Genomic DNA, 72,089 nt, shown 5'->3' with positions numbered 1-72,089 from the left:
GTGAAGCTTTCCAGGTGGGTCCAGGTTGACGCAGTTGGACAAGGTTTTGTAATTCATCACCTGAGGCTCTGATGGTCTCAAGTAAAGATCTTTTACTCACAGAAGCGTGAATATTAAATGAGACACCTTTGCAGTCTTGAGAAAATAGTGCAAAGACAAAAAGTAAACACCCACATTTTACTGCGTTCAGTGAGAATCTATCCGTCTAAGCCTGGACGGGTCCTCTCAGTGACCTGAACCTCCAGCCTGTTTGCTGGCACGCGTACAACACTTGCTCTTATGCCTGACTGAGACACATTAGACTATGGAATTCAACATCAAGTGCTGGCCCATTAACCATTTGCCATTTCCTCAAATATTTTCCATCACAGCTCTTTTTCACTACAAGCAGGGTACACAACTGAGGACGCAGCGCACACCTCACCCAGAGATCTTTTGTGTCAGTTTGGTAATTTTTTCTGAAGTCCTTTAGTTGTTTTTTGAAAATTTTCACATTTTAGGCTGACTGCCAGAATGTTAACACAGTTGTTAAAACCCTGTATCCTAGAAATTTGACAACACATTTAGAAGAAATGAGAATATAGATTTTGTAGTGTAGTCAGTCTACTGTCTTTCTCATCTATCATCATCATATGTATAAATAAGCTGTAAACTCTGAGCTGATGGATCCTTGTCACCTCTGAGGCTGAAATGCTGAAATGTCTCTCAGTGAAGAAACATATAAGTGTCATTGCGTGGATACACAGAAAGCTGTTTTCTGGGTGAATGTAGCTTGAAGATGCCCCCTAACAGTCAACATGCATACCTCTAAAATACTTGTGCTCCAAGTATTTGAGGGTATCTGAGGTGTCCATGCTTAGAACAGATGATGATTGGTTGAGCAGGAAAGGATATCTGATATCGCAGCGGTTTGTCCAACACCAAACGTTCGGAACTAAACGGAACTAAAAGAAAGAAGCAAAGGCACAAATGTATGTATTTGGTTTCCTATTTTTTAACGTTTTAATTTTAGGGATTTTTGTGTTTGGTCTTGGTTCTTTGTACATTCTGTCTTGGTAGATGCAACGCTGCTTTACCTGTGTTAACACTGTGTTCGGTATGCAGCCAGATATAAATGTGTTTCCAGAAGCATGTTTTTTTTTTTTACAAAAGCATTTTATTGTGAGTGACACTAAATGGACAGCCCTTGAACTCTCCAAGTTCTTGGATTTTGGAACTGTTACACATTGTCTTACATTGTGCTGTATCACAATATTGTTTTTGATAGCTTTGCTCCCTTCTTTTGCTATACCCTCATCTTTTCCTTCTCGTGTTTTAGCCCACTTTTACTGTTGTTTGTCTTAGTGTTAATTCCACTTCTGCCCTTGTAGCCCCTACTGTTTGTTGTGTACACATATTTTGCACTCTTTCTTTCTCTTAACCTCGTTCTCTCTGTCTTTGTAACTCTCATTTTAGCCCCCTCTCTTTCAGTCCATGTTGTCAGGCCATCACAATTTAAAATAAGGTTTAAATTACAGGACTGGCTGTGGCTTTCCGTTGTTCCCTCAGAGTTTTTGCCAACCCGCAATTTGGCTTTTAATGGAATCCTGCCATGCTGCTGAACCTAAAGATTCTTTGCAGATGTCGACAGGCTCTGACTCTATGAAATGTAGGAAACTGTCGCCTGTGCTGCGAGCTCTGAATGCAACAAGGCTGAAGTTTATGTGAGGGAAGCAACGTTTTCAGGAGTTTTCAGGCGATGTAGCTGACTGTTGTTAGTGAGAACAATTGTGTGTGTGTGTGTTTGCGCTAAGCATTCACCCATGATATTGGAAACCACACTGACAGGAAAACACATACAGTATTCAAGCTTCACTATCAGACTTTGATTAGGAATGTAAGGCCATATACTGTATATATATATATGTGTGTGTATATATATATATATATATATGCACACACAGACACACTCTTCTTTCACACACAGAGCTTTCAGTAGCCATTTGCCTAATCATTGTTCAGTTCTTTCTTGAAAACTGCCAACTCATGTGTGTGCATCGTGGATTACAGTCATTTTTTGATACTTTTCAATAAAGTATTAAATCTTTTAATTTAACCTCTTAAAGAGATTTTAAATGCTACTTCTTTTGCTCTAAATTTGTCTTAAAAACCAGGAAGCTAAAGTGTATAATGTATAGTAGATCTCTGTTAACTCCCATATTAGCTTTACTAAATGCTCAGAATGAACACTAGATGACTAAAAGATAGATGCAAGAGTGATTCACATTTTAGGCAAAAATGATTTTGGTTTATAATGAAATAATGTTCTAAGTTGTTTGAATATCAAATTATGCTTTGCTGGTTGCAGTGGCTAAATATTTGTGATTAACACCACAGAAGCAAACAATCCTGTGTTAGAGTCATGTGATTCTTGGACCAAACTCAGTTCAAAATGCCATATGAACAAAACAACAATCATCTTGAGATGTCTTCAAACACAAAATATCTGTTCAAAGTGTTTGTTTTATTTTTATTTGGAGCGGTGCATAGACATTTTTAAATAAGAATACATAATTTCATGGGTAAAGCTGCACTAATCAATATTTTGTATTGTGTCATGTGAAAGGGGTTGCTAGTAGCGACAAACCCGCAGATCATCCGACTCTGTAGTTCCCCTCAGCTCTATCTTTCAGCTCATTGTTTAGGTTTGGTGATTCACTCGCACCACTCTCACAGCGTCGTTTCTAGCTGGGCCAGGTAGCTGTTTTCTGCAAAAAAGCTCTGGTAAACCAACTGTATGCTACCTGCACTAAATGACAGACAAAGTTAGCGACTAACCTATTCCCTCAGGAGTTGCGGGAAACTAAAACAGAACTACAAAGAGAGTGAATATTGGACTTAAATTTATCACGTTTGCCATATCAACTCAGTAAGGCTATAGTATGTCAGCTTGTGTTGCTTTACTCCCAGATTAAAGCAGATTTAATATATGTAAAATGTGGAAAATGGTAAATGTGCTCATGCATATGTTTGCCCTTGTTATTATACATTTTTTCTAAGGTAAATTATTGCCGGTCTCACAGTGCTTGTGTCCCCGCCCCCCAACTGTGTGAATTATGTATAGTGATTGTGTTGTATTTTCAGTCCACAGTCTTATTTTTCTACATCAGTGCGTCTATACTGAAGTTTCACGTACAGATTATTCTCCCAAATTAAGTTTTAGAAGGAATTTCAAAATTCCTTCTTCATAATGGAACAAATGGATCTATTCCACCAATAAATGTGTGTAATTATGTTGTGAGGAGTGAAGGCCATATAGTCAGACCACGTGAGGCTCAATGAGAGACTTGTCAACTTGACCCCTGTGACTGGCTGAGCTGGGGGAGGAAGTGTCGAGGAAGAGGGCCTGTCCAGGAATGTGTTGGGAGGGGAGGCTTGTCAACTGCAGAGCTTTGCTTCTCGGTGTCTGCTTTTGTCTCTCTATTCAGATTTAAATCATCTTTCTTTAAGTCATTTGTGCAAAACTAAAGGTTATTGTTAACGCAACAATATATAATTCTTCAAGAAGCAGTGAAGTGTCTTAGACTTTTCCTGTTCAGACTGCAGGCAAATCAGTTGTGTTTCTCAAATCAGATCTTTAAGACAGACTGTCTGCACAGTTATTTGCAAGTGATCAGATCGGATTTGTCATGGGTTGCTGTGGTAACAACGTAGGTGTCAGTAACTACGTATGCTGGTGGCATGGCTTTCCAACACAGAAGCATGAGAAATGTGGAGGTCCATCATCTCACCCTCCAAACAGTTGTACTGTCAAGTTGCGTCGCAGAACTCCCTCATCACACCAGACAAACTCAGCGACAAAGGAGGCGGGTATGAACAAGGTCTTAGTCAAGCCTAATTTAAGTGTCTGTCGCAGTGTCATGATACCTGTATTTGTGTCTCTGGTGCCTCTGTAAATGTAACCACATGTATAGAGGCTCATAGGCTACACAGACACCACATGAACTGTGACTGAGCTGCTGTGTTTGTTGATAGTGTCCTCACCATGGAGCAGGCTGAAGAAAGGACTAATGTTCTCCTTATCAAAAATGGCCAACAGATTAGCTCATCCTCATCTAGCAAAGCCGCTTCCAGTGCAAACTTTGACTTTGGTGTGATCGTTTTCACCACTCTCTGTCACAAATTAAGTACGAATGAACATGAACATGATTACATCAGGAATAGCGGGAATGCACGGCAATCGATCGAAACAATCTACTTTAACACTGGTGCTACAACAGTGAAGAGATGGAGCCATATATGCAGAACAATAAATCACTTCATGCTGTAACTGCTGTGACACCTTAATGTACTGTAGAAGTATAATTTAGGCTTCAGTCCCACCCTCCTTCTGCTTAGTTGGTTAATTTGCACTACAGTTGCAAATGTTGCACTGAAACTAAAGTTGCTTCAAGGAAGTAAAAATCAGACCAGGGATGATTTAAAGTTCAAGACCCCTCACAATAACAAGCAATCCAATCAGCCAGTCAGTTCTGTATACTCAAATTAATTCAGTTTCAGATCAAAGTAGGCCCACCAACTGAAAATGTACACTAAGTTTTTGCTGCTCATTAAGCTAACAAAGCCTTCTGGTGAGGTAGCTAGCTGTCATTTGGGAATAATAACATGGGCAATCCTTGCAGTGCATTGTCATTGTTCATAGTTCTTCTCTTATTGCTTATTTATTGTGGATTTTAAAGGACATTTTACAATGCTAGTGCAGCTCGTGTTATTCTAGCATTTATCTTCAGAAATTTTGAAATTTGGAACCAAATTTGCAATCTCCAATGTTAAGGTTGTTGTGCAAAGAAAAGAAAACAAACTGCCTCAGTGAGAGCTGTTATCATGTGCTGGAGCCACTCAACCCAAATCTGAACAACAGCTAAACACCAGCAATGTAAACATGCCTTTGTGCTCGTTCTACAAGAGGAAGTTGATTGATTGGATGCCAACTGATATGTCACTTTGCAGAAACGTGTACAGTATTTTATAAATTTTCCTCATTCTGAGTTTATTGAAACTGAACCAAGAACAATAGGTCTACAGTTTCCCAGAGGAGCACTGATTGGCTGCGTTCATTTCTCACTTTCTCCGTTTGCCTCTAATGTTTGAGATATTTTAAGTAGCTAGTCTAAAGATCATACTTGTCCATACTGACACATTTATGAACCTGGTAATGTAAAGTCTGAACAAAAGCACATGTTGGATTGGAATGTATCCACATGTTTACATGTTTTTTGCTTTTTTTTTTAAATGATTTGTATGCAGTTTTTGCCTTTATTTGATAGGCCAGCAGTATAGAGAGACAGGAAAAATAGGGAGAAAAAAGGGGTGATGACATGCGACAAAAGTTATTTGCAGTTACATGTATGACTCTTAACCACACGACCACTAAGCCACCCTCTGTTCTGTTCTAGGTGTGTTTTCTATAAAGTGTGAAAACGCAACAGAGGAACAAATGTCAATGATGGTACATAATCAATTCAGTATATAATCTATGTCATATCACCTGAAACCACCTTTTATTTCCAATGTGTCAGCTTTCAAGGAACTAAAAACAACAACTGTCATTATAACTTTCACAAGCATAAGTAATACTGTATTCATGAAACTGAGGCGAAAACTTCAAAATGACCTAAATATGGAATTCCAGTGTTTTTGTCCACAATGACAACATGAACTTGGTATCTTTTTGGATGATATAAGACATGACAGCAGAGTTTGTCCAGGATGCAATGATGTATGCAAAACCTGAGACATTCCTTGGTATAAGTTGTCTGGCACTTTGAAGTAGCAGCAGAAATGCAGGAAACTGGTTACTTTCTCTCTTCCTCTTGGAGGAGCTTTCCAAACTGCCTCCAAACACATCTTCCTAGGAATTTTACCAGAACACACAGTAACTTTCCTGTGGCTCAGTCGCCCTGCAGATTTAAGGAATGTGGTCTTCTGTTTGTATAAAATAATGGATTGGTGTTAGAGAATTGTATTTCTTGTGTTATTAAACAAGAAGCAAAGAAAGACGTCTAGTTGCACACTGCAGCAGGCTACCTCACAAGATCCACTTTACAATGGAAAAAGAGGGAGAAGGAAGGAGTGTGTGTGCGTGTGTGTGTGCAAGAATGTGTGTGTGTTTTTATGTGTTTGTGAGCAAGAGCCCCGTTGTGTCCGACTGAAAAAGCCCATGTCTGGCGATAACGCAGCCCTCTGATGGCAGAGATAGTCGAGACGCCAGCTTAAATGTGGCTTGCTCGATTGAAGTTGCCCTGTAATGATAGTTGTCTCAAACAGCACAGAACCTACCATTTGTACTCAGCGAGGGGTGTTTTCCTTTTTCCCCCGTTATTTTATTTTATTTCTACTTTTTAGAGCTTTGGAGGACATTTGAGGAAGTTGAATCAAAACAAAGCATCTTAGAGGCGACCGACAATGGCCAGTAGATGAGTTCTGTCCTCCCCTCTCGTCCCTCTGTCCCCCTGTACACTCCCTCCCCTCCTCCTCCCTCTCCCCATCCCACCCACTTCTTTCAGCACAGTGGAAGAGTCTAATAACTGGAGGGGAATCTAATCCTTGGCACTGGATGAAAGACAAGGGTCTCCCTCCCTCCCTCTCTTTCTCACAGTCTCTTTCTCTCTCTTCATTTTTTCCGTGGATGCTGGTTATGCTTGGCAGGTTCTCTCCCTCTCTCCCTCTCATTTTCCCGCTCCCTCTTTCACCCAGTCTCTCTCTTTTTTTTTTACTCCCCTGCTTCCCTTTCCCCCCCCCAACGTTCTTCCTCTCTGTGCAGGTTAAGGTTAGCAGGAGGAAGCCTCCACTGCTCAGACTGGAGGGAGAGAGGAAAAGCAGTGAGTTTAAAGGACTAGCTAGACATTTTGGGAAATGTGCTTATTCGTTTTCTAGCTGAGAATTAGATGAGAAGCTCTATCCCACTTTCAGCTTTGTCTGTTACATATAAACTTACAGCCAGCAGCTGGATAGCGCAGCTTAGTATCAAGACTGGGAACAGGGGGAAACAGCTAGCCTTGCTCTATACAAAGGTAAACATCTACCTACTAGCACCTCTAAAGATCACTAATTAACATGTTGTACCTTGTTTGTTGAATTCATACAAAAACTGAAGTGTAAAAATGACATGTTAGGATTGTACAGGGGTTTAGGGTGAGTGACTTCCTGGAGTCTTGTTGTCACAGTGACTCCAGGAAGTCCCTGCTCCTGGCCAATAAATAATCTGGCACATAACCCCCCATAAAACCACAAATTGTTGTTTCTACACTTCAGTTTTTGTACAAATTAAACAAACGAGATACAACATAACTAATTAATTAGTGGTGGTAGGCAGATTTTGTTACATTTTGACATAGCCAGGCTAGCTGTTACACCCTGTTTCCAGCCTCTATGCTAACTAGAAGAAGCGGCTTTGTTAGATGAGGATGAGCTAATCTGTTGGCCATTTTTGATAAGGAGAACATTAGTCCTTTCTTCAGCCTGCTGCATGGTGAGGACACTATCAACTAAGCTATCTGTCTGCTGGCTGTAGCTTCATTTTTACCATACACACTTGCACACACTCGCGCACTTCAAGATGCGCATAAAAATATGTTGATGGCAACACGGCTATTGTTTGAAGTCCAGGTTCGACAGTCTGTGGGGAGCCTGCAGGAAACTGGCCGCCTGACCCCTGAACTTCAGTCCAATAACAAAACTTGTCCATGCATTTAAGTTCTGGATGATTTGGATTTAATTACCTATACCTATCTATCTAATTATCTATCTTCCCACCTTTGTTCAGGCCTTGGATAAAAACAACTGTGAAGTGTACAGGGCGTTTTGATGAGATTGGCACTAAGAGACAGTGATTTTGAAATGAAATAACAGAGGCTACTTATCTAATTGGTAAACAGAGCTGTTAAATGGTGGCTTAAATGCTTGCAGGACGCTATAATTGCTGCCAGCCCTCACATACAGATATAGGCATGCACATTCACACAGTCACACACCGTTTTTTGACTTCCTCTGCTTGAACATAAACATACTAATAACCTCCAGTTTGAACCCGTCTTTAAAAATTCCGTTGAAGAAGTCGGTTGCCCAGCCGCTCCTTCCTCCTCCTCCCTCCCTCCCTGCTCTCCCTCGTCATTCTCACACAAGTTCGTTATACCTTTCGTTGGATGATAGCCAGGCTGCGCATGATGACACTAAGGACTCTGCCAGAAACATTAAACATGACATGCTGTACCACTCACGCTGTCAAACACTGGTAATCGTAATTGAGTGTTTTTTACTTCACAGCATATCAGTCAATCTTCAGAAGATGGCAGTGCCTTTTGATGACTTTTTAGGCTTTTTCTTTATTCCTCAATGCCCCCCGAGCACCCAGTAATTGAAATCTGCACAAACGTAATACAATAAATAAGAAAATGATAAGTAAACAAACATATATATATAAATTAATATATGAATATTGAATAGTATCTTAGTATGAATATGAAGTATTGAAGAATTTTTGGCAAGGCAGGTTTTATTTGTGTAGCATCTATCAACAAGGCAATTCAAACTAATTTACATAAGACATAAAAGGCATTGAGACAAGATAAAGATAATAAAAAACACAAGGCAATATAAAAAGGCATCTAAATAGGATTTAAAAGAGTAAAATAAAACAGAAGATAGAAAATAAGCTTAAATAGAATAAGATAACAGGAGACAGGAGAATAAAAATTACAGCTCAGCTACAGTGCAGTGCAAGATATGAATGAATATTTAAAAGAGCTAAGAGTTGCAGCAAATCTCAAGTTTTCTGGGCGTTTCTTCCAGATATGTTGTGCATAAAAACTGAATCGCATCATATTCTTAAGTTTAGGTTTCTGTAGACGCTCCCTCTCTCTGTCTCTCTGTTTGCAATATAATATCTGTGCTATGAATACTGAATGCATTAGAAAACTTAAAAGCCAGGATTTAAGACTATATTCTATGCAGCGTCATTCATTATATGATAGAAATTAAAGTGTACTATGTCTTAAAAAACCCCTAAAAAGTCCCAGTTTGTTTTATGTCTTGGGAATTAATTTGATCGTGAGCTCATAAAGTCTCTCTGTGTTTCCCCAGACATGTTTGTGTTGCCTTATTATAGGGAAGAGCATGGCTTGTAAAAGTGTGTGTGTGTGTGTGTGTGTGTGTGTGTGTGTGTGTGTGTGTGTGAGAGAGAGAGTCAGAAAGAGATAGAGTGAGAAAAAGAGAGAGATCCTGCTAGCTGAGCAACCTTCCCTCTTATTGGAGAACTGTAAAAACTCCAGACCGCAGGAGTTGCCAGCCTGGAATTCACTAATGACACACGTGGGCCTCAGATGAGAAGTGCAATTTTGTGTGTGTTAGTGTGTACATGTGTGTGTTATTGTCATACTGTTCAGATCAGAAGGCCCAATTTGTGTGTGTACATGTGCTTGTGTGAGGCCCTATCTCATCATCTAGTGTGTGTGTGCTTGTATTTGCGTACAAACACTCACACACATCTCCTCCTATCTCCTCCTCCCAGCTCCCAGTACTACCACCACGTCTTCTACCCCATCCCCATTGAAATGAAAATGGCTGCTGTGCAAACATAACACACCTAGCCTAATGACGGTCCTGGTTTCACCCAAAAGCAGCTTGTTAATGGGAGCAGGGCCGCAGCCATTCTGGCCCCTGGTGGATGAAGAGGGGGTGCTCGCTGGAATATGAAAGGAATGGGGCCATAAGCACATGGGTCTTTAAATCCTCTGTGTCAATAGAGTCTCTGGAGCAAAATAATGGCATCACTTTGTGTGGGAGTTAATGTGAGCTGATAGCATGAGGGCTGGGGGGGTCAAGGGTTCACGGGCTTGTGCTAGGTTGACAGAGAGCTGAATGCTTTCCACCCCCCCGGCCGACTCCCCTTTCTGCTGCTCTCTACCTCCTCTTTAACTCAAGGAGTGTTATGGAGGGAGATGATGAGTGATGTCAGTGGAGGAAGTGGGCTGTTCAACATTGGCAGTTGAACATGATTAAGAAAACATGTTAACAAACATGATTAACAAAACATGATTAAATGAGTGAGGAAACATAGTGAATGCAGATGCTTCCATACAGAGCATAAGGGGTCACAGAATGGTTTGATGAGAATGGATATGTTGTGAAACATATACTGTATGTAGGGCAATCATCAGAACTTGCAAACATCTTTGCAGGTGCTAAAGGTAACAATAATCTGCACAAAAAGACATATTATTCACGTATTAATTTGTTTGTTTAACAGGGACCATACAGATAACCATTGTTACATCTGTGAATAATAAATAATAATAAATCTGTGACAACGTGTACTGAAGCTGTACTGTATTTTTCTAAGACTATTTATGTATGTTTTTCCTTCAGTTTGTCACTCATCTGTAGCCCTACAGGTTAAAGGTTGTACTGAATTTTGCACATCAAGCAGTGCGAGTAATTATTTTCTTTGGTCACGTAAAATGAAAACAAAAGCCTTCTACAACTTGTTGCTGTTGTGAGCTCAAACATGATATTGTCTTGAGGAATGCATGTGTGAAAACTAGGGGTGGTCTTGTAAGTCTAACTTGTTTCGAGTATCGACTAGCATCAATAGGATTATGATCGCTCGTCTTGCTCGTGCATGCTCTCTTTCTCTGCTGCTGTTGTGTACATGTGCGCAGCAATCACCTTATACAGTAAATATTTGTTATTTACCATTATAAATGGTCTTGTGTTTTAACATGCATTTAAGTAATTAATATATAGTATTAAGAAACACTGATTGTTTTGCAAAGCATTTGGTGGTAATGAAAATGTATTCAGAAGTAGCCTATTAACAATGCATTTTCCTTATAAATCATGACACATCGCTCTCCACTACATGATAGTACATTAATTAGCTGCTTTTAATATTAAAAAATGATTCTGGCCCTAGTATCACTTGGTATTGGACCACAACCAAATTTTGGTGTATTGTCCACTCCTAGTGAAAAGAATGAGCATCCAAACATTTTGCTCGTGCTTTCATAAAGACTTCCTCTCCCATCCTCCCTCTTAACATAACATCATTCTTCTCCGTTCAAGAGGAATTATTGTCGTAAAACCTTAGCTTACCAATGCAAACATTAATTCTTCCACCTCTTGTCTTCCCCTCAGACACTGGTACCTCCCTCGGCTCCTCGACTTCTGGAGGACATCGCTCTCACTGGTGCAGCGTTGCCTACTGGGAGCAGCGCACACGTGTGGGTCGCCTTTATCCAGCCTACGAGCCCTCGCTCAACATCTTCTATGACCTACCTCAGGGCACGGGCCTCTGCCTCGGCCAGCTCCACGCCAACGCCTACCACAGCCGCCGTGACGACCCGGGCAACCACAGCACGTCGAGTCTTCACGGCTATCACAGCCATGGAAGTGGAGGGAATAGCAGCAGCAGCAGCAGCAGTGTACAACAGATTCGCAGTAAAATCGGCTACGGCGTCGTGCTGAGCCGGGAGCCGGACGGAGTGTGGGTGTACAATCGCAGCCAGCACCCGGTGTTTGTCCACTCACCCACTCTGGACCCACCCAGTGCTCGGGGGCTGAGTGTGAAGAGGGTGATGCCGGACTTCTCCCTCAAGGTGTTTGACTATGAGTGCTCCAGCTGGATGGCGGAGCACGGCGTGAAGCCTGAGAGCCAGGAGGGGCCCTGGGACCCCCACAGTGTTCGCATCAGTTTTGCTAAAGGATGGGGCCCCTGCTACTCCAGACAGTTCATCACCTCCTGTCCGTGCTGGCTGGAGGTGCTACTCAACAACCACAGATAGCACACAAACACACACTCAGACTCACATGAGGTTTCCTGACCCAGTATCCTTATTGTAATCTACCTAGATTTAATATAAAATTTATATATTATATAAAATATATTATACATGTAAATACTTGAGTCATTTTTACAATGCAATTATTTATGTATAGTGTAATGTGTATATGGACACAATAAAAAAGGAACAAGAATATGCACTTTTGATTCTATATATGCATTACAGTTTCTCTGTCATTTTGCAATACAAACTGTAAAAATAAGACAAACCTGGTTTATGTTCTCATGATTTATTAATTCCATCAAAAAGTATTCCATACACACATTGTCAATAAAGTATTTGTATTAAATGAAGGTTTCTGTGGTGGTCTGAAGTGATTTTACCTGAGCTATGGCTTAGTTGGTACTCTTTGACTTGTAAGTGATGTGCAGGGTTATGACTTCCATCCATTAATTACATTTTCATCAACATTTTAGCAAGACAAACACTTTGCCTGTTTTCTCCCCGAGCAAACAGACATATTCTTGTGTTTACACCATAGATGCTCTTTTCAGTGTTTACAGGAATGGTTCGAGGTGCTGGTAGGCTGATTTTTTGTCCCTTTGGACAGATCCAGGCTAGCTGTTTCCCCCTGCTTCCAGTCTTTATGCTAAGCTAAGCTAACCATCGCCCTTCTGTAGCTTCATATTTAATGGACAGATATAAGAATGGTATTGATTTTAGAAAATAAGCATATTTTCCAAAATGTTGAACTATTTCTTTTAAAATATGAGTCAAATGTGTACAGTTCAGGTCTGGAAGCAAAAAAGCTGGTGGCTATGGTGGGTGACGTGGATGAGATGGAGCGGGCTAACCTCCATTTATTAGCCACAAGATAAAAAATAAAAAAAATCGGATATTTTTATGCCATATTTCCACTCCACTGCATGTTAAATGACAAAATTCAAACATCCTTTATACACCTGGAGATCGAATGTATATTTTAATTGGTACTTGTTGGTTTCATGAGATGAAATTTTGGCTGTAAAAGGTCAATTTTCTAGCTTTTTGGAGCTTTCAACTGCATCTCGCAGTCTCTCAGCTAATGGAGTGTGGAACTCCGTTCATGTGATAACAGATGGTGGTATATTCTCTGTTCAAGGATGGCCTCTTTTATTGGATGTGGAAGTCTTCCTTGATCTTTCTCCAGCTGTCCACTGGCTCTTTTCCAGTTGACGCTGTGACTGGTTGTTGTCTTACAAGCAAAGTTACACATGCAAAATGGATGTATAGTTGTGCGTTAAGAGGTTACGGCGCATAGTATCCGGAGTCTACACATGTAGCCGACGTAACTACACTGTAGCCAACGTGCAGCTCTTCAAAGATACTACGTGGAGATTGCAAAAACTGTGATGGGTTAGTTGTGGCTGCTTGTGTTTTCTCCTACAAGTTTCCAATTCCAGTGGAGATTGTTGATAGTGAAGACAAGACATTAACGCTTATTTTCTTCTCGTTTTGAGTATCACACCTCTAACAAATCTCCACTGCAAAACCGTGATCACCATTCTCTATCATAGTGAATGAATGAACATAAACATAGCAATTGCATGGCATTAGTCTTCTTTTCAGTTGAGACAAGCCAAAATAGAGGTTACATACATATAGTTTTGCAGTGGTACTATCAAATGGTAAAACACTCTGAAAAAGTTGACCTTTGAGCTTAGATTAATTTTGATTATACTGTTCCCAAAGGTCAAGAATGAACTTCTATGCTCAATTGTTTTGTTGTTTGTATGTATGCAAACAGTCTCATAATGCATACGCTAAAATGCTGTATAAATCGTAATCAAGCTTTAAGCATCTTCTTGGCTTTAAAAGGGACCAGTGGCAGTGGAAAACTGTGAAAGGCGTCACAGTGCCAGTGGTAAGAAAATAAAGTGCATAACTGAGAGATTACACAACAAACCACAGCAGGGCACTCAGACCCAAACCAACTCTGGTAGGAGAAAGTTCTGTGTTTATAGCGTAATGACATCCTGTTTGAGTCTTTCAACAACACAATTATTTATGGAAACTCATATTTGGGCAAGAGGTTCAAGAGCAAGAACAGTGAGATGAAAAAGCAATGTAAGCAGTTAAAGAAGCTGTAACCTTTCTAGAGACGTGTGTTTAAGAAGCAGCAGCAGCACCTCGTTCAGCTCAGGCAGTCAGGCATTTTTGTTTTGACCCTGAACCTCTGCAGGCTGCTTGCTGAAACCTGTAATTAACTTTGGCTGTAAAAGTAAAGAGGGGTTGATCACAAAGTCGCAGCACTCCTTAGGAAAAATGAAACGCTACAGCATTCAAAAATCTCTCCAGTGTTACAGTATGCCTGCAGTCTGAGCATGTTAATTAAGGACCCAAAAAACAGTCACTTTTAAATTTACAGTACATGTACAGCATCTCAGTTTTAAAATTTTATTTGTATATAACAACATACACAACTGAATAAAACCTTTTATAAAAGCTCTGGGCATTCCCATACACCCCCCCGAAAATTCCAATGTATATTTCATGCAAGTCTCCTCTCTGCTTTTCCAGGCAAAGTGTGGGATTTGTGGTTAGGATACAATGGAAGGATTCAGAGGAGGGATTGGGGTGGGAGAGTTGTTGTTGGCAGGACTAGTCCAAAAACTTACCATGTTTCTCTTCCATCTCTTTTTTGGTTTTCTCATCTGAAAACACCCCTGCCCAGTCTCCTGTCTTAATTGTTTTCCTTTGTCAGTATTCAGAGTCATGGAGACGATGAAATGGATCCCAGGCAGTGAGCGGCAGAGGAGGAGGGTTTTTGGCCCTCTTCTTCAGGTCTGCGGTGTGTGCTGACCTCACTGTGAACTTAAGGAAAATGGGCTAATTCTGCCGCTGGCTCTCGAGCTCCACCCCTTCACCGTATAATTATCCCTGTCCAGATTATGATGTTATAATTATGTTAATGAAATACATCAGGCATGGGTAATTAATGGATGGACATTTTCTGTTTTTGCTACAAACAAGATGAATGATTGCTTAAAGGACCATCCCAGTCTGTTTACAAGTTTAGCTCCTCAACTGCAAATCATGTATACTTTATATTTTTATTGATTATTTTCAAATGCATCATCTAGAGCAGTGGTTCCAAACCTGTGGATTGGGGCTTCAAGTTAAATCTCAGAGGTCACAAGATTAACAATATAGGAAAGCAGAAAAAAACAATTCAGACATTCCTCTAGTCTTTGCCTTATTTCTTGGGAATTACTGGATACTTGTAGTAGTTTCAGGCTTTTTATCAAATTATTCAAATGAAGCCAAAAAAAAAATCACTCAATGGTTGAAATGGTCACAACTGGCAGACATGCAACAGGGTGTAACAAGTAGACATTGCTTAATTTTTAAGGGGTCACAGGCCAAATGGTTTGGGAATCACTGGTCTAGAGTTTTAGATTTTCAGATGTACTTTTTGTACTGTCCAGGCAACCATTGGTTTCCATTCATTCCGTATAGTTTAAAAATCAATTATCAGATTCTTGAAACCTGCTAGAGCTGTGTAATCCATCACAGTGAGCATCAAGTCGGCATTGTGTGGTAAGCAATTTAATTGCAGATTAAACTGAAAAGTCTACACTACGATACCTGATAATGATAATGTAACTTGGACAAACTAGAGCAGACTTGATGCTCTCCTGAATATAGTTTCAAATTGTATGGAAATAAATGCATGGCTTGGTCAAAAAAATTAATTAAAATTTCTATTTCTAAATTTCTTTAGCATGGCTTGCAAAAGACTGTAATTAGCTGTGGTGTAAAGTAAAGTTCGTGTGATTTGGAGCAAACGGCTTAAACATGAAAAATCCCTGGTATGGTCCTTTAAGTCCAGCGCTGTGTTGACTGAATTTGGAGTAAAATTTCAAATACGTGTAAGGGAGTGAGTTATATGTTTTCCAGCAGATGGTGTTCTTGTGTTATTTTATATGTTTCTGTTTTTTGCTTTGCTGTAGTGTTGAGCCTCATTGGCCCTCCGCAGCCACTGCAGGTTAGTTTTTGTGTTCCGCAAGGTAAGGAGGGTTCCCGAGCACTGTACCACTGAAAACACTTAGTTTAAACCATTAAGATAACTGTCTGTGTTATAACCTTATGCAGCACGCCTGTTCCAAGTGTGACTGTGTGAAGGATGAAACCATTTCTGTAAATTTAATGTTGAAACAATGTTTATGCTAATCGCTAATTGTGTGGTATGGGCGAGCTAGCTTAACTGAGCATTGCTAAACAAGGTAAAAGTTGTGCTGTGGCTGGCTAATCAGCTAGCTTTTGAAAGAGGCAACTGAAGTTTATCTTATTTTGTATTTTGTTCATGAGTCAATAAGTGCCTTGGAAACTGATTTTTTGTTTTGTATTCTGCAAGCCAATAAATGAGGGAAGTTTGCTCGGCCTTAACCACCACTTGGAGTCCTGTTCCCTGTCTGTCTTCCCTGCCCTGGTACACTTCACCTAACACAACGCAGAGATGTCGCTTGGGGCTCGCTGCCTGAAAGATAGGGTTACAGATGGAAATCTGAACAAATGTGTACAGAAGGTGTTCAAACTAATTCAGACAGCATGTTGCACCAATGATTGATGATGGTATTATTTTGAACAGTTTCAGGTCAAATTAAACTTGATTCATTGCAGACAACACTTTAAAATCTGACAAGCTGCTTTTACAGCTTGTCTTAAGACTTAACTTATTCTAACACCAAGCAGAAAAGAACCATTGTGCTGCTCTCTCTGGTTGAAAGTTTCAAGCCTGTTGTGGTCAAAATTTGTTGCACCTGCAACCACACCCAACAGTGATGTCATGGTGTCCTGGAGTACACCTGTACATCACACCTGCAGCCACTTGAGGTCAGCAAAGGGAAGTTAAGTTGGATCTTTGAAAAAAATTAGGAAACCGAGTTAGTTATATTAGTTTCAATGTATGTTTACTTTATTTCTGAATCCTTGTTAAGTTTACTTGAAATGTAATTGTATTTACTTAATTTTGTTAAAGGTGCTATTGATAACATCCAGCCACTAGATGACGCGCTCCCCCCTTCCATTACATTCCACTGGTTGCCAGTTCATTGCACAACCTGCATATTTCGTGGTCAAGTGGAGTGAGACTCAGACTCAGTCATATCAAGCAATGAATCTTTCATGATAGAGTAATTAATTCGCTATCACGAATAGAATCAATGACATTTTAATCATCCTTACACTATAAGACATTAGGTAAATATTTACACATTAATCAAATCAAAGAGTACAGTACATAGTAGGGACGCTATTAAAACCCTCAGCGCTCGACATTAGACAGACAGCTACAGTAAAAGTTGACATTAGCTAGCGTTAGTGTTGACCTAACATTAGTCGAAGTGTTTCCTTGCTGAAAACAAATCTCATAGCAGATTATAAAAACAGCTGAGCGCCACATAGCAGCAATGACTGCAGGAAGAAAGGACGATGTCCCGCCCATACACCCGGCAGACTCAATCGCAAGCCAGCCCCAGTTGTCAATCATGAAGTAAATCCTCCTTCTTATAGCATCAAATAACTACTTAGAACCAAACTTATCAGAAAAACGAACACTTGAACATACATCAGCGTGATAACAACTACCTAAAATGACAGAAACCATCTTTGGGGAAAAAAAATTTGACTTGTAGTTTTAGTTTGGCCCATGTCCCATCTGTTAACATGGAGGGGGCGGGGTTTATGACCTATATTGCAGCCATCCACCAGGGGGCGATCAAGATGTGTTGGCTTCACTTTTGGGGAGCTGTCATGTTGTCCATCTTTAGTCACAGTCTATGAGCTCAACGCAGTTGGCTACAAGGCTAACTATCTACAACAACCTCAGCAAAGTGTCTCATAATAGGGCTAACGTTAGACTGCTATATGAAATGACATCCTCAATAACAGTTTTGGGTCTAAACACTATAATGAGCAGTTTACAGTAATTCTGAGCCTTAATTTACCTTCGACATGACACATCGGTAATGTGTTTGGATCCCACATCCACTCTGTTCTTAAAGTAGAGCAAAAGTATTTTCATAAGCGGACCAGTCCGCCACCGGCCATGACGGACCAGTGACTGGTCAATCAACTTGCCCTGCATAAACTTGTACTGGCCCCAACCCATCAGTTATGTCGGACCCTGACCCACTTCTAAATCCCCTCTGATACGCATCTTTGTTATAATGTTATATTGTTTGAGGGAATTGTAACGTTATGTAACTGGACGCAACCGTCACTTAAGCTAACGTAGCTCCTCAGGGATTGAAGCTGTTATTTTTCTAATTTTGACACTCTAACCGATGACAACACATTAGTTAAGGTTTTAAGGACTATGACTGTCGGTAGTTGTTGTTTATTTTGTTTAAATATGCAGAACTGTAATTTTATGGGTTATTGTTGTTCGGACGGTTAAGCTAAGATAGCTAAAATGTGCTAAAGTCAGTGTCTGTTTTTTCCACACTAACTGGCAACTATACCACGTGATACCAACGTTGTTATACTATTGGCTCACAAGCCTTGTTAGAAGCAGGAAACAAACATCAGACAAAGATAAACAAAACATTCATTTTGGACCCGTCAAACATTTTAAAATGAGTAATTTACAATCATAATATTTTCTTTTAGGAAAAGTTTTTCCGCACCTTTCTAAAAGCTCTGTGGATGGATATTTTTTTTAACATTCATCTACATAAAAATTTTATAAATATAACCTTCTTATAAGTTCTTATAACACAATAATGGCAAGTAAATAGTGTTAGCAACTTAATTTTATTTACTCAATAGAAAACTGACTGCGTTAGAAACATGAAGTAAACACAACAAATAAAAATTTGTCAACAGGATTCTTTTTATTTAAACAACGCCATTCTGAGTGCCTTACGTACACAACAATTGTATAATTAAGTTCTACAATTTTAAAAAGCCTAATTTAACACTTTACAAAATAAAAATCCAGTGTTGTCAGTCACCAATTTTTAATAATAATCCAGCTCTGAATTATCCTGTGAGAGCAGAAATCTGAAACAGTACAAGTGATCACCAGAGAAAAACACTCCAACCTCAAAATCCACACTCATCTTCTCTCATCACACCATCATCATCTTGACAGTGTTTTGTCACTTTGCTGCTCAGAGTGCATGTGGATCGATGCCTCCGCTGTTAGCGAGCCCTCTTGTGTGAAACCACAGACAGCTCAGACATCTCACTGTCTAGTTGCTGATTGCACATCAGTGTTTATTAATGTCATCCTCACAACCAAATAATGATGACAGACACGTCCTAAGTAGTTTCTCACTAACTCTAAACCAGGAAATAAACAATTGGCAACATTTTGTTGAAAAACTACAAACCTATTATATGCCGTGCAGCGTTTTTTTTTATAATACTTTACAGTTTTCAATTTTTTAAATGACAAAACATATTGAAAGGACATACAAAACAAAACAAAGAAAATACAACACCAAGTGGAACACAAACAGAACAAAACAAAAAGGACGCCAGACAGTTTACAAGATTACACAACAGTTGTTCAAAAATGTCACATTAGTAATGTGGAGGTGGGCATGGTTAAGCAGGCAGCTGCAGAGTGGGAGAGGTGGGGAAGTGGCTCAGGTGAGCAGTGCCAGGGAGAGCTAATTGACACAGCTGAGACTCATTGTCTAATTACGCTCTCCCCTTTACATGCAGTAGCATGAAGGTTCTGAAGTCGGACACACACGCTGCCAGATAGAGCAGCAAGGCTGGCGGAAGAAGTTATTTTGTTGGATATTGAGAAGAGCTGCAAGACTAGCACGACGAAGGCCGGGCAACATAAAGCAGTGCAGTCATAATTTGTGGCAGTTGTTAGAAAGTTTGTGTGTGTGTGTGCTCGTGACAACAAAAAAAAACCTTCATCCGACGAACATTTTCGTACCTGTGTCTGTGTTAGGAGGACTCACGGTGGCAACGATCTTGCTACAAGTAACATCTCGGGAGCAAGGAAAAGTCACATGAATAAATAGAGTCAAACACCACACCCATTCATGTATTCATCATTCAGGTCAGAGTCCATATGGATAGAGGGTAATATGACACTGTGCCAAGAAAGGTCCCCAAATTCTCTCAGATCTGTTCTGTGTATTGAGTTTGTGCAGATACAGTCTTTCCATTTGTACAATAGACAACATCTCCTTGAGCCAATGCACAAAGCAGGGAGGAGTGGTTGACTTCCAGGTAAGGAGAATAAGTTTCTTAGCAACCACAATTCCTAGGTGCAGAGCAATCTGCATATCGTTCGGCAGCTCAAAAGTCTCTGCAGAGCATCCAAAGATGGCGAGGTCGTGGTTGAATGACTCTGGAATAGGTTTTCGAGAGCCCCTCAAAAATTGCAGTGCAAAAGTTGTATAATGTAGGGCAAAACCAGAAAAGATGTGCTAGTGCTCGTTCAGCAGAGCAACGTGTGTCGCATTCAGGAGACACTGATGGGAAGATGTGGTTCAGTGTAATGCAGTTTATGCATCACCATGTACTGGATTAACCTGTAGCGTGAGTTAATAGAACAACAACGAACCCGGGACATTGCCTTTTCCCAGAACTCTGCTGGGATCTCTGAATTCAGGTCACTGGCCCAGCCTTCCCTAATAAGATCTGAAGAAACCGAAGTAGTAAAGCAATTCACAAATTTTTATACTAGCTTCTTGGAATCTGGAGGGAGCAAGAGCTTTTCAAGAAAAGGATGGGTGGTGTAGGTGGACTCAAGTGTTGGCATTTTTCCTTAATGTAGTTTCTGACTTGAAGATATTAAACAAAAATGTGAATTTGGAAGATTGAACTTAGTACTTAATTGAATAAATTATTCAAAATGGCCATCAATGTACAGCTCTAAAATAGTTCTGATACCCCTCTCTCTGACTGTCCAGGCTTGATCGAGTGGTTTTGGCATATGGGAGCGTGTATGGAAACACTGGGAGTTTGGGGAGCCCCTCTTATCTGATTTAATATTCCCAATGATTTCTTTAAGGTATCGTTTTGTTGGATTGACTTGTCTACCAAGGCAGAACTGGAAAACAAAAGAGCAGGAAGTGAAGACTTTTTAACAGTAGAGGCTTCTAGCTGTACCCATGAAGGGTTCCTTTCAGTCTCTGCACCTCCACATTCCCAGTAGGTAAGAGCCCTGGAGTTAGCTGCCCAGTAGTAGTGTTTCAAAATCAGACCAAGACCACCCTTCTCAAGGGGTTTGTGTAGGTGAGCCTTGGAAATCCTGTGTGATTTGTAACCCCATATGAAGAGCAATACGATAGAATCATGCTTCTTGAAAAAGGATGCATCTGAACATATGGGCAGGTTTTCAAAAACCCCTTAGAAACCTGGGTAGGCTCACCATTTTGATTGCATTTACCCGTCCAATCATGGATAAGGGCAGTATCCTCCAGGACTCGATATTCTGTTCAAGTTTTTCTACTGGTTCTGTGACGTTATATCTGAAAATATACTTTGGATTCTTGATCAGTTTAAGCCCCAAATAGGTTAAGCAGTCCTTTACTACTCTAAAAGGCAATTTTTACAAAATATTGAGAATTACATTACAGAAGGAGTACCTGCCCAGGATGAATCCTGTTTGGTCCAGATGTATGATATTTGCAACATGCTTGCCCAGCCGATTTGCTAATACCTTTTGTAATTATTTTCAGATCACAGTTTAGTAGAGCAATGGGCCTGTAACTGCCAGGATCTGTTTTCGTCTTTATCTTTTTTAAATAAAACACAAATATTTGCTTCACTGAGAGATGATGGGAGCCTCCAATCATTCTTAGCAATGTAGGTGCAAGGACAACTCTGGCCCGAACATGTCCGGTCCAGCCGCCTTTCCGGTTAGAAATGCTTTAATGACTTCCTCTTCGATGCCCCGTGGTAGATAAAATGTGATAACGTGCCCTCTACAGTGCCCTTCCATAAAATGTGATGCAGTGCCATGTAGACAGCCCTACATGCTAGAAAATTTGTAGTATTTAATAGTAAAAAATAATAGTAAAAAAAAATCTTTACATTTCAATCTGAGTCACATAATAAAACTGTTCAAGTCAAGATTTTGGATTTCAATTTTGGTTTAGGCTTTTTTCACAACAGACATTTTGACTTGTCATAAGAAGCACAGGTGTTACTAACAGTAATGGTGGTTCTGTTTTATACAAGTGTCTCAATGAGCCATGACAGTGTGACAGTGACCCAGCATGCACAGTACCAGGACCCTGAAAGTGAAGCAGCTAAATGGAATTCAGCCGTCATGCATTTTATTAATTACACCTGTGCTTCTCCTACTGTGACATGTCAAAATATCTTATGCGAAAAAAGGCCTAAATCCATTATATATTAGTTTAACTAGTAGTTAGTTTAATATTAGTTTAACTCTGATTTGTCTATTGATTTGTTTGTTTGGTTAACCAAATCAGTCGGTCTATAAATGTAAAGAAATTAATCACAATTGTCCATAAAACTTGCCAGATTTGTCATTAACTTCTCACTTTATCTGATCAGTTGCCAAAAATACCCAGTGTTTAGTGTTTTGCATGAGAGTGAATGGTAAGCTGATCTTGGAGCTGTAACCAGAAAATCGTTTGTAATTTTACTTGATAAAACAGTTGTATCAACAAATTTCTGTAGATGAACTAACTGATTAATTAACCAAACATAATGTCCCATTACTTTTGCCAAGTTGCACTCCTTCCATCTGTCTCCCTCTGTTTTTCTGTTTCTCTCCAGGAAACATCAACACCCCCGCTCACACACAAACACCCTTATATGCATCTGTTCGCGCACACACATCCATCCACAGAGTTGTGTCAGTTTTATTTCTGAAATTTAAAGCATGATATCACTGTAAACTAATTACAAACTGAAAAAAACATGACTCACTTGTGTCACTGGAAACAGAACAATAATAACAGTTGTGGTTGAGCTTCTTGATACCTCATTAATTCATGGAAATGAGAAATAGGATGACTCGCTGTCACCTTTATGGTTTCCAAGGAAATAGCTTTCCTTTTTTTTTGCTTTCACTGTAAACTCTTTTGCCTCTCCACTAAACTATTAGTGTAAAACTCAGCAATGTACACATCTCAGGCTCGCCCTTTCAATGAATGACTGAGATGCTGTTTATTTTCCAGTCCGTCTTTGTTTTGTTACTTTAAGCACCATGTCTGTCAGCCATAGTGTAATTATATGGAGACAGAGACACAGGAGGGGGGGGGGCGTTTGAGACAGCCTTCTCTTTCAGCTGCTGTGAGCCGCGACCAGTACTGCCTGAAGCTGCTCGCCTCTTCGCCTCCTGTTTAACCCCTTAGATCACCCACAGAGCTCTTTCTTCCAATTCACCTGACGATTTCCCCAAAATAGTTCTGGTCCGAGAGGCAGACTGGACAAGGTCATGGAAAGTGACTGACGTGCAGTATATGGAATGGTTTTAATGTGCTAAGCAATCATACATATACTAAAGATTTCCTGAGTAATTATCTGTCATGTCTCAAAATGTCCATCTCTGAACTTTTAAATTAGTCATGAAACGTTTACACACACTGCTTGCAATTAACAGCTACCATTATTAATCTTTTTCCTTGACAGTCGACAGTTAAATGTATTTATTCCCCTGTCACAAGATTTGATTTAATATTTTGCAGTCACTCCCACAAACACTTCCACACTGGAGCAAATACGTACACTATATGAACAAAGCATATTGCTGAGCTTCTTGAAGGCAATTAGCCTCATTTTATTAGAAATATAAAACGTGTCATCTTTAACCTTCATCTTATTATGCCTTAGAGATAATACTCCTTGCTTTTTCTACAACACCCACCTTAAAGTTGAGACTTTTGCCAAAATATGACATAAATAAAACTTTTGCATAACATAATCCCAACACTCAGGAATGGCCTGTATTGGTGGACATTCATTAGTGGAACAAGAAGGAAGATTTTGTCTCCAAAACTGTGTTGTAACAGCAGCAGCAATGACACTACACATGGTAATTTCCAGAAAATATGGGTACATGTTCAGTTTCAGAACTATTTTTGCTTTGCCAAATACCAAGACTACGATCCTTTCCTAGCTTAATACTTTGAGTTGTTAATCCTGCTTTTGTTGCCAGGAGTGGATATTGAAGGGTGAAGAAATGAAATACTGTATGTTGACTGTGAATGTTTTTCAGATATATTCAGTATGAGCATTTGCAGATACATTTAATATAAATGTTTCCTCATCATGTTGATGGAAAAAAAACATAATGTATTTGTTCCTTACAAAAATGTTTGCAATGGTTGAACATCATTATAGAATACTGCCCATATATATATATATATATATATATCCATTCAGAGGCCATGAAGATTAATCTGAAAACACAGCTATTTTCTCCAGTTTGGCAGCTTGTTGAAGGATGAAAGAAGACTGAAATTTTGCTTTTCAAGTATGATTGTCATGTGATAAGCCTTTAACAAAAATGGCTTACATATGCCAGCACAATAGAGTCAATAGAGTCATTCACACAATACATGAGTCAACATTTTTCTTTTTCTCTTGTCAGTCAAATAAGAAAGTGGGATTTAATTTAAGGTCTCCTTGGTAACAGCTCAGAAATAACCATTCGCTCTGCGTGGTTAACAGCTTTACCCTCAAGGAACAAAATGAGTGCATCATTCTGTCCATGCATCCAGCTTCCATGTAGTAATTTTGGATTGTTTTACATTTCAGTGTGGAAGGTGAAAATGCTACTGTGGAGAGAAAACTTTCAACACCCAAATAGGATTTTCAGGTTTATCTGTTATAGTGTTGACGTGGCCTCTGATGAGCTATGCAGAACCTAATTTGGAGAGTGTTTCATATTCATTAATGCTGAATGGGTTGTCTTATACCCAACACACTCCCTTACATATTACAGGAACATGATTCATGAATGAGTAGAAATGATTCAGAAGTTAAATAACACAACAGAAAGATTTTATCTCTGGGTTCTGGACTGACATGTAATTTTACAGTGAAAATGTATACAACATATGGTGGTTAAATAGTGGTCCAATAGTGGTAAGAGTAAATATCATGCCTGGTTATCCTGGCACAGAGCCACACCACCCAGACAATAGCTGCAGCACATTTCCAGAGACACAGAGGATGTTTGTTGATTTCCATAGACATTTTTTGATATAATTCATTTTACAAATCCATTACAAAGAACAGTTCTGCCCCCGAGACCACACAATCAAGTATCAAACCAACTCCACTTCTGTTTTCAATTTGTTATTGTTCACAGATAAAAGGTTTCCCTTACAAAACTTGCATATACCCAAAATACCACCAGGAAAAAAAATCACAGTGCAACCAATGTATGACTTGACTTTTCTTCTTTAAGAGGTCTAAATGTTTTCCATATTGTGGGACTCTAAATGGATGCAGGAAATGCTGTCACTCCACTCTGCTTTCCAAACTTCCAGAATGAGGTTTTGGCTCTGACAGATGCCAGTGCGGTAGATTCCAGCGCGGGACCGACCCTGCTCAGGTTTCCTCTCGCTGGGAGAGAGACTTCAGGAGTCTCCGCCCTCTCTTGATTCTCCAGCCTCAGATGAATGTAGTATTTTCTGCTGTTGTTGACCATTATCCATTTTTCCATTGCAACATAGATCTTCTGTCATCTCAGTACCAACATGCACATAATCTAAATAGTTGACAATGTTTTAGCTGCAAGTAGATGAACTGAAGTGGAGCTACACGGAAAGCACAACTATACACAAATAAATGTAAATTAATGGCACATGGGAAACAGAAAACAGCAAAGAGATGTGAACATAATGAAATGAAGAAGAAAAAGAAATGCAGATACAATATGTTTCAGCCAGCCCAGAGGCATTATTATCATTCTGGCAGCCTGTGTAGCACTGGGTTGGACCTGTCAGAAGTCCCAGTGTTGGAAATTGTTAAAACACCGTTTAAAACAGACAGGAATCAATGTAAAGAATGAGCCTTTGGCTACACCGTAATGAACCTGACAACATCATAAGTTGTACACGTCTCTGTGCATTTAAAGACTGCTAGAGTATCTATTGCATAAAACCCTGTGATGAGAAAAAATGGTTTTACTCGCAAAAGGCAAAAACATATTTTTAAATATATTTACAGATGTGAATGTATTTTAGAAAGTTACTTTTTGTGTCTAAACCCACAGTGATAAATGCCAAGAAAACTGAGTGGGTGTATGCCTTCAGATATCTGATATACCCTGACAACAGGAGAATATGCTTTTCAAAAAGCCCAAGAGTCTACAGCCACGCTAGCGGGTCTGTGAGGCTGTACTTCGGCACAGCAGTCCTTAGTTTGAGCTAAATACTATGCTAACATCACCATGCTAACATGCCCACAATGACAATGCTAACATGCTGATGTTTAGCAGGTAAAATATTTACCATGTTAATCATCTTAGTTTAGCATATTGTAATGCTAACATTTGCTAATTAGCACTAAACACAAAGTGAGCTGAGGCATATTGCACTACTTAAAAATGTGACCTGACGATGCTAGATGAAAAGCCAGGGGATCATCAAAGTTATGACAACTCATCCTGAGGGGAACATGAATGTCCGGAAAATTAACGAACGATTCCTTTAAAATGTCTTCCCTGTAATAGGCCTACCTATTCATAAAATCATTAAAAATCATTAATTATACATTGGAAAAGTAATGGACCAGCTCTGAAGCCTTTAATCTTTGCAAGTATAATTACACCTGCTCTAACCAGCTGTATGCATGTCATCTTCAAACTGTAGTATCAGCATTATTTGTGACCGAGACTAAACTCTACTTCAACATAAAAAAAAGTGCATGTCTTCATCAGACAACCCAAAACTGTTTGGAGACATTAAACGTGACTCTTTCATCTCTTTCCCTTTCTTCTTTTCTTTCTCTCTTTGACACACACAGACATTATTCCTCATATCAAAGCGTTTTATTGAACCGTGGCGGCTAGCTAAAGCCACAAAGCCTTATTATCTGACCTCCTCTTGAACCAGTCAGAAATATACAGCCATTTTTCATCTCTCACCCTTTGTCTCAAGCAAGGTGTTAAAAAACAGAAACAAAAGGGTGGAACTGAGAGGTCTCACTTTCAGAGAACTCACTTTCAGCTCTTCATATTGACAATAGAAGATAAAACTGCCTTGTTTTCCTGCAGCAGTAACCAGATAATCTTTCAAAAGGAGAGTTTGGGTGTTGAACAAGAGATGCAGTGCGTGAATCATCGGATCAAATCAAAGTCCCTGTGCTTGTTTTCAATTCTGCCCTGTTGAAGTCCATTAATGGGAATTCTCGGTTTTTGTGTGAAGCGGTCAAAAAAACTCAGGTGAAGGTGAGAAAGCTATGTCAGCCTGTCAGTGTGCTAGTGTTGCAGGTACTAGCCTGAGCCCTGAAGGAGACATTACCACAGCTACTGATGTTCTTAAGATTGTTGGAGGAGTTGTCAACATATGCCCTGCAGTGCTACAGTTGGCCCTCGCTGCTGCATTAAAATCCAAAAAATTTTGTTCTCTTTGCTTAATGTTTTGTTTTACATCTTCTTTTTGGTACGCTGGAAAGTCCTGAAAGTCAAGACTTCCTCAAAACCAATGTTCTTACATACATAAGGAGGAAACCATAGAAATGTAATATTGCACTGGGGTTTGCTTTGCACCTTAAAATAAAATCTTCAAATGAAATACTGTACATTTAAACATGGTAGTTATCCTTTACATATGCATTGTAAGATCAACACACACAGAAGATCCACTCACACGCTACTAAAAAAATCTGAGAAATTTTGATGTATTTTTCACAGGAATTTTCCAAAGACATGTCATTGCTCTTACATCATGTCTAGACTGAAAATTCAAGCATTCAATGAATAACAAAGCACTTTCTCACATGTTTTGCTACATACCCAGTCACTTGAAACAAACATGTGCCTTTGCATGCTTTGGTCAGTTTAGTGTTAGTACTTAAATGTGTTGACTGTCTTTTTCCTATCTTCCAGGCCGCCATTGGCTTCCAAGTGTTTTGTCACAGTCAGGAAATCCATTTGTCGAGATGTGAATCAGGGAAAAGACAGAAATCTAAAATACTACAGCATGCATTGGTAAACTGACATTCATTTAAAGTATACATGGTTTGCAAAAATACAGTAAATTTGTAAATACAGTGATAAACGCTTTTTGCAAACATCTGACTTTTGAACCTGAATCTTTTAGGTTGTGATTGACACATGACAAAAAAATATACACGATGCGAGATCCAGGTGTTTTAATAAGATTGATTTCTCAATTAAAAAACTAAATTTCTCCATTAGTAATTGATTTTCACTTATTAGGTTACCAGGGTTGGTCAGGTAGGTATACATTGCTATTGAATGTTTAGGTTAATTCTATTAAAACATGCATTGTTTGATACAAAATACAATTTTGTACAATAATTTACAAAATGTGAAATTCAGTTCTGGATATTCTGAATAAATTCACAGCTTTAACTTTCAGGAGAGACACCTGCGAATGAATCATGGGAGACACTAACATCAGAAACTCTGCTGGTTGTTTTCTTGTCCTTACTGCTGCTGAACCTAGGCTCTGATAATGTATTTAAGGGTCACACTATTTAAGAGTTACATAATTAGTTCAGTTCAGTTAAGATCTTTATTTTCCCACAAAAGGAAATTCTTTTTGCAGCAAGGCAGCACAAAACATAAAACATGAACACAGTAAAAACACACCAAGACAATTGACACTGACATGAACACATTAAAAGTCCTGTATTATGTACTCAATTCAGAATAAAATAAAGGTGTATCATAAAAGCAATGAAAGCTGCAACATGAAGAATAAAGATAAATAAAATGCTAAGCTGTGTGGGTTGACATAGCATTGCAGGGCATCAAGACATGTTGCTATGCAAGTGTCTGACATTTCCTCAAAATGTTCACAGACTTCTTTTATCACATGATCTTTTGTGCCTATCTGACCTAAAACTGCTGACCTACAGCATAAGCAATTCAATCACCAGTCAGTTACTCCTCGTGTCTGAGCCAGAGACACACTGGAGGAAAAACAAATGACTCACTTTACTTTCACAATTTTAGGCTGACAGACATGTATATTATACTGATACACACTGTGAAACTAAGGTTTCATTTAGAGACTCAGTTATTGATTGAATTGTGCAGTGGCTTAAAAGACACCATAGATGTGCCATGACGACGACATTGTCTTACTTAACAGTGGGATTTTTAAAAAAGTTTGGTGAAGATGAGCTGTAGTTGGGTGATATTTCATTCTTGTCAGAGCAAATGACAAAAGATTTCTCTTTACAGAAGAACTTAAGATGAACATCTTACCATATTAACATGGTTAATATGCTGTAGAACTAACATTACATACAAAAATAAACTTCTGATTTACAAACAAACACAACAACTCTCTTCTGGTTTCCACCCTCTTGCATAACCTTAAAATGGATTTGATTATCTTTTAACAACATGTAAACAGAACTCATTGGGTTTTAGAAATATGAACTCAAATAAAACAACATCACGCTTGACATGGGAAATGACATTGTGGCAGAGATAAAGCATCTGATTCTTCCTGCTGTGACGTAGATATAACAAAATGTTGACCACACACAGAGCGACAGACAGATAGTGACTCAGATAGACGGACAGGCCGGCAGGCAGACAGGCAGTTAGACTGTCTGGCTCCAAAGGATGACTGGACACACACAGTCAGACGCTGTATCATATCTTTACTTTCTCTTCAGAAACACAATCACAAATGAGAGTGCTGTGATTACATAATTATCTTAATCTCTTTAGCTTTTTATGTGGTGGTTACATTTATGAATGGACTTGGTTCTGTCAGGTTTTGAAGTTTTACTGTCAACATAGTGTTTGCTGCCATCTTCTGGCACAAGTGTAACATGTTTTTTTTGTTCATGAGTTTCATTCAAAAAGGAATGAGCAGTAGTGGAAGAAGTACGTCTTTCACTTAAGTAAAAGTACCACAGTGTAGAAATATTCTGTTAGAAGTAAAAGCCCTGCATTCAAATTTTACTTAAGTAAAAGTACAAAAGAAGTTGCATCAAAATATACTTAAAGAACCAAAAGTAAAAGTACTCATTATGCACAATGGCCAATTTCCGAATAATTTATATTATAATATTGAATTAGAATTGATGCATTAATGTGAACATCACTTTAAAATAATAATTGGATGACAAAGACTCCCTGATGTATAAACATGAGCGAAGAGCTTTTTACTGCTTTCAGACTGTCCGAACAACACCTGAGTGCATGTATAATCACATGTATAATTAATAAAAACTGATACATCCTTAACTCAAACCTTAATCTTAACTTTTACCTCGTCATAATTCAAACTTTAAATCTAAAACAAAGTCTTAGCCCTAAAATAAATAATTATTCTTGTGGGGAGTGGATTTGTGTCCTCAGAGGGGAGTCCCTGGTTACTCAAGATAATCCACAGTTTCATGTTGGAACTATTTTCTTTCTACCGATATTCCTACATTAAACTGCTTGTTAAACTGCTCACAACATGACCCGGTTACACAAGATGTCTTGAGTAACCGGGTCATGATTTCTGGAAAGAGACATTGCTGTTGAGTTTTTCAAATGTATTTTTTGGCGCTTTGAGCACCACAAGCCGAGTGCCATATAGTCCCATTATATTCAAACATCTCTAAGGCCGATATCTCCAAAACTCGGCAACTCACACCAAAACAATGGATAAATAGCACTACAGGTAAGAGGAAAAATATGTATTTTTGATTTTGGGGTGAACTGTCCCTTTTAGATGGTCTAGCTTTTTTTGTCATGATAAGATGATTTGTTTCAGTTATCGCCTGTAATCGTGTTCTATCTCTCTGTCACAAAATGACCAAGGATAATTGCAGAATAGAAAAAAAGGTGGAATAAATTGAGATGAGCTGTACAAATGTGAATATCTCATTTCCATGTTGTTCATAATACAGGACTCTCATTTCCAAACAACATTAGGCAGATCGCATAGATCTCTTTGTTTATGCCCCTACATTATGATCAGCTGCAGCCATTTCATGGAATTTGATAACAACTCCAGCAACAATAGTGTTCCTCTCACTCATATTGTTCAAGTGCAACAATACAATGGTAGCCCAGGGACATTATTTGCATATTGTCAAGGGGTGTGTGAATAGGGCTTAGGAGAATGAGAAATTATATCAGCGACAGAGCAAAGCAATGGTCTGTGACCAAATGCTCGATCTTCTATGCATATGTTATCTGAGATTGAGGGGTTTTGTTGTCATATAAATGCAAATGGAAGACTGGTATGCAGGGATATAATGTGCAATTATGGTTCAAATAGGAATTTTACTCGATCTAATCCACTTTAGTGTTCTGTTAAGTATGATGTGCAGTGGACAGTATCATACGAATCCCACACAGAAGTATGATTTTAGACCTAATTCATCTAACATAGCATGTAATCAGTAATATCATCATGGTGGTTCATCTCCTCAGAAAAAAACGTGATGAAGATTTTCATGGCCAGAATTGATAAAGTATAATTATTTAGCTGGTAATATGATAGTTTTGATGATAAATTAAATGTTATTCAGTAAAAGACTGTCTCAGCTACAGGGAATGGAAGATTTAAGAAGTGCAAATGCTTGTAATAAAGAAATGTTAACACTGGGTGGCGCAATTTAACTGTTTGTTTTCCAAAAGACATTAAGAATAACACATGTTCACCGGCAGAACATGGGAAACCAGAGATTTGTGTATTTTTTTGTAATCAGGTGTGTGGTCACTGAAACACATTAATGTGAAGAGAAATCATCATATTATTTATAATTGTCTATTTAAACAAACATGTTTTTTGACACACCCATACACTGTAGATGTTTTAATGGTTTCTTTTATGTTTTAATTGATATTTGTTGTTTTTTTTAGCCTCGTTCTGAAAAAGTTGAATGACAAACCTGAGTTTGAATAAAGTTAAGAGGAGTGGAGTGGATGACTGAAGGCTTTGTGGTTACCAGTTTAAATCCCTGGATCAGTTGATAAAGCCCGGCTAAGCAGGGTGAATGTGAAAAAAGATGATGATGCAAAAAGACGTGCATGATCAGGAAAACCTTTTCTGGAGTACAGTAATAAAGGAAAGCAACAATATGGAGTTACTGGAAGTATTCCAGAAATTCAGAGGTCCTCATATGTGTTTAGATGACTCCCAATTTATTTGTGTTTTCCTTTAATCACGTGTGACAGTAACTAGTCCGCACAGTCTCATGTTACTTATATCACAACCTTTGTGACCCCATTAAAGCAAAGCTACGTCTAGTGATGGAAAGTAACTAAGTACATTTACTCAGGTAATTTTGAGCTTCTTGTACTTTACTTGAGTATTCACATTTCATGCTACTATATACTTTCTACTCACTACATTTATTTGACAGTTGCAGTTACTTTAAGCAGCTTCAACAGATTCAGATTTTACATACAAAGCATATGATTGACATATAAAATATGATGCAACAGTATATAAAGTAAAATTATATATACTATTATTATACAGTATATAAGTTAAAATTAGCTCTACCAAACTATAATAATGTATCAGTAATAATAATCCAATAGTATAATATAAAAAAATAAATAAATAAAAAAGACTTCGTCCTTCGTCCCCCTGCGGGTGGTCTCATCCTTCGAGCTCGGGTCCTTTACCAGAGGCCTGGGAGCTTGAGGGTTCTGCGCAGTATCTTTGCTGTTCCTAGTACTGCACTTTTCTGGACCGAGATGTCTGGTGTTCTTCCAGGGATCTGCTGTATAATAATATGACACTCTGAGCAGTCAGCATTATGAATTTTACCTTTGATACTTTAGGTATATTTTGCAGATATTTTTAAGTAAAATTTGAATGCAGGACTTTTACACTGTAACAGAGTATTTTTCCATTGTGGTATTAATACTGTTACTTAATTAAGGATCGGAGTACTTCTTCCACCAGTGGCAATGTCTACTTGTGACCCCTTTTGACTGGTTGCATATTTCTACCAGTCATGACCAGTCCAACGGAAGAGTGATATTTTCCCTTGTTGCATTTGAATAATTAGAGTATATAAATAGAAGTAAAGTTATCTGATAAGTCACATGATAAAAGAGCAAAGATTACAGGAAAGTCTGAAAAAATAAAGACAGAGTAATTTGGTGTAACAGAAATGTATTGTTTTTACTGCTTTCCTATCCTGTTTATCATCTCACGACCTCTTAGATTTGTCTTGTGACCTCTTGTGTTGTTTTGGTTTGGGTTGGGAACCACTGACTTATACTACTGTTAATGTAATGGGGGCGCAGTGTAGCAACTGCTTAATAATTATTTTGTTTTTGAAAAATATTTGATTTTGTTTAATCCTGTGTACAGAACTTTGTACAACAAATTTGTACTTTTAGGTGTGGTAGTCATAAGAAGAGATATTTAGGCCCCAAGACAGTGTACTTTATGTTTGACAGGAGATCCAGGTGACGGGTATTATTACATATCAGTGATATTATAGGATAAATCCAAGCACTGTTAAATTTTAAAAAGATTTCAACACTAACAACATCAGAGAGTTAAGACGGTGTAGTCCCTCATTCGTCCAGGAGTTTCGGCTCCCATCCGGAAGTCATTATCAATTGTGAAAATGGTCTCAACATTTTCACAATTAAGAATGACTTCCGGATGGGAGCCGAAACGTCTTGATTCTGGAAACAGTGTCCAGATGACTACGATTGAAACTTTTTCTACGATCAAAGAGTTAACCAATCTCGCTAAATTTAAGTAACTACCAGAGTGTGCTTGTTTGCGCATTTGTATATTTGTTTATTTATTTACCCAATACTGGGCTACAAGTATCGCTGTCTACTTACTTTATTTCTGTTTCTTTTGTTTTTTTATGTCCATATACCTCATTGAGAGGTCACTGTGCAATATAATATATTTATTATTTATTATATATTATGCTATACTCATGCTATACTATATATTTATGTTAATAGGTTATACTGTTTTCTCACATTATATAGTATATTTTCTTTCTATAAAATTTCTATATTAATACACACAAACACTGAGTTTCATTATGTAATCATATTATACATTATTCTGGTGTACACTGTTTACATATACTATTCTTCCTGACTTTGCTGCTATAATCACACACTAAGTCACTCTTGCCTTGTCATTTTAAGCTTAATTGCTCTTGTATAGTTTGTATTGCTATTTCTATTCTAATTTTATATATGTCTGTTTATTATTATTTTTACTTTCTCTATTTATCTGTACTTATTTCTGTCCTTGTGCTGCTGCAACACCTGATCTTCCCCTCTGGGGATCAATAACGGCTAATCTTATCTTATGATATAAAGTTACAGAGAGGAAGCTTCTATTGACTGTCTCACTGTAATGAAATCTATGTACATTGAACCAGAGTCATCAGTGTTGAGTCATTTGTAAGAAGGATTTCAGCAGCTGATTCTTAAATACAATGTTTGGGCTGTTACTCTAATGGGTAAGACATCAGGTTTATAACTTCAGCTGATTAGTCCAAGTATACCATGTGTTGTTAAAAGATACCAAATGACAGTCTCATATGTGGCACAATGCTCTGTGAGCTACTTGCCTTTGCATCTCAAACTGAATGACCTCAACTCAATATCCTGTCTGCTATCAATGAGATTATGCAGGCATGCTAACAACAGGAAATTTGCTCCCACAGGGATTGACCAACAGCCATTTATACTAACTCATGACTCAGAGGTAAGTCATGGTAGTGGTGCCTCAGACCGCAGTGTAAGACAAACTTGTAGTTTATAATCAGTCACAGTAGGAACACCGGGTTATCTGTGGGATTGCCTTTCCCATGATGAGTCGCAGCTCGAGTGGAGATAAACTGGAGGTCAAATGTTCACTGCAGCCACAAAGACTATGGTCACTATGACTATATAAGGGATGAAAATGCACCTACCTGTGCTATATGAGTCACGTGTTTGTGTTTGATCCATTCGTGAGTGTTCACATAGTATCAGGGAGAAGTCGCATCAGCAGAGTCACACAGTGCTGATGAGCAACAAACATATGACTCTGTTGTACCAGTCTGTTACTACAGGACACTCATACTGACCCATTTCCCTCTGAGGATTTTCAGCACTTGCAGGGGGTCGCCTTCTCAACCCTTCTTGAAAAACAAACAGAAATGTACTCCTGCTACTGTGACAGTCAGGGCCGTAGCTGCCACTAAGGTCATAGGTCACCACAATAAGGTCATGTCCTTGGCATTTTAGCAAGCTGTGGGGAGTCTACAATGTAGAAAAATAATACATGGTTGTATTTCATTGGTAGGGCCCACTAGTTTTGTACTTAAAATATTTAAAGTACTTTTAGGCCAACAGTATTTGGGCCCTCATGTTGGAAGATAAAACTTACAGCAACTATAATTGAATCACACTAAGAAGGGTCGTTGGGACACAAAAAGCCTGTGTGCTGACTTGTCAACTTAATATAGCTAAGTAACTCTATCATCAACAAAACGGTTGCCCACCACCAAAATTCAAACCACAAGCTTAGAACTGGCCAACCCTCCTGAATTTATACAGATTAAACGTATCCGTGGTTTCCAGAAACATACAATTAATACATTTTATGCTGTCGATTGGGTTGGTTTCATAGGAGGTGTTTTTAATAAGATAGATAGCTAGATAACAACTGAATCTAAGTTATTAATGCTTTCTGATGCTGTTAAAGATTTGTTTACATCAGTGCTGTTTGTGCATATCAGGAAAACAGCCCCATATTTTCAATTATGATCAGTTGACAAAGAGACAAAATGCAGACTTTTCATTTCTAAGTAAGAAAAGTAACACAAGGTCTAGACGTAGGCCTTGTGTTACTTTGTTGGTTAGTTAGAAATATTGACATTTTCCAAAAATATGTGTCTGTGTCTGTTTGTGAGCACGTTGTGTTCCTCAGCCCATGATAACAAAATTGCCTCCATAACAAAGAAAACACAAACAAAGTTAAACTAATCTAAAGTTCTTATATCCAAAGCATCATGTGCAGTATATGGTATGTCATTTTAACAACCCCTACCTTTATATGTGGTTTGCATTTATGCAGGCTGCTGAGGAATGACTGGCAATTACACTGAGAGGAAAAATAGCTGTCTTCCTGTTATTCATAGCACAGTGAGTTGTGCAACAGCCTGAAGTTTCAAACGATTTGTCACAGAGGACTTATGAACCGAGAATTGTTTTCTCTGCTTAACTGATGTAAACAATGGTCACGTATAAATACACATCTACAGAAATAAAATTGTGTATAGATGTGAAATATAAGGGGTGTTCGTGAAGGGAGTGCAAACAAAAGTGAAAGAGAGAGAAGTGAAGTCAAAGTGTCATCTGTAGAGTACTGAAGTGAGAAAGGAGGGGCCAGCTGCATGTGGAAAGGTGTGTGTGTGTGTTGTAGGGTTATAACGTCGAGCCTCCGGTACACCATGTGCTCTACAGTCGCTGGAGGAGCTGTCAGGAGCTGTTGAGCGATTGATGGCTTTCTCAGAGAGAAAACACGGTGCCTCGTTATTGCCAAGGAGATCAGTGAAAACACCTTTTATATGGTTCTCAACAGTTTGCCCTGAGCGCTTCACATATAAATGTACCTGAAATAAAAACCCACTTGTACTTCACACTTATAGGTCAAACACATGCAGGCAATCACACCCACACTGCATTCATGAAACACAATTTTGACAAATATTGAGCTTGGATTTATTAAGCTGTAAAGAGATTTTTAAATCTGTATCTAAGGCACAAGGGAGAATGTTGTGACAACCCCACAGACACATTTGTGGCTCTATAATTATTTTTTCTGTAAAAATTTTATATTCAGCATTTTTAAAATACCAGTGGTGACATGTAGCTAAGTACATTTAATCAACACCTGTACTTAAGTACAGTTTTGTGGTTCCTGTACTTTACTTGAGTGTTTCCATTTTATGTACTTTATACTTTCCAAGTGAAATATTGTACTTTTGACTCCACTAAATTTATTTATTAGTTACTGGTTACTTTGCAGATTATTTTTTTTTACACACAAAACAAATAATCGCATTAGAAAATATGATGCATTGTAGATTAAACTACCGAACATAATAGTTAAAATTAGCTCCACCTTGAGCAGCTATAACACTAAAATACTGCACATACATATTAATGCATCAGTAACAATAATCCAATAATATAATAAATAAAAATATAACACTGACAGGAGTCTTTCTGCTGCATAATGAGTACTACAAATTTTACTGATAATACTTCTGTAGTAGTTCTATTTAAGATTTTGAATGCAACTTTTTTTTGATTGAGGTATTGTTACTCTTACCTGAGTAAAGGATCTTAATACTTTTTCAATTGCTGTCAAATACAGATCTTTCCATCTTATATTCCAAAATCCAGAACTTTTCAAAGACATCAAATAGTGTAGGACATGGTTAATTACATGTAATGCACAAAACAGCTACACTTTTCTGTTTTATATTTAGTTGAGTAGTAGTTAATATAACATTATAATTTTTATACAATAAAAGTGAGATATAATTTTACAGTGTATAGATACAAAAGATAAATACAGGAGTTAGCAAATAGGAATATTTATTATATATTATATATTAATCTAATTTTGAAGCTACTTAAGGCAAACTTTAAGGTGGATATTGGATCAAAATTAAGTAGTTAACACAATTTATTAATATGGTACATCTTATATTTATATTTATGTTTAGGTTAAGTTTTTAAAATGTTATGTTCATCAGCAATATTGTAATTTCCTCTTTAAGTTGGCCAAACATTGGTCATCTGTGTCCTTATCACATCCACCCAGAGACCCACAGCTTCTATTCTTTCTGACCCATCTACTCTATTGGGACACCAGCTGACATCACACACACTCACACGCACAGACACACACACACACACACACACACACTGGACCAAGTCCCCTGAGGTCGACGGCAGCACAATGTCATTATCATCCATCGGATTGTATGTGGTCACTGCCTATTCAGTCTTGCTGACGTGCCTTTTGTGCTCAGTAATTCTTCTCACAGAAGTCCCCCCCCCCCCCCACAGTCCCCCCGTCCACCCCGTCCTACCCCCCGTCTACTGCGGCCCATCTGTAATCCCATCCTGCACCCCCATATCCGCCCTGTCTCACCCCGCACTTCTCCAAAACAAACCAGCTGTCTTGGCCGGTCGTGTCCCCTGGGGGCGTAAACAGGTGCAGAGAGGGCCGCAGGGCCTCAGCATGTGACACATGGCAGCACGCTCCTCCAGCCTTCTCCTCCAACCTGCCAACACACCAGAGAGACAGAAAGAGTGGTGTGTTTTACAGCTGTAGACTTGTTACCACAGACAAGGAGCTGTTGATGGCTAATAGCATAAAAACACTGCATATAAAACTTTCTCACTGGGTCAGTAATGTAAATGTTTATGATAATACTAATTGAAAAAGCAGAATTTTTTAATTACTTAATGTAGTTAATGAAGATTTAAGTTATATATAACTTTTTTATTTGAATACATTATTGTGCAGTGTGAATCTATTTATTAGACATCTTTTGGTTGTAAGCATGAAGGCAAAAACCTTGACATGCCTTTAGCAGGTATAAAAATATACATTGCTGTGTAACCAAAATAGATCAAAGGAAAGGGGTCCATCCTGCTGAGCCTAAAGCCATCTGTATTTTTAGCACAAACTACACACTGTGCACAAAGAAGGGGGCTGCTGGACACAGGTCAATGCGCCTGTACACACATACCAAAATGGTAACCACAGGTCGTTGCTACTATTCGTATATGAGTGTGAACTGTCAATGGGGGCAATGATTAAAGGTTTGCACTTCTTAAATAAGTTGTGGGGAAGGGAAATTGACAGTTTACAATAGTTTATCTTTATCATTCCTTAATCGCAGTTCAGTTCAGTAGATGGTAATTAGTAAAAAAAGAAATTAAACGTTTTTTAATGTGTATCAGCCTTTTGCAGGTTATTCTGCTTTTGCCTTGGCCAGCTCTGATACCTACTTTAAAACAAACAAACAAAGAGTTTGTAAGTGGCTACCTAGCAAGTGCACCCGCTTCTTTGTGCGGCGCATTCACAACTTTCACAACTCTTTTCAAGCTCTTGCAAATTAGGCACCCAAGTTTGGAAACCACTTTTGAACGCAATAAAGTATTTCTTTTGAAGCTTGAAGAACAAAGGCAGCTTCACGCCCTAAACTGTCCTACTATCACTCTCTCTGTGGTGAGCTCAGCTGTGCTTACACACTCTTTTGTACATCTGGCACTTTGACTCCTTGACACTGTGTGAGCGTGTGTGTGTGTGTGTGTGTGTGTGTGTGTGTGTGTGTGTGTGTGGACCAGTGAGTGTGTGAGGGAGGGGGATGCACATGTGTAAGCCTATGTGTTCTTGTGTGCATAAGTTGTGGTTTTAGGGGGCTGAGCCACGCCGCAAACCAAACTGCCACCTTGTTGAGTAGGCGCCCTGTGTTCGTACCTCTAACAAGCTGAGGCAAGTTGGTGGCTCAGCTTGTATGTGTGTGCATGACTTTTTATCACGTTGCATCTTACAGCAGCAAGTTATTTACCCATGTGGAGACAAACAACCCAGTAGCAATTACTGAAAAGTCTTGTGTTGGAGATGCTGAATGTCAAACCCTGCAAGTCTTTGTGCAATAAACACACACAGGAATGTGTCCTTATGCAATAGCAGTTACACGACTGCCTGTCGGTAATTAAGAATCTGCGGATGTCCAAAAATAAAATGGAAAAGAAAAAATGAGACCTAAAACCTAAACTTTATTACCCTGTGGAGGGAAATAAGGAGGTAATAACATCATGGCCCTCTTTGGACTATAATTATGTTACGTATATAAACTGAAACAGATGGATGATTTCATTTGGGGAGTTTTCAAGACGATTCACAAAGAATAAATAAAGCATCTTTGTGGAAATGTAGTTTTCCCTCAATTTAAGCAGAGCCAACATATCTTTTTTTTTTTTTCAGAAAGCCCCCCTGTATCCCACAACAAAAGATAAACACCAGGAGAACAAGGACTTCATTTCATCGAACTTTCTAAGTGCATTCACATGCAATAAACTGTTTTGCTCAGTGTTACATAACTAAATCAAGTGATCTGTGTATGTGTGTGATTGTGACAGCGTACTTGGGCACAGCCACATGCAGTTTTATCAGCAAAGCAATAGCAGGGAAAAGGCTGGGGTTGTGCAATATCAGCGCAGCACATTTGGCCAGCTGCTTTGACTGGCCTCTCACAGATCTGCTGTGCAGTCTGAAGCCTGAATAGAGACTCTCAGCAGCAGCTCCTGCATTTGCATTTAATGCAGACTTCTAGCAGACTTCAGCCGGCGGACGCAGCACCGCGGATGAACTCCCCAAAACTTCACTAAACGAAGGTTAGAGCATCTATAGAAAAAACACTAACAAAGCGCTTTCACTTCGGTGTTTGAACCTTGTTCGAGTTAAAGACTTAGTTTGAGTGTGACTCGTGTTGGGTGGTTTTACAAGTGCAGACGGAACTAGGTTTCCTGGCGGAGGAGCACTAAATCGACAGCGCAACAGACTACCGGTGCACAGTTCACCGCTGAGCTGAGCTCGAGCCAGACAGACTGAGTGCGCTAAAACTGGAGGGTTTAACTCCGGGATGCATCTGTGTGGCGTTTAATAAACAACAACAATATATCTTAAGCTAAATAACGCGTTCATCTCCACTCTTTGGACCGTTTGAAGAGCAGTTGTCCCCGTGTTTTGTCCAAACCGACGGACTTCTCGACACTGGAAGGACTTAAACTGAACTCAAGATGTCAATTTTGCCGTTCACTCCCCCCATTGTCAAAAGACTTTTGGGCTGGAAGAAGGGAGAGCAGAACGGCCAGGAGGAGAAATGGTGTGAAAAGGCGGTGAAAAGTCTGGTGAAGAAGCTGAAGAAGACGGGGCAACTGGACGAGCTGGAGAAAGCCATCACCACCCAGAATATCAACACAAAATGCATCACTATACCGAGGTAAAGAGACTTTGAGCGCTGTGTTGACGGTGACCGTGAAACCAGCATCCTAGCTTAGTTAGCTGACGTGGACGCTGTTTATTTATTTTTTGTTTGTTTTGTTTTTTCCTGACGTTTAATTAATTACAGCTTAGTTACAGGAAATCAAACGTATCCTAGTGTTTGCTAACTGTGGCATGCACACCTTACACATGTACGGCATCCTTACTTGACTGAGAAGTTGACATTTCCACTTCCTGCCTCGCGTCAATATTTCAAACTCTTGCTTTCCGTTTATTATACAGTAACATGGTGGCTAATGTAACGGTTAACTAGCTAACATAAGGAAAGCTAGCAAACCAACTCGTCAGTTAGCTGCCATGCCATCATATGTACACTTTACTTCAAGTGAACTGAGTCGCTGAAACATTTTTTAGCAGTTTCTTGTGATCAAATTGATATTTAACTGGAGTCATTTTGTTAAAGAGGTGATGTAGTGTGTGCGTTGACTAGCCAGCATCGCACATGCAATGCAAAAGCACAAATGGAGTCCAAGTTATATAACTTGGCCTTAATCTGGGACGCTTTCTAGCGCTGTGGGTGTTAGTGCGTAGGCGAGTCTGTGGAGCTGCGGCTCTCCTTTCAACGCCTCTGTACAGCCATTTATCTATCAACACATTATATGCAACACATAATCAACACTGGCATTCAACAGCAAATTACTGCTCTTAGTTTCAGGGATTCAGCTCCATTAAAAGCAGTCACTTCCCTCCCTTGATGAAAGGCTGTAACAGGTAAGAGCTTGTGAGGTGCTGTTTTTAAACACAGCCCATGTCCTCCAAAAGTCGTACTTCTATCCCAGGTCCTCAAAATGTGTGTATCATATTAGTAGGGGTAATGTGCAATTAAAGGTTTTGTCAATTTTAACACTCTGAATTGTATTTCTAGATATAATAGGACAGCATATATTACATACACTCAGTTGCCAGTTTTTTTTTTTAGTACACGTAGCTAACTTTTGTCCACACCATGTACAGTATATCAGTGAGGGAATAGCTGCAACGATTAGGCAATAAATCGATTAGGCAATAAATCAATTACCTGATCGACAGAAAATTATTTTGATAATCGATTAATCATTTGAGTCATTTCTTGTGGGAAAAAAAACATCTTTTCAATACCTTCTTTTCTCTGTCATGTATGATAGTAAACTAAACATCATATAGTTTTGTCTTTGGGCTGTGGGAAATTATAAAAGGTATTTTTAACTATTTTCTGACATCTATACCAAACAAGTAATCAATTAACCAGGAACTGTCAGATTTATCAGTAATGGAAATAATCAATAGTTGCAGCCCTAAATGAGGGTAGTCTAAGTAATAGAAAGACCTCTCACTATAGTGCAAAATATTTCAACAGCTCCACAATCTACAGTTTCAGTTTCAACAAACTGAAAAAAAAACCTTTTATGAAAGTAGGATTTATTACGAGGTTTTCATATTAGACTGCATTACTTTCAGGTGTCAGGTGACTAATAAAGGCCTCCAACTTTTTCCTGTGTCCACAAAATCTCAATTGCATGTGTGGGCAACTTAGATTTAATAGCATACTATGTGTCAGATGAAAATTAAACCCCCCACACAGGGCACTCCCACATTCTTGATTGCCACAAGTGTGCATATCACAGCTTGCACGGGCCTGGGCCAGCGTTCAGAGTTAAGCCTACCCGGAAAGTTGAATAACGTTTGCTGTGATCCAGGTTTCATATTTCTACCACTAATGCAGAGGGGAAGAGGCAGAGTGCATTAAGATGACCCCAGATCAGAGCTGGCTGTCAGTGTGGGCTAACAGTGTCCCTGGAGAGCTGCTGTTTCTATTAATTCCCCTACGTTGTGGCTCGCTGACAGCTGCTGCCGGCGTGTTCAGGCCTGTCCATGGGGAGGTCAGCTCCTATCTCTCTGACACATAAACTCCCTGATGAGGCTCATCGCTACCCCTCTTGATGACAGTTTGCCGCGATACTGAGTGCTGAAGGAAGCAGGCACTGTGCATTGATTGAGTCAATAGTTGCATCCGGTGGTAGAATAGCAGATCAGGTATCTGTTGGCGTAATTTAACATAGGATTATTGGTTTTGAAAAAAGGGGAAAACAGGTGATTTACTCATCACAGCTGATTCAGATATCATATCTTAGAGGGCCAAATACCAGAAGCTGATTTAGAATGTTTTCCAGTTGTGTCAAACTAAGTTAAATATGTTTATAGATTTTGTCCAAAGCCACTCTTTCCTGTAAGTTTTGTCAGTCTGACCTACCTTACAACTGTTCAGCGTGGTCAGGTGGTAAAAATGAAATGCTTAGAAGCTTTGGGAAAGCCAACTGTCTGATTTTAAAGGGCTGTGAGCTGCTAGATGTCATTTTAAATAACACGATAGTCTCTGGTTAGAAGCCATGGTATCACAACTGGGTGAGCTTGGTTGAGACACATGGGTGGTTAATTTTGGACATACACACACACACACACACACACACACACACACACACTCACACACACAGGTTCTTCCCCATATGTGTGGAGATAAAGCCTGCATCCCATGAAAAAAACATTAGTCACAGACACTTTGAGTTACATTCCCGTTTGAACTCGGAAACAAAGGGCTTTTACAGTATATCAGGTTTTGCCTATCACTTGGGCAGGGCTACTGCTTTACTCACGTGTTAGGTTACTGTGGTTTTGTTTTTACATTTTTGAGGAGCAATAAGTAAAGTGAATGCCAAGGCTCCTGTCCAAGTTCAAGTCTTAGTCACTCAACAACAAGCAATTGTGGTATTGACCTACACTCCCTCCCTCTTTTTCTCCCCGTTTCTCCTTTTAAACTCCTTTCTTCCAATGAGCTCTAAACTTGGGTTAGTCAGTCACAAACATTGGTGTGTAAAGTGCGTCAAGCCATGAAGGTCTACCAGTTTCCGATGGTTGAGGGGCGGATGTGAAATGTGGTAGCATGCGCTGCTTGAACGTGAAAGGGTGACTAATAAATTACTTTCCTTTTGACGTTAAGGAGACTCTCATTGCATTTATAAACAGAAGCCAAGTCTGTTTCAGTTGTACCTGTGGGTTGGTAAATATCTCAGGTGGTTGTACTGTAGCTGCCCAATAACTAAATATTCTTACACTGAAGTGACACAGCTCTCCAGCAGCCATAGGAATTGTGACTCTTGTGCGTCTCTGGAGCAAAGTAGGAAATAGCCACAAAGTCAGGAGTAGATGGAGTAGGTCAGCTTGTTTGGATGGGTCAACAAAACATCAGACTTCGACACAGGAGACTGCTATTCGGTTCTTGTTTCCTACCGACAGTCCATGTTAGTTCTTTTAGCTATGGCCATGATTGTTTCCTAACTTAAACCAAGATGATGAAGGTCACCTAACCTTAAGGAAGTAATTATTTTAACCAAAACCACAATGGTTCCCTAACATTAACTAAACCACTGAGTTATTTTAACCTAAACCATGATCTTTCATCAACCCTAGCCAAGTCATTTTTGTGCCTAAACCTGCCTAAACCTTAACCATAGCGGTGTCAGATCAGGACATGGTTGTATCCTTGCAAAAGTGATTTGTTACTGTTTTGGAAGGCACTAACATTTGATGACTTCCTTCTGATAAGGGTGTCAGATCAGAAAACGCTATATGTGTCATTCTGGAAGACAATTACAAACAGCACACTCTTTTTGTCATTTCATTTAGAGGAGTTGTTGATTATTAAGTCAAGCATTGACCAACTTCTACTATAAGATATATATTTATTTGATTTGTTCTAATATTATCTGCACTTGCCATTACTGATGGTGCAACTATGGCATGCTGCAAGTTTCGAAATTGGTCACTTCCTCAAAATACAATATTAGGTCTCTCATTTAAATTTATTGCAAACACTTCTGACATAGGCTACACAGGCCTCTCTTCTTAAGTTTACATTGACAAACAAACCTAACAGTTTATCCAGAGGACACACAAAAATGGATCTTTACTGAAAAACTGTTGGTTATTAATTTCTGATGTAATAAGGAATAGCAGTATTAACATTGACCGTCACCAAGCATTATGCTTATTGTAATTAGTAGGCAGACTACTAAAGCAGTCTTGGTTAAAACCTGTTTCAGACATGCACTGTTTTCTGTAAATACTCTGCAAATTTTGTCACATTGTCACATTATTTAACTTTTTTGTGTATGTAGGGCTTGATCATGGACACCACGTTGAAGTGGCAGGTGTGACTCTGAGAAGAGACTTTTACAAACTACACAAGCTACACAACTTTTCTAACAATGGATGGAAATTAATCTGATGTTGAATTTAGGAGGAGATAAGAGGTAAACAGTCTCTCAATAACTTCTTTCATTGTCTAGTCTCGCGTGCCAAATGGAAATTATTACAGGACCATTGTGTACCTATCTGTAATGTCCCTGTGATGTTTAAACAGAGACAACTTTTTAACAGAACTACAGTATGTATGGCAGCCAAACATCCTTAACAGAAAGGTAAACCCATTAATGTTACAGGTTATATGTCTAACACTGGTTCAAGAGTTAATAGGGTTGCATAGGAGCTTACAGAGCAGTAAAATAATGTAGCAGTTTAGTGGGGGAACACCTGTGGTATATTAAAATAAATTATCCAAGGTGTATGTGTGGTGCATGTATGAATGTGTTGTCTTTTCACAGAGCCTGGGGGAGTGGATTCCTCATTCTTACCTACCTTAACTTACTCTGAGTTTGGGTTAGTGCTGGGGAGTGCTTTCATCTTGTCCACACACATCCCTCCTGGCAGCAAGACTACAGTCTGATTCACATCACTGCATGTCAGGGCAAAAGTGAGCGAGTGAAGGTACAGAAATAAAAGATGTGATAAAACAAGAAAGAATATGGACTAAGAATAAGAGGGACTGCATCCATGACAAAGATATGAGAGAAGGAATGAAGCAGAATAAGACAGAGAGACCGGTATCCTTTTACCATCCAAAGCCGCCATTCACAGGACACGAGGGAATACGGGGCGAGGAAGAGGAGTTGGGGATTCCCTGTGTTGTGTCTGGTGCTGGAGAGAAGGGCCTGTCATCACAGTAGGAGAGTGTGCTTTAATAAGGGAGGATGACACATAAATAGACAGAAGAAGACAGATTTTAAAAAGTGAAAGTAACACAGGTGAGAAGGGGCATTGCATTTTGAGAGGATCAGAATGTGAAAGAGAAAGGTAAACCAGAAAGCCAAGGGCTTAGATGAAGGAAGAGAAGGAGACATAATATTTGGTAAGAGGCAGTGTGTTGGATTCTTAGCTTATCAGAGGGAGACTGTGGTTGGTGTGGTTTGCATGTAAAAAAAGAAGCACCGTAATAGCTGAGATACAACTGGTTTGTTTTCCATCTAGACACCAGTTCAACATCAAAACAAGTGTGTCTGCATGTGTCTGGATGACAGACTGCATTAGAAACCCACAGACACACACTAGGGTTGGCTGATATGTTAAAAATTTCCAACAGGCCACCGTCAGCCCAACATCCAGCAATGCTGCTGCCAATATCCAATACCCAGTTTCAGCTGGGAGACGTGTGCGAGCAGCGAGTTCGCTACGTTCCACAAGCTCTCTTAGCTTTTTTGTCTAATAAATAAACAAAATTAACTCTCAAAATGTGAAGAAAGGAAATATTCTTACACCGTCCTTACAACCTTCTGAATTAAAGTTTCTCACCTTCACCGAACTAAGACTAGCTTAATCGTCCTGTTAACGCATCCTATAACATACAACAACAACAAACAAAATAGAACTCACAAAAACCGTCTTGGTTAGTCTTTACACTGTTCCAACTATCACCAACTCTGGTTTGGTCGAAATAAACCCTTAATTCACCGAGTTGGATGTGAAAATATTCTGGCTCTACGCTCTGTTTTTCCCCACTGCCTCTCTCTGCCGTGCTACTGTGTTCGCTCACTGAACGAGAGTCTGTCGCTGCCTCCTTCTGAGGCAGATCATTAAATTATCAAAATAAAATGACCCAAAAAAACAACAACTGGCCGATGGACTCAGCCAGCTAAGATATTGTGTATAGCTGCACTGCTTCATACTCCAGCTACTTGAATGCCACACACACATGCTGTACATACAGTATACACATCCTACACATCCTGTCATTTAGCTTAGTAGAGCTGCAGCAGAGCTCTGTGCATCCTGTCTTTATTAGTGGATATTGTTTGTCTGAATTGTGTGTGTGTTTCTGTGTGTGTGTGTTTTTGTGTATCTATGTGTTGATACTTGTTTGTGCTTCATAGTGATTTTTATATTGCCATTATGTCGCTTGGATCAGTTGGTAGTCATCATATTTGACGCATGCTGTTGTTTTCTTAGTGGTCAAAGTTGATAGATTGATGTTGCAAGCGCAATGCTGCGACAACAAATTGACATTTTTGTTAATGAGAATGGACATGAATGGTGGAAAGCAAAGCCAAAGACGGAGAGTGATGATTATACACCCACAGAGATTTAACTTAGCAACACCTGCCCAGGATAAATCCAGGTTTGGGTGCAATTTTGGATTGCAGTGGATTTCAGGTTGAACCAATGCTTGATTTTAAAAGCTGATGGTTAACACTGTCATCACAAATCACTTATTGTCATAATGTACCAAACATGTAGTTGCATCTCTCTTAACACCAGTTAACATAGCCAGCATACTTTTGACACACACTTATAAATTCTGTCCTACTGATTATTTTCATAATCTATTAATCTGATGATTATTTTCTCAATTGATCAATTGCATGATCTATAAATCACCAGACAACAGTGAAAAACTGCCCATCACAATTTCCTAGACTCCTAGGTGATCTCATCAAATGTCTTATTTTTAAGACAAAGATTTTCAATTTACGTCAAAGTTAAGTCATGGAAATCCAGCAAATTCTCACATTTGAGAAGCTGGAACCAACAAATTCTTGGCATTTTTGCTTGAAAAAAGACTTAATCCTTAAAAGGCTTAATTGATAAGTAAGATAAAAAAAGATAAAAAATAATTAATATTCTGTCGATAGATTAATGTTGCAGCTCTAGATTATGTAGAAACAGTGTAACAAGATATACTGCCTCTCTTTTATAACATATTACCCAAAATAATTGAATATCTTTGACAGTATATATTAAATGCACTCCAAAGTCCAATATTTATAAAGTTTGGAAATCATAAAATAGTCACAATATTACACGATCCAAGTACTTGAACGGACACATTAAGAATCAATATAGTTTCATGTTGGGAGATCCTTGCTGAGTGCCTCTTTGCTGTTTTCTCTCACCTTTGTCTTAATTATGATTCAGCGTGGTCAAAAGTCTACCATCTCCTTTTTACACAAACACACACTCGCGTCTCACGTCTCGCACTCACTTAGGTAGCTTTCATGTCAAGTATCACACCTGAGTCATCCGAGACAGCATTGTTCGACAGGGACGCGGTACAAGACAGGTCACAGAGAGTTTATGTGTGTTGCCTGTCTGTGTGTGGTTGGCTGCTCTAATGATGGTAATAAGTTGCCCTCGACCATTGGGTTCAGGATTCCTGTCATCGTTTGATTGGCTAGACAGAAAGGGGACACTGCTGTGAGTTTGAAGATTACAGTACCTGTGTTATGGTGTTTACCTTGTTGTTACCAAAGAGTTTTGACCTAAAAAAACTGAAGGAGTCAAAGCTCAGTGGGTTCACCTGGCTGCTACTGCTGGTTAATAATTTTATTTAATTGTTTACTGTTTCAAAGTGGGGTCATATAGTGATGGTTTTATTTGCTGACATTCCTGATGTTTAAATGAATAACAGCTATGTTTTATTTAAAAACTTATGTTTATGGACAATTATTTGAGAAGTTTTAATTGAAATCACACTGAATTATATTGAACTACATGAAATATCATGTAGTTTAATGTGGTAAGCTTTTGATTCAGATTTTTTACCGTGTGATTTTCTATATGAAAGCCATATCGCCATTATGTACTTATTATAATAAATAATAGAAAATAAAAATTGTAAAAACGTGATTCCCGCATTCAGGCCGCTTCACTAAGGGGATTAGTGAAACTAATATTAAATGGATTTTATGTCATCATACATGTTTGTGTGTGTGGTTAGTCAGCTCAGAGGAATGCTCTTTCTGCCCGCCGGGGCCTCGAGGAGGGCGTGGGCTGCTGTTTGGTTTTTGCATTTGCTTGCATTAGGGGTGGAGGGGGTTAGAGAGAGAGCTCTGCCTCGACTTGGCCCTGGCCTTTTCACTATCTGCGGGGGAGTGCGCGTGCATGATGCAGAAACACACGCACACAGACACGTTCACCAGACAACAAGCCTGCCTTTGTGCTCCACTGGCCACTACCACCACTGCTGCTGCTACTGGTGCTGGACTACAGCTGGATATTTGTGAGAAAACAACTGGACATGAAGGAGCAGTGGTTTAAAAGGAGAGGGGGAGATTACTTTTAAGCCACGAGGACAAGTGAAAGTCTTAAAATACAGAAAGAGAGGGACAGATGGCTGAGAAGGTTGGTAAAAGTTGGATGATATTGTTTAAGATAAGCAGCGTCCATCACTAAAGACACCATAGTGGTCCAGGACTAAGAAGGGCATAGACGAGAATGTTTTGACACTGGTTGACAAAAATCATCTGTTGATCATTTATTTCATTAGGTTGTCTGAAACATTCATCCTACTAGAATCTACTCTTAAGATGAGAGCACCGCTTCAGCTAAAGTGGAGGAACCAGAAACTCAAGTCTAGCTAAGAGCTCCCCAGACACACAAGAGACCGTGGGCCCTAATCAAGATTTTGACCTCAGTAACCTCATCTGAGTTTGTCATGATTCGTGTAGTATTTCACTGTTGTAATGTACCCTGTCATCAAAATATTGATCTTGTGTATTCTCTCAACGGGCCAACTTCTAGGTTGTGAAGTACTAGTAATATTTAACTATGCCTTATTTTGGATGGACTGCTGGGAACCCTGGGTGCTCCGGTTTCCTCCCACAGTCCACAAACATGCAGGTTACATGATTGGAGACTCAAAGTTGTTCATAAGGTTTGAATGTGAGGCTCAAAGTGTTTGTCTATATGTGATAGCCCAGTAATAGACTGTTGACCTGTCCGATGTAGGGTTGGGTACCAGTTCACAATTAGTCCTAATCTTGTTAACTTATTCTTTGATCAGATAGTTTCTGATTTAAATCCAAATTTTGCGATTCATATTTTAGTTTCTTGTATGGGTGCTTATGTTTAGACAACATTTAACATTTAGAGAACTTTGGCTTCTTTTGTTAAATGAAAAAAAGCTTTAGTGGAAAAAGGTTTTTGTATTTCTCAACTTTTAAACAGTGACCCTGTAATACTGCTGTAAAGAAGGCCCACTACTATGCCGGTTTTGCTTTTTTTGTACTGAACCAAACAACATAATGCTGCCCTAGTGTGGGAATTTAGATAGCATGCCGGCGTTCCAGAAGCAAAAGAGGCGTGACTTGTAACACAACAGTGTCGGCGTCTAGTGTGACGTACATACGTGTCGGGCAGCAACAATACTTTCTAAACAATAATAATGGCGGGTGAACTGAGTGTTGAGGTGCTTTTGCTAGCCGTGCACATTTATGCCACTCTGCAAACGCAAGCAAAATTGCGAGCAACGTCTTTGTGCGATTGATTTGATGCTAACTGCTGCTAGCTGCATATTTAAATCCCCCGGTGGTGGGTTGCACACATAACATGTCATCAAAATGTCACACCCCTGTCCTGTCCTGGCTCCCCCATTTTACACAGACGTTGAATCGACTGTGTTCTTATCTCCACGGCCATCTTAACAGCGAACAACAATGTCCCCCGTGTTCGTACATTTATACAGAAGGGAAAGGCGGAATAACGGTGCAACATTCCCACCTTGAACAGGCTGTGTAAAAGGAGCTATAGTAACTCATATCAACGATACCCAGTTCTTGTCCTGGGTGTCAACAATAGTGTACTTTTTTCTCAGTATTCAATATTCTCAGTATGAGAATGTTCTCATTTTTATTTTATGTTTTTGTACATTGGAAAGTAAGCACTTGCCACAGCCTATTTTCCTTACTTCTAGCCATATCTGAGCTCACATAATTATTTTGGCCTATATTTCAGAACTCTGACCATCAGTTCAGAAAATAATCAATCAACAATCAACCACTGATGTAAGCTGTTGGACTGACCACAGGGTTAACATTTGTGGCCAAAGTTAGTGAGCAAATGAACTTAAAACTAGACTCCAAAAAGTAACAGGACTGGTTGATTATCAAGCATGGAAAAGCCTTGCAAAATAACAAATGTGCCAGAATTTGTACTTAAATGATGATATCAAAATCTTAAATTTAAGTGATTAATGAAGCTCAGTTGATTTTAGCCACTGAGTCCCAAGTAATAGTTGTAATTTGTCAAGTTAATATCAACTGTTTATCAAATCACACTCGCTCAAACATACTCCAAACTTATAGGTTTTTTTGATTGTAGAAATTTCACTTTGTGGGATATCATATCCAGGTGGCGGATGGTATGTGTGGGCTGTCTGTTTAAAATAATGAACAAACATTAACTTTACTGGACTAGTAGACCTGCCTATACTCTGCCCTGCTGTAGGGTTGCTTAACTGTGACTGAGGACTGTGGAGAAAAATGTATTGATGACTTGCATCTGGAATAGTTTCAGTCATTCATCATTTTGATTCAGAAAGAGAGAGACGGGCTGCTCAGCTCATTGACTATTAGCAGTAAAACTAATGGTTCCCAGTCCTCTGTCGTCCCCCCAGTTTTTTTAGTCCAGACTATGTAATTTGTCGTCTAGCCTTGCCAGTCGCCTGTCTGTTGGTTTCTTATTTCACATTAGGCCCTCCTTCACTGGTCCCAGCACACTCCAGCCCTATGATATCACCTGTGGGCCACGGTCAGACTTTTTTTCTCTCACACGCTATTCTTGGTTTTCTTCCTTCACCCGCCCCCCACGCCCCCTTCTTTTGTAAGAAAAAGAGAAGTCTGATGGCTTTTCCAGAGAGAGTGGGAGGTGTGTGTGTGTGCGGAATATGTTCCTCTGTGTGAGTTGCTGGAATTTACTCGCAAGTCAAGATTTGTGCACTTTGAGCATTTTGTTTCTGTGGTCAAGTTGATCACTGCTGGCCCACAATGATGAAATATCTGTGTGAACCAAAAAATCTAAATGTTTTGAAATGTTTGAATTTTGAGAAAATGTCCATGTGAAAATAAAACTGTCTAAGGTTTTGCCATCTGTCCCTTAGTATCAAAGAACAAGGACAACAAATTAGAATTTTTATTATTGATTATTCTTTTCGATAGTTTTCTCAAGTGATCGCTTGGTCTATAAAATGTCTTGTTTTTGTCCAAAACCTCAAAGATATTCACTTTAATATCACATTAGACCAAAAAAAAGGTGCAAATCCTCATATTTAAGAATAGTGAACCAGAAATTTTTTGGAGTTTTTGCTTGAAAAATTATTGATCAGTTATCAAAATAGTGGCCAAGTAATTTTCTGCCAGTCAATTAATCAATTCATTAACTAATTGCGTCAGCTTTACTTTTTAGTCTTGCAGTTTAGCACCAATGTTTAAAAATCAGAAAAAAATCTCTAGTAATAGCAGATGAGATATTCCTCCATTGACAAGTGCTTTAGCAGACCAGAATGCAATGCAACCACAAGACAATACTATGTATATGATATATAAAGTGAGATGATAAAAATTTGTCCTCCAGATTTTGCTGCACTGTTTCTACTAAGAAATCCCTTTAATCCCTTTAATGTTTCTAGTTGTATTATTACAAGAAAAAATGGGATTTATCGGAATATTTGATTTACAGGATTTTTGCGTCATTGTGATGGGGTGCCTTCTTGTCAGTCACCTGGATTAGCCAAAAACAAACGTTATTTATTGTAAATGAAATTATTGTTGTCATAATAACATTCCAGAGTTGAAAAATCCTGTCTCATACTGTTACAAGGGTTTTGGTGTCTGATGGCTTTAAAACTCATGGATCTGTTACTCTAACCATCCCTGGATTATTTAATTGTCTCACCCTTCTGAAACAACATGCCTACCAAACCTGCATTGTTTTGATGCATGGCTGTTTTTGGCCTGAACGCATGGTAAATCAGACCAACACAGTGGCATAGGTTAAACCCACGTCAATGACAGAACTAAAGAGTCAGTGCGCGTCTGGCTTCACGGTCCTTCTCCTGACCAGGGCTGAATGCGGACGCTGCCTAACTTGCTGAACAGATATTTCCAGTCTGGAGTTTAATTCAGTGTTATTGTTGTTTAAATAACATTTAATCAACACAAGTGGGACAAACAGAGAAAGAGAATTTACAGAGCGTTTAGCTATAGAGAACTGAAACTGTCACTATTTTTATTTTTTAATTATGTAATTAATTCTGTGCAATTCTACGGCTGCAGATTCCTTGAATGGTGGCACAACAAGGGATTGACTTGTTTTACAACAGTTTTACAAGAACAGGTTCAACGTGTGTTGAAAATGTGTTCATTAATGTGCGAGGCAGGTGTCCTGTATGAAAAGGGGATAGCTGCAGTAGAAGGGGATGAAGCAGTTTTAGGGAAAATGAATTCACCAAACAGTGTTAAACTATAACTCTTCATTGCATACTAATTCCTGAAACGCATTGAACTTCACTTCGTGAAGTAACCATGTGTCAGGTTTCTAAACCAAAACATTAATGCAGCCCCTTCTCCAGAATTAGTGAATGATTTGTCTCATCACATGTTGTTATTGGAAGACAGCAGCCCTCTGCTAAATGTCATTGGACTGCACCCGTGTTGGTCATGGCTCGACAGACTAGCCACAGACTTTATGAAAGGCACAAAGGCCATTTCAGCCCTACACCCCTACACTCCCACCCCCACCACCCTTGCCCCTCACTCAGTACTGGGGCAGAGGCAGGGCGGTCAGGATAGTGGGACAGTGGGACAGACGGAGGAGAGGGAAGGGGGGTTTTTAGGGGCCCGTCACAGACACTCTGAGCTGCCCTGAGCTGTTGAGACAGTCTGCTAGCCCTTTTGTCCAGCAGCACCCTCCTTTCTTTATCCATCACACACTTTGTCCTCCCCCCCTCTATGCTCCTATAGGACAGATTGTGACTGGAGGTCCTGATGTTTACATGCACTTGCAGGCACTTGAAATGTCCCAAATCATGTCTTTCAATTTCTGAATTAAACATGCGTTTAGGTGCTTAAATAAAGTTTATATATGACAGCCTAATGAACAACACTGAAAGACAGCAAAAAAATAAAGTGACTCTAAAAGGCGTTTAGCTTCTCACAGTGTTTGCTGGCATCTTTTTAGTGAGCTTAGACTTTCATTTGAGTTTGAAGCTTGGCAGAGAGTTGTAAAAAGTCCATGTCAAAAGGTCTGAGCCCACAGGGAGCGAGCGTGTGTGTGTGTGTGTGTGTGTGTATTGGTTCAGCACTGCTCAGACCATCGCCAGCCTGAACACACACACAGTGTATATGTTTGTGTCTCTGAGCGTAACTGGGCATGCCTGAGAGTGTTTGTTTTGCCCCCCTCCTCCTCAGCACAGTGAAGCTCAATCTGCTCTGTCTGAGTCTGTTTTATTAGTCAGCCAAACACACACACATCTAAAATGTGTGTATGCACTCCTCTTCACTATCACACACAACTGCGTATCCTCCTTCTTTTCCATTCAAACAACCCCTTCACACAGATTATTGCTAAATGTGCAAATCCACTGGAGGTGTAGTTATTTTATCTCACTCTTGCTCACCTTTGAGTGTGTGTGTGTGTGTCTGTGTGTGTGTGTGTGTATGCACAGATTGCACTGAATACCATTCACACACAAACAGAGCTGGTTGAGCGTAAAGGTCAGGTTCAGCCTCGGCATTGGGTCATGGAGCACAATGATGTTGACACAATTTCCCTTGTGGCAAAAAATCTATACCAATTTGTCCCTTTCATTTTTGGACATCAGTTTCACTCTGATAAACGTCCACACTTTGGGTCTTGTTCTTCGTCAGAAAGGGAATCAAGGTGGCCTAAAGATGACAGTAGCACGTTTTAACTAGCAACAATGTTGTCTCTACAGATGGAAATAAAAATGAATGCAGGACAGAAAAGTGGAGGGAGGTTGGGATATTTCGACTCATTTTATTCTTCATTTTATGTAGCCTATTCTTTGGCTTATCAAGTCGTTGCAGTTGTGCTTGCATTGAGGCTTTTTGTTTCAAATCATTGTGACATATCTCATAGTAGAGCTATTCCTTCGTCATCGCTATCCATCGAATTTTTCAGTGTGAGTTGTGACTTTGTCTGTAAATATAATCAGTCTGTGGTGATCTGTGTTGACCAGTTTTCTGGTGCTGTAGGGAGGAGCTGAAGGTTGAAAACTGTTGGCCTGGATTCTTGGAAGCCTTCAGATCCCACCCATGTCCTTCAAATCTTCAGTCTGGAACACACACAAACACACACACACACACACACAAACACAGCAGGGAATTTGGGGTCATACTTCTCCCCCCTGCTTCATAGCTGAAGCACTCTGAGCTCATTTTAAAGTGTTTTGCAGGATCTGAGGTTGGCTGTTTAGAAAGTGCTACTGGCTCCCCTAAACAACAGGCTGAGGCTTGATGGTGGTGCGGGAGTGGTTTTTACTGTCAGGGAGGTGTTTCTCATTAAAGTCTCATTCAATGTGCAGTAATTCAGATTGAGAAGGGTATGTGTGTCTAGACCTGTCTATATGTTTCATGGGCACAATGTTTTGACTGTTTGTTTTTCTTTTTTCTTTTTTCTGTATGTAAACAGAATTGAATAAAACTACCATGTACTATAAGAGAGTAAATTGGCATGGCCTGTGAATACTGTAGAGTATACCAATTAACTTAAAGGTGCCTTACCACTAGTAGCACTATGGAGCAATGTTTTTATGAGTGGTTCCCTGTTCTATTTGTGTCGTACGTATCCAACATGCATGTGTGTGTGAGCACGCGGTGCGATGTGGTACACATTCCTACTGTCAGTTTCACACTATTCCACTGATCGTCACTTGGTGGCTTCTTGGAGAATTCTTGGAGAATTTGGGCTGGTTTGTGAACTGTTGCTTTTGTGTGTCTCTAAATCCCACAGAGACATTGTACTGCATGTATATACATGAACTTGACTTGATTTGACTCTCCATTAACGTGAAATAATTAATAATGGCCAAGTGGGGGATATAACTGGGCTTTAAATCGCATTTTGTGTTCCCAGCATTACTGCCTGAGGACTGGTGATACATAAAGTAATATTCATTGTTTCTGGTTGAGTGTAGAATAGATCATCTGTTGTGTTGTGCACATGCGCAGTTCAGTTATTGAACTTATTAGTGTGACTCAAATCATATCTTTACTGTAACCCTTTTCTTTAAAAACACTGACTGCAAAGGGCGTTACAAAGAGAAGGACACTTAAGTACTGTAGGACGCCAAATAGCCAGTAATGCTACTGCAGTTTGTACATGTCTGTCTCAGCCCATGCAGAGTTTAGCCCCACTAAACACCCACTCAGCAGCAGGGACCTAACACACATACCACTGACATCAGATCAGCCCTGTCTGACCATTTAACACACGTGAAAAATATACTGTCAGAGAGGTATTGTTCCAACTTCATGGTTATTTTTGATTAGATTTAGACTTTATTGTCCCAGAGGGAGATTTGTTTTCACAGCCAGTTCAACATAGAAACACACAGATATGGACACAGCGACATGCAGATAAAGATAATACATACAGTCCTTGTGAATGCATTCATATATCCCAGCACTCATAGTCAGTGAGGCAGTTTATTTAATGCTTTGAACAGTTTGCGCTGTTATTAAGTAAATATCTTGTTTCCTTCAGTCATTGTTGTGAGTGTCTACATGTGATCACTGTTCCCCTTCGCAAATGCACTTTTCATGTGTTTCCTTTGTGTTATAATGAATTGTGTAAAATTTCCTGATTCACTTTTGTAGCTGCCTTTGTAACGGCAATTTAGTTACTTCAAAGCTACTAACTGTCTTTATGTTTCTTTTATTCTGTTCAACCCTTGTAAAACAAGGTTGCAAAGGGAGTCAGTTAAATACCAATTTACTTTAATTAGCTTTAATAAGTGCACTTTTGAGGCAACTTACAGATGTATGAAAAGGCCTCACTTGCTGTAGCATCAGTCACAAACAGCACAGAATTATGCAACCTGGTAAAACGAAACAGCTTTAATAAATCATGATAATTAATATATGCCAGGAAAACTGCAATAGAAAAGAGGAACAGTGGTCACAAGTAGACCTTCACAAACACTAACCAAAAGACATTTGACAAAATGTTGGCTTAACATCACTACAGCTACAATACAATTAAAAAAATTTGCCAAAATTACATTATTAGCTTTACAAAGATAGTATTTATTGCAGGGGTTTGTACTTGATTGCATAATAACCCAAGAGGTTCCTGTTTATTTGTCTACTCTGTGTAAGTATCCAGATTGTACTTTTTGGAGCAGCCAAATATCTCAGTATTGTTGAATGTTTTCACTCAACACTAAGTTCAAACGCTGACTGGTGGGCCAAGCACTGTTGTTTGTCCTTGATTTAAAAGCCTGAAGTCTGGGAGTTCTTTTGATCCGACGCTTGTGTCTGCGTTGCCTGTGTTATCATGAGGCATCTTTAGCCATATTACATTGTTATGTTCTTAGTCATGATATGATTATTATTAATATGTTGCTCACTTCCCTTTTTGATGTGTCAACAGTGATAACCTGCATGAAGTTGCTGTGGCTCACTCTGAAAAATCAGAAGACACAATTTATGTTTTTATTCTGACATGTATGATGGAGAAAAAAAAGTTTTTTATGTGTCGTTCATTCAACCATAAAATGCTATTGTGACACATTAGCATTTTATGGTTGAGGACATTTTTTCAGTTCTCTAATGGTGGCTACTGAACCATTATGTAAAGCCTCAAGAAATTGCTCCTTTTTTACAAACTGTGAAAAATGTTGGCCGGTGTAGTCCCTCATTCGTCCAGGAATGTTCCATCATAGAAAAGGTTTCAACCGTAACCGTATGTAATCGTAAAAGAGTGTCTAGATGACTACGATTGAAACCTTTTCTACGATTTGAAAAATGTTGCCAACTTCATTCCAGCTTTTCAATCATTAGATGCCTATAAAGGGTCTCCCTACTTAACGTCTCACTGCATTACTTTCATTATATGGGGAATATTATTATTTAAGGTTTGTATGGCGCAGGACAGTTCTTCTGAATTATACTCGATATACACGATTTTGACCCATATGAGGCTTTTGGATACAGAATCAGGTTGGCATTAACACATCAGCTCTCACTCGCAGGCTTTAAGGATGTGATTTTCAGAGTCTGAGCTTCACTAGCTTTTCTCCTGTGATAGTTCTTCTTCATATGCTTCTTCAATTGTATGCTTCTGTATGCTTGTGTGCACATAAAGTACTCAGACACTATTTATAAATTCAAGACACCCTCCCCCCCAACACACACACTCCCCAGCCCCTTTTAAAGTACAGAGGCAGTGAATGAAAGCTTTTGCCATGAAAAATTAAAATGCTATTCTCTGCTTGCTGGATGTACATGTAGTTGACCCAGATGAGGCACTACTGAGCTTTCAGTAGACAGTACACAGCCTTGTTTTTATTTTGGAACAGACATTTGTCCCTCTAAAGGGCTTTAGCTTATACCTTTGACCCTTACTCAGTATTTGTTTTTGCATAAGACGATGAGCGTGTTTTGTTTTCTCTTTCATGGGTCGTTGTGCTCAGAGATTACAGGCTACATCCCCATTATGACAATCTGCAGCGTCAAACTACCGTTCATTACTATCTGGCAGTCTAAATCATCATCCTGCCAATAGTATTGTATGACAGATGAGTGCAGATGTTAGAAAACAAAATGAAATTCCTGTTATACAAACTGTAATCTCACTTCAGGTTGTTCATCATTAGACATCGTCTCATAACCAGTGCACATACAGCTGGGGCCCTCATCAGTAGGAGGTAGTGTCAGAGGTAGTGTTTGATATGGAGGACAGAATTGTGTAAGGTGAATTCTAATATGAAGACTGATTTAAAACTCTTTATAAAAAAATATTTAAATTCTTCTAGACTGTGAAAGAAAAGGGTGTATTCCTGCACAATGTCAGTTTGTTAGAGACCTTTTGGTCATCAATTTCCAATGTGAAACAACACATTTATGCTAAAACAACAGGCTGTAACAACCAATCAAAAAGGTGTGCCAAAACACCTGAGACAATTACCACATCAATAACTGTTAACGTCCTTAAAATTAGACAAATAATATACAAATGAAAATAGAGGGGAGAAATAAAAGATGAGATGGGTAATGCAAAATAAATTACATTTTACTCCAAAAGATAAAGTCCACAAAACGAAAGTCCGACAATAACCAGTAGGAGTCTCATATCAAAACTGGTAATATCGTCATAAAGTTGAAGAAAATAAATCTATAAATGAAGACAGGGACAACGTAATTAAATAATATTAAGGAAATATTATGTAAATAGTCGAATATTCCACATAATATCAAGTCAGCATTTCAAGAGAAAACTTTCAAGTAAATATTCAAATGTTACACAACATGTTACACATATAAGGGCCAAGAAAAACTTTTTTTTTTTCGTTCTGAAAATGCTTGAAAACACATAATCAATATTTCAAACAAAAGGTTGCAGGTACTTAACAAACCTCTCTGCTTCTTCCTCTCCTCATATCTGCAGGTCTCTGGATGGCCGTCTGCAGGTTTCTCACAGAAAAGGTCTGCCCCACGTCATCTACTGCCGTCTGTGGCGCTGGCCCGACCTGCAGTCCCACCATGAGCTGCGGGCGGTGGAGCTGTGCGAGTACGCCTTCCACACGAAGAAGGATGAAGTGTGTGTCAACCCGTACCACTACCAGCGAGTAGAGACGCCAGGTATGACAGCTTTGAGTGTGTTTACCTCTTCTTCAGATGTTATCATGGTTCTAACAGCAGTTTCGAAAAACTTTTTCCAAGAATTTAAAGGATGAAGTTTTACAGTTTGTCCAAATTCATTTCACCTTGCTGTCAGGGAGCTTTTCAGTAGAACAATCTGCCTTTTTTCCAAGGCACATTTTTATAGACTTGTTTTCATCTAGAGGGCTTATCCAATATTTTTCCTGTGATTTATTGCACATATCTTTGTCCTATTATTGTTTTATTGCATCATTTCATTGTTTTGTTATTATATTGTGTTGCATTACATATGTATTTGTTTTATCCAGATATGAAACTAATCACTATTTCTATGTTCTAAGAAACTACTTGCTTGTTATGTGTGTCTGTCTGTCTTTATGTCCATTATACAGTACTCCCACCAGTGCTGGTGCCCAGACACACAGAAATCCCCAGTGAGTTCCCGCCTCTGGATGACTACAGCCATTCAATCCCCGAAAACACCAACTTCCCTGCTGGCATCGAGCCTCAGAGCAACTACATACCAGGTACCAGCATGCTTCAGGATTTACACTCAGATACCCCTTATACACCAAGACTGGTATGAGAATCTTTTATACCAAGTCCGATATCCACAGTATCCCACTGTCAAGCTGATAGCATTATACATGGGCATGGTTCCAGGCAATGCATCACATTTTTGTCTTTTCTGTTTAGTTACTTTATCATTCAAAGTTCTTTGCTAAGAGAAAATTAGATCTTGTGGACCAGTAGTTGTACAGACGGTTATAATCCTTGATTTTGGGTTACCCACATAAGGACTCCTTTTAGTTAACCTGCTCTTTTGTTCATAAATTGAGCACTGACAAGCCTCTGTTGCTGCATCTGTATCCTACACATTATCAACATTTTTTAAATGAGATTCTGAGTGACTTCAGATGAAGAAAATGATTGACATATACACCTTTCACACTGACACAGTGATGCATTTCAGTCAATCTGAATGGGTCAACAATTGTTATCCGACATGGCTTCAACATACTCTTCCCAACCAGGGTTAAACACAGACCTAATGCTAATCTGTTTTTGTTTTTTATGAAACGTGACCGCATGTTTCTATTAGGGAGGACAATTTAATTTAATGTCAGAGTAGTCTAAAAAAGAACAAGTGAATGAGAGACACAGAACAAGCAGGTGGGCAAGTGAGAACAACTAAACTGAAATTTTGCTGTATTTGATATAAATTCTATGTAATGTAATTCTTTGTAGATTGCCAATTTTTTATATTTTCCTTCTTGTCTCCCTGTGTCGTGTTTTAATCAGCCAGCTACTATACATATACAGAAGACATTTCCACCAGATCTATCTTCGGGAACTTTGCCACAAATGTGATGACTTGTTGTCCGTGTGTGTGTTTGTCTATGTGTTGCGTGGGTTTTCGTGTCTCAGAAACGCCACCACCAGGCTACCTCAGTGAGGATGGAGAGACCAGCGATCACCAGATGACCCACAGCATGGACACAAGCTCCCCAAACCTGTCACCTAACCCTGTTTCACCCACACACAGCAACTTAGGTAAGGACTGTCTGTGTGTGTGTATGTGTGTGTGAGTGTGTGTGTGTGTGTGTGTGTGTGTGTGTGTGTGAATGTGTGTTTGTATACTTTTCTGTCTTCACTAACAGACAAATGTTTCAGTAGTGTATCTCCCCAGTGGGGAATTCTCTGTTTGATTTAACTCCATTTTTGTAAGAGGAAACCAGGTGATGAAAGAAGCCTTTGTCTTCCCGGCACCATGTGAGCTGTTGAACAGGCCAAGACACCATTCAGCCCACGCTAACATCAATGACAATATCCTACGTTTATTCTATCAGGATGGAAAAACGCCAGGGGGCTTGGCTGGAAAGCTACTGTTGAAATAACAAAATCACACCAGGTTCATTTGGCAGTGCCGTCCAGCTCTGTTCTGGACTTCAAAGCCAAGGACAAAATGTTGAAGTTGTTAGAGAGTGGCCATGTTGAGGGGGAAAAGAGCTAATTACCAGAACCAGTTGAAGTTACTGAAAATTATCATGGATAAGCCTGTAATTTGACCGTTTTGGCTCAAGCGTCCCACCAGTGAGGGTTGAGTTTCCACATTTTGTCTGGTAAAAGCTTCTGGGAAACAGCATATGGGTTTGACATTTTGTGACGCAAGCTCAGCCCTAATGTTTTCTTTGGTAGCATTTTTCTTCCCCCTCTATATCCACCTTAGCCCCTTTTCTCCCCACATTTCACCCATTTTGCCTCATCTTTGCTTTTCATTTTCTCTCCCATCTATTCTGTTTTCTGGTAATTATTTCACTGATTTGCACCAACTTCTTACCATGTTCTTACCCTTGAATCCTGTCTCCTGGTACTGTTTGTTTCTACAGTTTTGCACTCCATTCTCTTGTCTCTACTTTCCATTTTGGTTTGATGAAAGCAAACTGTATCTTTCTCCATCTCTCTGTGTCAGACCTTCAACCAGTGACATACTGCGAGCCAGCCTTCTGGTGCTCTATTTCCTACTACGAGTTGAACCAGCGAGTAGGAGAGACCTTCCACGCCTCACAGCCCTCGCTGACAGTGGATGGCTTCACAGACCCCTCCAACTCAGAGCGTTTCTGCCTCGGCCTGTTGTCCAACGTCAACCGCAATGCAGCTGTGGAGTTAACCCGCAGACATATTGGTAGGACTCCATTTAGATCTGCTCTGCACATATGCTAATTAATTTAGAACAGCATGATGTTCCTTTTTTATACCAATTCCAAATAAGACATTACTCTACATTTGTAATTACTGCTCATGTCTTTGTTGTGACATGAGTTTTATCTGAGGAGTTTGTTGTTCTGTCTCTGTTCAAGGCCGTGGTGTGCGGCTATATTACATTGGAGGAGAAGTGTTTGCTGAGTGTCTCAGCGACAGCGCCATCTTTGTCCAGAGCCCCAACTGTAACCAACGCTACGGATGGCACCCTGCCACAGTCTGCAAGATCCCTCCAGGTGTGTGTCAAGCTGACAGAGACAGAGAGAGAAAGATGGGGACAGAGAGACATACAACTGGGGAGAGAGGACAGAAGAGAGAGCGAGACAAATGGGGAGAAATGGCGAGACGAGGAGTGAGGGAGGTAGATGGAAAGAAAAATTGAAAAGACAGAACTGGAAATTGACAGTATCTGTGGCTCAGGAGGTAGAGTGGATCAGCCGCTAATCACAGGTTTGACAGTTTGATCCCCAGCTCCTTTTGTCCATCCTATGTGTGTGAATGGTTGAATGAGAGGCAAATTGTAAAGGGCTTTGGATAAAAGTGCTATATAAATGCAGTGCATTTGCCAAAAAGGTAGAGACCAACATACACAAAAAAAAATCGGTTTGCAGATGCCTGTATGTACCTTTTCCCAAAAATGTCCAGTATGAAGTTGTGTTGTCCTTAACTTTCACAACTGAGTGTAGTCTTTGGGCCAGGAATATAAAATTGCAGTAGTAACATGCGTTTTTTTCAGCGACTTTCTGCTGCCAAAATTCTCCAGTTTGAGCACTTTCATTGTCTGTGGCAAAACTGACGACATTGTGATTCTTTAAAATGGATGATTCAGAACAGATTTACTGTTGCTGTATCATCACAACTGTGAAAAGTAGAGGCCACATCTAGCCCATCACTTACTACTTATCACTTACCGCTTTGGCTAAAGTGTAGTCTGGTTAAAAATAAATGTTCTTCCTCTCCACAGTGGTCTGGCTACTTTTACCACATGATTTGTAAAAGTGTTGTCAGATGCAAAATGTTTAGACAAGCACCGTTGGACTTTGTTGTCTGAGTCACTAGACCCTTTCAGACATGCACCTCTTTACGTAAGGCAGTTTCATATGTTGGTTTCATGTCTGAATAAGCGCCCGAGTCACTTTTATATACAAGTGACTGTAATCTTATTAGGTCGGACCTAGTAACATTTCTCTATCACTTTCAACACAAAACAAGTCTGAATTGAATTCCGTCAGATTAACGTAAAGGCTGCACATTTAATACACAGAGATGAGGAGCAGGCTACAGAGGTCTGGTAAGCTCACTTCTTTCTAACGCCACAGCGCCAGATTTTTTTCATTTTCAAACTTGTAGTCTTTAGACTCAACTGATGCTGCCTCAGGTGACATCACATGAGGCAATTTATCAGATTTTAACTCCCTCTGGAGCCACAAAAAACTTTTTTCATATACGCAGTAGTACTCCCAAAAACGTGTAAACAGACTTTGATAGGGAAAATCGGTGGAGTTCCTCTTTAAGCCAAACCTCCCCAAAAGCAGTCCCCAGTCTTATGGTCATCTCTAAATACAGTAAAACCAACGTGATGTGACCTGACTTTTGGTTATGTTTTGGTTGTTCCCTCCAGGATGTAACCTGAAGATCTTCAACAACCAGGAGTTTGCTGCCCTGCTGGCCCAGTCAGTCAACCAGGGGTTTGAGGCTGTGTACCAGCTCACCAGGATGTGCACCATCCGCATGAGCTTCGTCAAGGGCTGGGGAGCCGAGTACAGGTAAGCTGCACTCACAGATCAGCTTTGGGTTAATGACAACCACGCAGACAATAGAAACAAACAGAATGTGAATCACATCCCACAGTCCAGCCGCCCCTGCTCCCAGGCATCTGCTCACACTCTGGTGAATCCGGTATATGACGTCGCCGAGCCCTCATCAATAGAAACAGGCCCTAGTTGGCACTCCAGACTATTTTTAAACAAACACACATGTGCTGTGTCAAAAAGAGATGTCAGACTTTCCCTCTTGCATCCCCTCCCTGTTTTCCATACAGTCTGACTCACTGATAGTGAGAAAGGAGGAGCAGATGATTGGCTGAAAGTTGGCTCTGCACAGGATGTTTCCTCAAGGGGGAAACCTTTGTGCTGTGAGCGACTGCTCACCAGTCCTGTCCAGACCAAATGCTGACATGTGGAGACACTTAAAAACAGGATTCAGGTTACTGGACCAGCCAAGCCTTCCTTCTTCTCTACCTCCACCCACACCTCACTATTTCCGTCTTTTCCCATGCTGACTGTTGGTTGTTTTTTTTTAAACTCTTTTGTCCCCTTTACCTGTTCTTTTTTAACTCACAAAAATAGACAAGATAAATGTAAAGATGAATGAAGGATCTTGCCAAACCTATAATTGTTGCACCTAATTTATTCAGATAGAAGGTTATTTCCAGTACTCATGAAACAAACCATAGAAACCAGAGGGAAATCATGCAGCTGGCAAGTGTCTGTTCATCTGGCTTGCCAATGCATAAATTAGATGGATGACAACATACAGGATACATTTTGCCTGCTGTTGTTGTTGGCATTGACTGAGAAATTAGTTGTTTTATTTACTTAGCTTGTTCAACCTGCCTCAAAACTTTGAACCAAATCAAATGTTCATTTTTGAAAAAAATAGCCTTTCTTTTCCCTTAAACCTGCTGCGTGTCCACACATCACTCACAAATGTGATTTGTCAGGGGAAAAAGCACAACACAAAGGAGTCACTGGCAGAGCACAGATGCATAAATGACAGGGTTATCACTGGGTGAGGCACACTGAAACCAGAATCTTTTTGGAAATCTAACCCCTCTTTTTATAGCACATACAAACTGCATTTTGTAATACAGCGTCTGCAGTGTTTTCTGCAGCTGATGTTGGTCTTTCACCAGGCACTTTAGGCATAAGAGCTGTCACCTAACTCCACTTACACTCATACATTATATTATTTTGAACACTTCTGCCTCTCCTCTCTGGGAAAAGCAGTAAGGGTTTTTGTATGAGGGCTGTAGGGAATCTGCCAAAAGAGATATCAAGAGGTTGAATGTCTCGAGAAAAAAAAGTATACTGCCTCTTCTGAAGTTTTTGAAGAATCAAGAACTAAGACATAAATGAATTATTATTAAGGTTTGTAGAAGAAAGGTTACAAAAGTTTATGAAACTAAACTTCCTATTTTCAGTTGCAGTGTGAGACCTATAAAATTACATTTTCTCTTAAGTATTATTCAAACTCTAGAGAGACACACAGGCTAGCAGGTTTTACCTCAGGTCATAACATTTATTCTGATCCAGCTAAACTCATCAATGTGTAGATGAGGCTTTGATAAAAAGACCCATATAAAACAAAATTATTGTAAACATGAAATGTAAATCCTATTTTAGGATTTCCAATCTCATCTGAAAGAATGACAACACGAATAGAAAAGACAGGGTTGGTTTTTCAGTTCACTTCACACTCTTATTTGAGAGTAAACTGATCTTAAATTATGTCTTAACTGGCATTAAAACTTGCTAAAAGTGTAACTCACAGAAGGTTTTTTGTGCTTTTTTTGTTGAGCCAGCTTCTTGCATCTGCCTTACATGGGGGCTAAAATGAAAGTAGAGTAGTTTGACTTTGCTGAAACTTGACTTTGTAAGTTTACTCACACAAGTCCTGCCCTGAAACAGCTGTCTCTGTGTACTCAACATCTGTTTCTGCTCTCCCTGTGTCTCTCCCAGGCGTCAGACGGTGACCAGCACCCCCTGCTGGATCGAGCTGCACCTGAATGGTCCCCTGCAGTGGCTCGACAAGGTGCTTACACAAATGGGCTCCCCCAGCATCCGCTGCTCCAGCGTCTCTTAGGGAAACCCTACATCCACCCACTTCCTGTACACCACGTCTCCTGTCAGTGACTAAAAACACACAGACTGCATTCAGACAAGAACGGCTACACGAGTACGGAAAGACGATGAGCCCCCCCTCCCCCCATTCAGCCAATTCTCAATCTGTAATTTAGTCCTTCCTCCCCACCAGCTGTCAGTAGCACTTTTTATATACATATTGTTGTGGCAAAGGGGACAAGTGCAGTAAAGCAGTACCATGTTAGTGTGATCTCCACATTTTGTCCAGAATTATTTTGATGGCAATTTTTTAATATTTGGCATCTACGTGCCAGAAAGGTTGTAGCAATTGGAGGAGGGTTTTGTTTTTTTCAATTAAGAGATTCTTATTTTCTTTCCTTATTTTTCATGATTTTTACGTTTTTTGTACAGATGTTAAAGTGGATTTCAAAAATGAATTACATTTTTTTAAGCATTAATAACAATTTTGTAAAGCATGTGTAAGATCATGTTAAATGCATTTCACTTGACTTTGTTTCTGTTTATTTGGGCATTTGATGTTATGAAGACATTTATAAATGTGACCCAGTGTTGTTCAACCACCAACACTGTGTGAAGGAATATACTGTAAGCCTAGCATGAATATTTGTTTAGGTTTTATGCAGCCTATGTTACTCTGACAAGACAAAAAACATGGTCTTTAACTGCAAATTCGACAGAAAGAAATCAAAGGAATCAGTCAAACTATAGATAAAATTTTTTCCCCCTCTCATAGCTGTAAACCATACATACTGATTTGAACCGTGGGCCAGATTACTCTGACAAAGCAGTCTGATGCTTCAGGATACAGTAGAGCAGACAGGAGGTACAACTCTTTAAACCCACATATAAGTACTTAAAGAAAATGGCATTCGTCAAATGTCATGAGGATGCACTTTTGTAAAATGTTAATATTCTAGTAAAGCGATGTTAGCAAAGTACATTCAGTAGCAGTTGTAGTTCACAGCTGCAATAGTTCTTGTCAGAGGGTTATATGAAATATATCCTGCATTAATTTCAGGAAGCCTTGCCAATTTGCAAAATACTTTTGCAGCATTGTATTGTGTAGTAGGTAGTATATAATAGGCATTTACACAGAACTTGAAAACATCTCACATACTGTACTACTCTGCAAACTTATAGTTAAATTACAAATTGAACACACAAAATGTAGTTGGAATACGTGTGTGTGATATGATTACTCTGCAGAAGGCTGTGTAAAGAGAGCAGGAAGATGCCTTTGCTTTTTTTAATTTTCTCTCTCAGCAGTCCATAACATTGGTCTTATTTTTAGCCATCAGTAATATTGACTTTTTGCACACTCAGGACCGTAAAAAAACAGCTGAATTATGTACAGAAACCAGTGAAAAGGACAGATGCATGACTCTCGAGACTTTAAAGTCTATTTTGCTACCAATTATTTTTGTAGGACAATAAGGTGATAACGTGTTGACGACTTCATCCGCTCCAAGTGTTTTTGCATGACGTGGCAGAAAATACTGCTAGCAGGTCTGGGGATACTAACCTTGTATTTTTCTACCTGTGAAGACGAGGCAGTTTCAGTACAAAGCACAGCTTTTTACAAAGGGAAATGTTTAGATAGACAGAGGCATGTAAATAACAGTAGCTTCTCAAAATCTGATGGCCCTATTTTTTTTTATTTTTTTTTAGGTCTATGTACATGTAGTACATACAGGTGTTATAATGTGACCATTAACCTTTATAATGTTGATGGTTTTGTAAACAGAAGAACAAAAAAGAAGCTCAAAAATGAAAAAAAAGTTGGGGAAAGCTATTGCTGAAATAGAAAAGCGTAGTCTTAGCTTTGTTCCGTTTCCTTTCAGGCACCCACTGTGATGGAAGTGGATCGATTTTCTTCTGGTTTTTAACACTAGACAAAGACACAGTGGGTGAACATGGACAATATTTGGAATCTTTTTATAGTACTTATTTACATTAACCCAGCTTTTGATGTTAATGCCAGCCCAGTGGTGCTAATCTTTAACATTTTAGGGACTCAAGAGAACCGCAAAGCCATAAGATTTTAATCTTAAAGCTGGTAGATTTTGATTTCTGTTAAATGATGGCTAATAAACCTTTAAACTGTAGTGTGGGATTGTTTCAGAAACGGTAGCATCTATCAATCTGAGACAAGACAGCTCTTTGTAGAGCTTCTAGTGTCCTCGAACGCAGCAGTCCTGATCCTAGTGGACTCTTTAACCCCATGGTCAATGTAATTACCAGGTAGGGAATATTTTGCAAGCAAATTTGTCATTTTTATACACTCTTCAAGTTATAATGCTCATGCTTTTCCCCTTGTTTAAATTGTTCACTGTAATCGTTATTATTAGTTGTGATTTATGTTTTTGTGCTCTGAATTGGTCTCTTTAGATGTCTTGTATAAAATTATACCCTTTATTTTTCTCTGCCTATAAAACGTTGATGTGATGCTTTATATTTTTGTTTATTATTGTTGGTCTATGAATAAAATATATATCTTGTGGTGATACTGGGGCCGACATGCCATGAAAGAAGGAAACTGAAGCTGGCTAGTACAAACCTTAAAAATCAAACCACATCTGTATTTCAGTAACTGTCAAGGTTATTCTTGTATTCAGTCAGATTCACTTTGTTGAGCAAAATTGATCAAATATGGAATAATTCAACATTATACATCAGAATAACCATAGTAACTTGATTGTATAGCTTAACAAGGTTTGTTAGCATGAAATGTAATTAAAGGCAGTTATCACAGGCCTCTCTGGAGACGTTTCAGGTTTTAAAATCCTGTTTTCTTCTGTAGTTTGGGGATTTCCTAGTCTGTGGTGAATAATTTGGCACTGTCCTCAGAAGCAGACAGAAACGGTAATTACAGGCCCACAGCAGACACTCTTGTTTCTTCACTTATTGCTACGTTACAAGCTAATGCAAACCATAACCATTTGTGCTGTCACAGAGGCACGACATTGCTTTAAATATGAATGCGGGCTTTGTTCTGATTCCCTTAAGGTAAAGAGGGCTGAACAACCTGCTTGGCTCTTCAGAAACCACTTCACTGTGGTTACAAATAGTTTGGGTGCATGAGCGAATCAATTGTTGAAGTGAGAGGGTGGCAGGATCAAAGCCAAATGGTGTTTCATTCTGCTGGTTCACTCTTTAAAATATCTGGATTCATTAAAAAACTGTCAATGTAGTAGCAAGGGTCTTCATCATTCATTTTTTTTTACATTTTTATACTAAATGAGATAGTTGTAGGCCTGAGCGCCTCCATTGTGTGATGGCATCAAAGGGTGAAGCAGCAACACAGTCTGCTGCTGAGTTCTGCCTGAGCCTCATTCTAGACAACACAAGCATTTAATAATTAAATCGGTAGTTTGTAGGAGATCCAAACGCAGGGCAAATATGAATCATTGATTGAGACTGTATATGTGTGCTTGTGCATGCTCATACATCAATGGAGAGGAGGCAGATTTGTTCCTCAAAGCATCAGAACAGTACTTAAGTTCTCATAATAATATACATGGTGTAGAGTCCGCAAAACAAAAACATTTCAATACTGTTTTTGAACACAGTTTTCAAGCATCTGTTTGAATTAGTTTTAAGCAGTCTGACTTATTACTTCGATCAAAATATATGGGCAACATTTCCTATGTTAGACAGGTTATGAGTTGGCTATGGAAACCTATATACAGTTACAAGGTATACAAGACAACTTTAATCGTGGACACTTACTAAGACTTGTACCAGAAATACAGTTTAATACTAAACTTTCTAATTAAAGTCATGTCCTTCTGAAGTATACCTCAAGATAGTAAATATAAAATAGTTTCAGGTTAATGCACTAAACTGAATAAAGAACTGGATGGATCCTGCCGATGGTTTTGGACAAGAAATCACAATGATACAGTGGATGATATCAGATTGCAGACACTGTTGCAGACACTGAAAATCATTTATAAATCATGGCCTCAAATGATTTATTCCACACAGACAAGATCCAGACACAAGCCGTTTTAAAATGAGTTGAAGAGCAGGAGGGTGGGGCATATGTTCAGGTTAAGTGCATTATGCTCTATAATCATTTTAACTTTCAAATATTTTCACTCGTAATTTCTCAGTTTCTCTGTTAAAGCCCTCATAACTGCCCACATTATCCTATGACTAGACCATACTAGCATTAATATGTGAACACTAGTTTATACTAGTTGTCATTATTTAGTGATAACATGTTGTCACTTAAGACCCACACACAGCTCATGTCACAGAGGAGGTGCACCCAAAATTAAATGGATGTCTGTTTAGTCTTTATTGTTTTTAGTTACACATTAATGCTCCCATACTGGTAACACTATAATTCATTCTTGGTCTAACTGAAGAAATCATCTCCATTGTTGGTTTGTGGAGTGTTGTGTGTACTACTGTTTTGGCTCAACACTGCCATCTGTTGGCTGCAGGGATTATTGATGGGCCCAATACAAAGTGAACTCTGTTGACATTATGGAAGGCAAGTATAATGTTGTAATGGTTCCAATAATGCAATAATGATATTGCCTTTATTTGATAGCAGTCACTAGAGAGGTGACAGGAAGTGAATGGGGGAGAGAGAGGAGGGATGACATGCAACAAAGGTCTCTGACCGGACTTTAACATGGGACGGTGTCAGCACCTTAGATGCCTATTCCACCAGGATGCCACGCTATTATTAGTTGTAATGTAAGACTATTACTTGTATCACTTTAATGTGAAAATTGTCACCTTTAACAGGGCAGAGATTCAGTATTATTGAAGAGGTGTCTTCCTGTTTGTACGTACAGTCTGTGCAGCACAGACATGTGTTAAGGTGACATAATTTAGATGAGAGCATATGTAAGGCAAAGCAATTTTATTTGAAATGTACCTTTCAAACAATGAAGCGCTTTAAATAAGGCAAAAAGTAAGACATTTGCCCCGAAACAACACATGCCACATTACAATGTGAAAATAATAGTAAGGTGTAGATTCAATCACTGCACAAATATTGAATTCAATCAGAAATTAGCCTGTTACTGTGGGCCTGTCTTGGCCCACATGATTACAGCTAATAGTGATTAAATGAACATGACTGTATGCAGTGGAATGAAAGGGCTCCATGCATCGACAGAGACAGAGGAAACATGGCTCATGTTGTCTGCTGAATTGATACGACTCAGTGTTGAGGAGTGGGCACAAAGATAAACAGATGAGTGCCGTCAGCTCTGTCCCTGCGTGAAGGTCACTCTGGAGCAGGTGCTGACAGCGAGAACATTCGTTGGTAAACAAATCCATCTTTGGAAAGGTCACCATTTGCTTCATGGCATTCTCTCTCTGTGTCTGTCTCTCTTTATCTCTTCATCTCTCCCCTTCTTTGTCACGTCTCCACTCTCTTCCTGC

The 72,089-nt window shown here is 39.3% G+C and overlaps 2 protein-coding genes across 4 annotated transcripts in view; both read left to right on the top strand.

The window, feature by feature from the left end:
• LOC122863684 (mothers against decapentaplegic homolog 6-like) overlaps positions 1 to 12,172 on the top strand; it is a 24,291-nt gene extending 12,119 nt beyond the window's left edge. The window contains exon 4 of the mRNA XM_044170783.1: positions 11,173 to 12,172. Coding sequence (XP_044026718.1) covers positions 11,173 to 11,819 — 647 coding nt within the window. The 3' untranslated portion in view covers positions 11,820 to 12,172. The remainder of the gene's footprint in view (positions 1 to 11,172) is intronic.
• Positions 12,173 to 40,199: 28,027 nt separating this feature from the next.
• On the top strand, positions 40,200 to 69,873 carry smad3a (SMAD family member 3a). 3 transcript variants are annotated; one of them, XM_044167996.1, is made up of 8 exons: positions 40,200 to 40,988; positions 59,822 to 60,015; positions 60,429 to 60,563; positions 61,465 to 61,590; positions 62,510 to 62,722; positions 62,898 to 63,035; positions 64,421 to 64,565; positions 66,540 to 69,873. In XM_044167996.1, the coding sequence occupies exons 1-8, from the start codon at positions 40,786 to 40,788 to the stop codon at positions 66,661 to 66,663; spliced, it is 1,278 nt and encodes a 425-aa protein (XP_044023931.1). In that variant the 5' UTR covers positions 40,200 to 40,785; the 3' UTR covers positions 66,664 to 69,873. The 3 variants fall into 3 exon arrangements, with proteins under 3 accessions (XP_044023931.1, XP_044024715.1, XP_044025542.1); XM_044168780.1 differs by having other exon boundaries at positions 40,231 to 40,380; XM_044169607.1 differs by lacking the exon at positions 40,200 to 40,988 and adding an exon at positions 49,522 to 49,537.
• Positions 69,874 to 72,089: the final 2,216 nt, after the last annotated feature.

Source organism: Siniperca chuatsi, linkage group LG1 (assembly GCF_020085105.1).
Source record: "Siniperca chuatsi isolate FFG_IHB_CAS linkage group LG1, ASM2008510v1, whole genome shotgun sequence".
Taxonomy (NCBI): Eukaryota; Metazoa; Chordata; class Actinopteri; order Centrarchiformes; family Sinipercidae; genus Siniperca; species Siniperca chuatsi.
Note: the sequence above shows the minus strand (reverse complement) of the source record. Positions and strands in the feature narration are given on the sequence as shown.

What these genes read in the sequence shown, in the direction of transcription:
- smad3a (XM_044167996.1), top strand. Translation starts at nt 40,786, where the DNA reads ATGTCAATTTTGCCGTTCACTCCCCCCATTGTCAAAAGACTTTTGGGC. An exon ending in AAATGCATCACTATACCGAG is followed by an intron (nt 40,989 to 59,821) that starts GTAAAGAGACTT and finishes TCATATCTGCAG; the next exon opens with GTCTCTGGATGGCCGTCTGC. An exon ending in ACCCACACACAGCAACTTAG is followed by an intron (nt 61,591 to 62,509) that starts GTAAGGACTGTC and finishes TCTCTGTGTCAG; the next exon opens with ACCTTCAACCAGTGACATAC.